Source organism: Magnolia sinica, chromosome 1 (assembly GCF_029962835.1).
Source record: "Magnolia sinica isolate HGM2019 chromosome 1, MsV1, whole genome shotgun sequence".
Taxonomy (NCBI): domain Eukaryota; kingdom Viridiplantae; phylum Streptophyta; class Magnoliopsida; order Magnoliales; family Magnoliaceae; genus Magnolia; species Magnolia sinica.
The window spans coordinates 13,147,913-13,220,001 of NC_080573.1; the positions used below are offsets into that span (position 1 = coordinate 13,147,913).

Below are 72,089 nucleotides of genomic sequence, written 5' to 3' on the forward strand. Positions count from 1 at the left end.
CCGAGCGCACAACTGGGTGAGTAGAAGAGACATCACTATCCGCCTGCCAATATCCGGTCCGGCTTGTCGATAGCGGACCTATTCTTCAAGCTGGTCAAACTCAACCTAAAAATTACCCCCTCGCTCAGGCAGGTAAGGTCACACCACTTTCCAACCGATCACGACACAGTGGCACACGCGGCCCACTGATATATGGCCCTCGTGCGCTCATATATCCACTCAGTCTCGACGTTAAAGTCATCCTCTGGTACTATCGGATTTAGGGATTTTCACCTAGGGACATCTATGACGCTCCGATGCTAGAAACAGTATTTTCAGTATCCAATCCAGCCATCCACGATGTGTTTGTGGAGGCTATGGCCCTGATGTCGCTAGGGCATATAGTAATCACAATCACGCAAATGTAAATTGCATGATTCATGCAGTCCAATCATGCCTCAATCCTGTGCATACCGTGCGCTCATGTGGGATAACTCCGCCTATCAGGGAGTCCCATAAACCACTTGCACTATGGCATATGCAATGGTCAGTCACATCTCATAACATACAGATGATGCGTATGGGCATGTATCATGATGTTATGCTGTTACAAACTCATAATCGGCAAAGGTAGCCGGTATCCGCAATCGGCACCGATAATCAACCTCGACGCAAGGCGGGGTCCATAGATGGACGACCGATAATGGATCAATTAAAATCAATGTGGCCCAAATGTTTGGGTTAACCCGCGAGAGAATGATGAGGAAGGGCCTAACCAGGCCTAAGGGAAGGTCACAATGTGGACGTTCAACCATCATTGCCCATCAATGTGGACCTTTAACCAACATTGCTCCCAAGGAATGACACTCATAGGGCCAATCGTAAAATAGGTCCACAGCCTCATACAAGGGCCTAATATACATCATCATGGGCTTCAATTACATCAAATGAGCTGAATCAATTGGGCCAGTCAAATGGGCCGAATCAAATGGGCCGGTACAAATGGATCGAATCAATTGGGTCGTTCAAAGGGGGCCGAATCAATTCGGCCGTTTAAAGGGGCCGAATCAAATGAGCATAATACACATCACTATGGGCCTCTACCCAAGGGCTCCAAATACATCACAATGGGCTCCAAATACATCGTATTAGGTCTCTCAAATACAACAAGTAGGCCGCACTACTTGGGCCGCACCATTCATCCAACTATAGAGATAATTTTAAAGCATTATCCAAACAATGAATCAGATCAAAAGATCATCTGCACCATACCACAAATAGCAATGGTGATAATGATTCCCATTGTTAAAAATTTAGAGGGCCACCATAGCATTTATTTCCCATCCAAACTGTTCATAAGGTCACAAAGACCTGGACGGGGAGGGGAAAACAAATATTATATTGATTCAAAATTTCTGTAACCTAAAGGGATTTCAATGGTAGATGTTCAAAACCACTGTTTCTGCAGAGTGGTCCACATGATACTAGATCTGTCTTATTTTAAGTCTTAAGCCTTGAAACAAACTCGCCAGATGAATGGATGTTTTGGCTAGATCACGTACATCAGGGGTGGGGTCCACGTTCGGACGGTGTGGATTAAAATACATGCATCGAGTGGTCCACACGTGTGGCCCATATAAAGCTCATACGTTAAGGTGGACCCCACCGTCCTGCCCATTTGGACGGTGGATATAGAATGTATAATTTAGGTGGGATCCACGTCCAGTGGACTGGACGGTGTGGACTGCCACACGTGCAGCAGGCCCCACCGTCTAGCATCACATGGATAGTAAGATATAACACATACCTCATACGTGGGACCCATGGGACTTGCTGTTGTCAATGCAACAACAAAGTAGATGGTGGGGTCCACATGAAAGGATGGTCTGGATATGACCCATACATCATACGAGACCCACAGTTGCTGATGAGATTCAGCAGCTAGGCTGCTGTTCGGACGGTTGAGATATGTCACGTCCCTCGTGATCAGGCCCACCTGCTAAGGTAATTACATCAGCTCTTAGCTGATGGTGTCCACATGTCCACGTGGACAGTGGATACAATACGCACATCACGGCTGGCCTCATGGTACTGTCCAAACTCACCTGGACGGTGCAGATCTTCACACACATTAAAGGGTGGGTCCCACGTGGGAGTGGCCCACCATACTATTATGATATTAATATAATATTAATATATATATGGGAAAAGGTACTATGCGCTCGACCTCATGATTAACTCCCGTGAGGTTGAGCTGTGTGGGCCCCACCGTGATGCGTGTCGACCATCAACACTGTGCATTTGATGGGTACCCTCTAAATTATGGGATATCCTAAAAATCACCCATATATGGAACTCAGGTGGGCAATACCATCTAAAATCACGTGAAACACCGTTAAAACATATAAAAGCACTTGGTGGGGCCCACCTGAGTTTTGAATGCTGCTGAAACTTGGTCTGAACCCTCATGTAAGTGGGACACATATAATGGATGGACTGGATTTGCAAACCACATCTCGGTGGGCCCAAAAAACTGATTATGAATGTTTTCATGGTGCACGGCCCCTCCCCACTTCTGTATATGGTGTGGCCCACACAAGTCACAGATTGACTTGATTTTTGAGACCTAGGCCCATGATGGAATGGTGCATCTGACTGATGGGTTAGATGTTCGAAACGCATCACGGTGGGGCCCACACAGCTCGACCTCATGGGACGGACTCGTGAGGTCGAGCGCATAGTACCTTTTCCCTATATATATATATATATATATATATATATATATATATATATATATATATATATATATATGCCACCATGTTATTCCTCACTGGCCGGTCTGGATACATAATCCATCCACTATTAAGGTGGGACCACGTGATGGCCCACCATATATATATATATATATATATTATAATATATCTTATATTATATATATACACACACACACACACACACACACATACACACACAAAAGGGGAGGGGTGATGTGTCCAGCGTGTGGGTCTTCCCACCGTCCCAACAGTGGATGGTGGATACCTCTTGGAATGTGGTGGGCCACACCGTCTGATGGACGGAGTAAATTTAACACACATCAGTGGGGCCCACTCCATCTTAGGGGGAGAGAGAGAGAGAGAGAGAGAGAGAGAGAGAGAGAGACGTGAAGGGGAGGGACCCCGCCACTATTGGGCCCTCCCTAATACAATGCATACATCAAGTGGGTCTCACAACAGGTGGGCCCTTAAAAATTGAAATCAACGGTGGATCACCCACCTATCGACCTTCTCCTTAGCTCCTTGGACTCCTAGGCTCTTTAGCTTCAATTTTAATGGAGGTTGATGGAGAATGAATGGTTGAGATGAGAGATGAGAGGGTAGGAAGTTGGCCACACACAAAACTCTCTCATGGATATTTGGGAGAGCTTGGACGTGTGACTCTTTGGTTGCTTGGAATATGGGTTTAAGAAATGAGAGAGGTAGGTTGTAAGTAGAGAGAGGGATGGGTGATGGAGTGATGGGTGTTGAGGGTCAAATATTAGATATCAGACCCAGTTATTGCCTGGATTTATGAACATGGTACCGTTTAATAGCCCATTTTAACCATGTTTGTGTTGCAAGGTGTGATTGTGAGCTTGGACTGGATCGGGATGCTAAAAGGACGGATTTAACGTTCAAAATGCACCAAGGCAAGAGACGGACTCCAGGGGACCAAGATCGACGGAATTACACACCAGAGATCCAAGGAAATAAAGCCGTTCACGTTAAAGAGGCCCGAAACTGGTGCAGAATGCAAGATCATAGGGTTCTCGCCATCCGATTGGCTCGAAACTTTATACATGGCTCGAGGACCAAAAACTAACCGTACACGTCAAATTTCAGCCATTGGATCCCCCTGAAAGTGGTCCAACGGACAGATCAGCCCATAAATCAGTGATTTGGGGCCCACCTGGTATCTGAAAATGCTTCAATCTTGAGTTTAACTCATTAAATGAACTGACAAAACAAATGGATGGATCAGATCTTACATATACATCACAATGGGCCCCGTATGTACAACGTGCGTACAAAACGTACACACGCTCCCGCCGCGCACCGAACCGAGTCAGTGGGTCAGCAGGCGCTGACCCGCGCCTGTTTCTAAAAGCGGCAGCAGCAGTTTTCGCGCTGCATAACGGACGGACGGCGTCCGTTTTGTGGACGGTAGTGGGCCCCACAGAGTAATTTTTCGGATGATCCAAGCCGTCCATCGTGTAGAGGGCCTCGAATACTATAAAACCTTGCAAAAATTTTACACCCATGCGTGCACATGTGCGCGATACAGAGGCCACAAATAGGCAGTCCTGCGACGTTCAAAATGATTTTTGGCGTGATTTCTTCTCTGGGCCTCGTGAATGGACGTTCAAAACCACCCATTCTTGACCGAAATTTCATCCTGAATCCAATGGACGGGGTGAATTTCCCCGAAAATACCTCTGTAGGGCCCCACCAACTCGACAGCGAACTCCTCCTTGCACAGGCCCTGTTTTCCGCGTCCGGACGAGTCCGGGATTTGCGGGGAGTAGTGGGTCACGATCGTGAATATTTTGAGTGATCCAGACCGTCCAATGTGTCCACAGGGACACCAATAACCTAGCCAAGATTTCAGAATCGACAGATAGGTTGATATCATGCCGCAAATACACTCCAAACGCAAGACGTTTTGCGCTTTTGCTTCGCATGCGAATTCTACTGCGGAAAAAATACTCCCAACTGAAGTTATATAAGGACGAAGCCATTGCCATGGGGTCTTCTATAAAGGAGAGGGGATTCAAGCTGGAAAAATTATTCAAGGAGATCTGGGAGCTTGGGCGTGAAGCACAGGACAGAGTTTATTTTTTTTTTATTTTTATTTTTCCTTTTTCTTTTCTTTTGAGATTTAGTTAATCAAAATTATGCTGGGCTAAACCTCTTAGCTAGGGCTAAGAGGTGAAGCTTGTAGCGTGATGGGAGAACTATTTGCTTGTGCCTTTTGTTTAGATTGAATGGATTTTTTATTTAATTTTATTATGGGAATATTTTCAGTTTTTAATGGCCTGTTGTGACTGAAATTACAATGGGTTTGCAATGGCTTTGAGTATTTCTTTTTCCTTATTTTGATTATGACGTCAGGAAGCCTTGTTGTTCGCCATCGTCTCCTGGGCATGGTTGGATGTCGATACCCTTCCTAACCTTCATAATCATCTGATTGGTTGGTTATTAGTTTAATTTTGTTGTTGACTTCGTCTCCTGGGCATGGTTTGGTGATGGAATTCACTCTAATTCATATACCTTTCATCTCCTTAAAATTATATCAGAGGAAGTTCAGTTTAATTTTCATGATTTTTGAAGCAGGCATAAGATCTCCATGATCTTTACAAGTGGATCCTCTGAATCCCTAGTTTCTTATCTCCGATTTCTCTTAAGTTTTAGATTAATCTCTCACCATTATTCATCACTTTATATATTGGATTTAGATTTCATCTTAGGCTAGTTCTATTTCTACCTAGTTTCAGGAAACGTACAAGTATCAGTCTCTTGGGATTCGACCTCGGTCTCATCGAGTTTATTACTACATCACAACCCTATACTTGGGGAGTGAACAAGTTTTTGGCGCTGTTGCCGGAGATTGACGGTTACGTTTTTCTGAAATTAATTAGTTTTAGAATTAGGTTAGGATTAGAATTTTATTAACTTTGGGTTAAAGGTTTTTTTTTAATTATTTTTTTTAAAATTTTTTTAAATTTTTATTTTTTATTTAGGAACTAACCTATTTTCCTGTTTTGTAGGATCCTGAAATAACTTCTAAATTGGTAATCCCTTTCTAATTCCTCTACTTTTTCTATTTTTTGAATTAGGGTTTGAGTTTGGAAATTTGCTATTTTCTAGTATTTTTCTATTTTTAGGAACTAGTTTATTTTTAGAAACTTTCTAATTCTAGGTCTTCTTTTTAGAAACTAACTTAGCTTCTAGGTTTAGGGAACTTTCCTTTTTAGAAACTAACTTTCTATTGTTTTCTTTTACAGGATCTTAACACATGAACTTCTCATTTGGTACCTTCTTTCTAACTTCTCCTCCTCTTACCTTACACATTGTTGTAGGATCTTTTCTTCTGTTTTTCTTAAGATTAAATTCAGATTAAGAGTTTTCATCATGTATATGCATGAGTGGGAACGTCAGTATGCTGAGAAGAATAACTTATTTTGGGATGATGAAGATATAAATCAACCTATGTCTCAAAACTTTTCTGAAACTATCAGTGAGAACCGATCAGAATATAAAGATCCACCGGCTAAGAAGTCCTTACGTGATTATATGCATGAGAACAATTATACCCCACGGATTAACAAAACAGTACGTGAGTGTTGGGGTTATCATAATTATGGTTGTGAGAATTATTATCACCCATCTGATAAAAAGAAAACAATGCGTGATTATATAATGAGTGATAATAAGTATTACCAACCAGCAGATTCTCCCACCTATGATCAGTATGACTATAACCGGTGGGAACATCAAAATTGGGTAAATGAACCATCAACATGTTATAATAATTCTCTTGGATCCCATACCGTTGAAATCCAACTAGAAACGACCCAAGAGGATTCACTTCAACATGACATGGCCTGTCTTGTGGAAATTAGAAAAGCAATGGAAACACTCACTTCGCGCCTCGAAAGGATAGATGAAGCTTTCTCATCCCAACCACAACCAAATCCAAAAATACAAGCGAGGAAAGTGATCCTCACTCACTTTTGAAGGAATCTGGAATTTGGAGCGAGGAGTTGGATTCCATTAATGAGCATGCGGTTCAATCTCCTGATGAGAAGATCTCGATGACTGTTCAAAAGAATGGTGAAGATACATGGGTGTCTTTTAAATATAGTGATGATGACACACCTTCCTTACATGACACACATGATTTCAATGATGAGGTAAAGGTTAGTTTATTTGAACCTCAACTGAATTTAGGAATAGAATGTGAGGAAGGTGATCTCATCCCAAATGTGCACTGCACTGAACTAAAATATGATGAATATTGGTACGACGATCCTGAATGTGCAGCCACAGTTCCCCTGGAATCTATCTCAAGTTTGGTCCAGGTCAATGATCAAGATGTACACAAAGTGGTCGGTCATAATGAGTCACTCCCCTCACCTGACATGTCTGATTTAAAGGTGGAGGATGAGCTCCTTACAACTGACCTTCTAACTCTTGTGAAACATGTTTGGACCACGCCTCTGAATCGAATGACGATGTGATTCAGGAGAAGGACGAGTTGCTCGTTACGACCCTGGAAATTGAAACCACTCAATTGAGGCCACCATCTGAGTTGTACACGTTTAACAATTCAATGCCTCGATTGAATAGTCTCAATGAACAAAGTGATCACATCGATGCTTACCCTATTGATTTTCAATCTGTCTGTGCAGGACTGGAGGAAGAACGCGTACATCTGACTACTTTCAAGGATGATGGTTTCCTTAGGCAGATCATCGCGAGCCACAATGTAGAAAATAAGTCATACTCAGCTGAACTTCCCAACTTTTTAGATGATTACTTGGCATACTTTGCAGATTCAAACGATCCCATGTTAAAAGATAAAGTGGATGTCTTGCAAGACGACATCTCGGTAGTCATCACTGACCGAGAGAACCCTTATTCTGAATCCCCTTCTTCCCCTGATCCTAAACGTCTACCAGTAAAGGAAGAGGAGCTGAAAATTGAACCAAAGTTTGGAACTTCGGAATATGTTGAGACTACATCACTTCTTAAGAAGTTTTCTAAACTTTATTCACTTGTAGTCTTTGATTCACTATGGGATACTAACGTTGAAACTTCTTCTGTCACAGGTGAATCATATATACTCTGGATACCTCAAGCAATTCAATGAAAAATTTCTTATGAGATACATAAGTCTCTTTGGAAAGTCATGCTCCAGAGCGTCTAAGCCTATTGCAAAAAAGGGCTTTTGGATGATCCTGTTGAGGAATTTACTGAGAAACTTATCAAGATATTGGCCGGAAGAGGAACTCTGCGGCTTGACTCAGTAGTTTTTCCTTGCTTTCTTAGGACTAGGGTAGTTTCCTTTATGCTGTTTTAGGATAGACGGTAAACTTAGTGCTCCTGGGAGCCAACCCAGCTTTTTTTTCATTCCGTTTTATTTTCTTAGTTCAATGTTTGTGAGTAACATTGCTGCAAACCCTCACGAGACTACAACTTGTCCACTAGGGGCAACCTAGGGGTTTAAAGGCTTGTTGCATACGCTAAATGCAATCGAGAACACTTGCGAAAGTGGTATAGGTAGGATTTTATCTTTATTTTTGTTGGTTTCTCTCTTGTACTGACCCCCTTTTACGTATATATTTATGGAAAGCCTCTTGATTCTTTCGTTCAGGTATTATCTTCCCATCACTTCTCATTTACTTTCGTTGTCCCATGTGCATTGCATGCTTATTCTTTTACATTGAGGACAATGTAAATTTTAAGTTGGGGGTGGGAGACTAGGTTTCCTAATCAGTGTTTTCTTGGTCTTGAGCAAAAATTGTGAAAATTTGTAAATTTTTCTGGAATTTCTTGTGAATTTGAAGTGATAATTTACGACTTTTGGATTCAACCGTCTGTTAGATTTCACAGTTAAGTTTGGATTGTTAATCCATCATTAAAAGTTGTAAACATTGATTGAGTCATGATTTCACATATCATATCTCGCTTACACACTAAGGTTCCGGTTCGATAATTGAATGATTAACTTGGTAATCACTAAACATGAAAGGAACCAGCCTAAAAATAAAAATAAAAATAAAAAAATTAGCATCAGTTCAGTAAGAAGAGTTGAAAGGGTAAGTCGCATAATCTTCACCATAGGTTTGCTCCCTATAGGTGTAGATTTGATCCCCCATGGTTGACATTTAGAAAAAAAAGTTAGGCGACAAGTTTTCATCATAGGTTTGCTCCCTATATGTGAGGATTTGATTCTCTTCCTTAACATTACTGTTCATAAAAAAATATATATATATAAAAAAATAAAGGCTGATAGAAGGAAAAGTTAATCTGTAAGGAAAGTGTTGGTTTTAGTTTTCATGAATTCCGTTGTTAATTACCAATGATATCATGTAATTAACGATTGAATCTTTTAATGATCGTAAGCCGAAATTACACTATACACTCATGGAACTTAATGTTTAGAACATTCTAATTAATGGATTAATAGTTTCCACTTGATTATGAAATTTACTGTAAGCTTGATTCCAGAAGAAAATCCCACTCACCATTCATGAATCTTAGAATTTTCACATCTCGATTTTTCTGCAAAAATCACTTGAGTTTATAGAGATTGTTCTGTAGTTCTCAACTTATTTTTCGCATATTTTGCTCGGGACTAGCAAAATGATGGTTGAGGGTTGTATTGAGGGTCAAATATTAGATATCAGACCCAGTTATTGCCTGGATTTATGAACATGGTACCGTTTAATAGCCCATTTTAACCATGTTTGTGTTGCAAGGTGTGATTGTGAGCTTGGACTGGATCGGGATGCTAAAAGGACAGATTTAACGTTCAGAATGCACCAAGGCAAGGGATGGACTCCAGGGGACCAAGATCGACGAAATTACACACCAGGGATCCGAGGAAATAAAGCCGTTCACGTTAAAGAGGCCCGAAACTAGCGCAGAATGCAAGATCACAGGGTTCTCGCCATCCGATTGGCTCGAAACTTTATACATGGCTCGAGGACCAAAAACTAACAGTACACGTCAAATTTCAGCCATTAGATCTCCCTGAAAGTGGCCCAACGGACAGATCAGCCCATAAATCAGTGATTTGGGGCCCGCTTGGTATCTGAAAATGCTTCAATCTTGGGTTCAACTCATTAAATGAGCTGACAAAACAAATGGATGGATCAGATCTTACATATACATCACAATGGGCCCCGTATGTACAACGTGTGTACAAAACGTACACACGCTCCCGCCGCGCACCGAACCGAGTCAGCGGGTCAGCAGGCGCTGACCCGCGCCTGTTTCTAAAAACGGCAGCAGCAGTTTTCGCGCTGCGTAACGGACGGACGGCGTCCGTTTTGCGGACGGTAGTGGGCCCTACAGAGTAATTTTTCGGATGATCCAAGCCGTCCATCGTGTAGAGGGCCTCGAATACTATAAAACCTTGCTAAAATTTTACACCCATGCGTGCACATGTGAGCGATACAGAGGCTACAAATAGGCAGTCCTGCGACGTTCAAAATGATTTTTAGCGTGATTTCTTCTCTGGGCCTCGTGAATGGACGTTCAAAACCACTCATTCTTGACCGAAATTTCATCCTGAATCCAATGGACGGGGTGGATTTCCCTGAAAATACCTCTGTGGGGCCCCACCAACTCGACAGAGAACTCCTCCTTGCGCAGGCCCTGTTTTCCGTGTCCGGACGAGTCCGGGATTTGCTGGGAGTAGTGGGTCACGATCGTGAATATTTTGAGTGATCCAGACCGTCCAATGTATCCACAGGGACGCCAATAACCTAGCCAAGTTTTCAGAATCGACAGATAGGTTGATATCACGCCGCAAATACACTCCAAACGCAAGACGTTTTGCGCTTTTGCTTCGCATGCGAATTCTACAGCGGGAAAAAGACTCCCAACTGAAGTTGTATAAGGACGAAGCCATTGCCATGGGGTCTTCTATAAAGGAGAGGGGATTCAAGCTGGAAAATTATTGAAGGAGATCTGGGAGCTTGGGCGTGAAGCACAGGACAGAGTTTATTTTTTTTGTTTTTATTTTTTCTTTTTCTTTTCTTTTGAGATTTAGTTAATCAAAATTATGCTGGGCTAAACCTCTTAGCTAGGGCTAAGAGGTGAAGCTTGTAGCGTGATGGGAGAACTATTTGCTTGTGCCTTTTGTTTAGATTGAATGGATTTTTTATTTAATTTTATTATGGAAATATTTTCAGTTTTTAATGGCCTGTTGTGACTGAAATTACAATGGGTTTGTAATGGCTTTGAGTATTTCTTTTTTCTTATTTTGATTATGACGTCAGGAAGCCCTGTTGTTCGCCATCGTCTCCTGGGCATGGTTGGATGTCGGTACCCTTCCTAACCTTCATAATCATCTGATTGGTTGGTTATTAGTTTAATTCTGTTGTTGACTTCGTCTCCTGGGCATGGTTTGGTGATGGAATCCACTCTAATTCATATACCTTTCATCTCCTTAAAATTATATCAGAGGAAGTTCAGTTTAATTTTCATGATTTTTGAAGCAGGCATAAGATCTCCCTAATCTTTACAAGTGGATCTTCTGAATCCCTAGTTTCTTATCTCCGATTTCTCTTAAGTTTTAGATTAATCTCTCACCATTATTCATCACTTTATATATTGGATTTAGATTTCATCTTAGGCTAGTTCTATTTCTACCTAGTTTCAGGAAACGTACAAGTATCAGTCCCTTAGGATTTGACCTCGGTCTCACCGAGTTTATTACTACATCACAACCCTATACTTGGGGAGTGAACAATGGGTGAGGTGAGTGATGGGTGAGGTGAGAGATTTGTTGACTTTTGGGGTAGATTGTGTAAGAGGCGTATGAGTTGTGTAAAGAATTGTTGACTTATGGGGTTTGCTTGGGGATGGGGTGTGAGGTGATGTGTACTTAAATCTTGATGAGATTGATTGATTGATGATGGGATAGGTCGTAGAGATTCTCTCAAAATTTGCACGCGCGACGTTTTTTCGGAATGAACACAAGCCTATATCTCCTGGCCCGGGTATCAGATGGTGTGCGAGTCGCGGCGTTGGAACCACGGCGACGGCACGGTCGCTAAAGTACAAGTTTCGAGTCGAGTCGACTCTGATATGCAGGACTTGGCTTAAGATCACGCGCAAACATCGTATACAGGTCGAGAGTTACCGGAATTCGACCGAGAGGATTGCGGAAGCCTACGGAATTTTACGGTCTAAGGTACGGGTCTTACAGGATCTATCATCAACGGTGATGATCAACGATAATGATTAGATCCATCATCAATCATGACCGTCAACATTGATGATCGAATCCATCATCGATGATGATGATTAGTTTAATAAGTATTATTAGCATTTACTATTCATCAATTCTTATTGTAAACAATTATCAGTATTATAATTAGCTTGATTAGCTTAGATTATTGCTATTTTAATCATTAGAAACTTGAAAATGTAATGCTAGTTAATCCTTATTATTAAGGTTACACATAATCCAAGTGAGAGTTCGTCTTTACTACCAAATTGTGTTTACATTCATGATGAAGAGTTCTATAAGTTATACAAATAGACGATTGCAAAATATCTTCTTTATCTTATTTTGAGAATTTCATTGCTTTGTACCGCTTACTCTAGGCACGTGGTATTTCAAACCTCATTAAAGATTTGATTAATCACTTTTGTAATTACAAAATTTATATAATGTGTAAAAATGTTAATGATTAGTATTAATACCTATTGATCATAGCTAAGTAATAATATTTATATAATGTAGAGATGGCTACTAACGTGTTAATCGCACAACAATTTACTAGTGAGAAATTTGACAATAATAATTATAAAAATTAGTTCCACCCATGAGACACCTTTGAAATGATGATGATAATTTATATATTTTTAAATAAAGTTGAAGATGAACCAATATTAGTTGAAAATGACAACTTCACAAAACATAGGGTTGCGATGAAACATTACGATAAGTGGTGTAAGCAGAATCACTTAGCTCGTAATGTATTCATAACCACCATGCACGAGAAGTTCATACTTATGAAGTGTATGAGATCTGTTAAGGTAATTTGGGATGCACTAGTAAATATGTACATATTTGTTGGATGCAAATATTAGGGCAATGAAGCTAGAGTTTCAAGAGTGCATGATGTTAGTCGGTTGTTCAAACAATGATCATATAAAAAATAAATAAATAAAGTAAATTATAGGCAACCTTAAGAATATTGGGTGTATTTTTATGGAAAATAAGAAGATTATTGCCATGTACTGTTTTTTGTTTGAGTCATAGTCCCAAATCAAAATGATTTGAACTACAACAAACAACATTCAAAGACTTTTATAACCATTTGGTATGTAAGTTTTGAGATGAAGCCACAGTCCTAGCAGTAATCCTTCAAGTAGAATGTTACTAGAAGAAGGCCATAAGAATGCAAAAAAGATCAATTAGAAGAGAAGCTTGTGATGCTTACTCCTAAACACGAATGAAAAATAAAGGAAAAAAGAAGAAGAAAACATATAACGTAATCGACTTTGTTTATGAAAACATTGGCCACTTTGTCCATCATTGTGCTAATGTCCATCATCGTGCTAATAAAAAAAATGATAATTCTAATATCATTGGATATATTTTTTGCAAATAGTTTTTTTTTAAAAATATTTTCAATTAATACTATCTAATGAGACACAATAAAGTATGTGGCACGAGATTACAAAAGACTTGAGGAATTTTGACTTGTAGCTAACGGCCTGTTTGATTTTTGTATATTATGAAAATACCCTTGAAAAAGGTCATTATTACCTTTTCACTCGGTTTGAAATTTCAAATGTATTTTCGTCTCGAAAATTGGTCCAAAAAAGCTTACTTAAATTTGTGGACCCCACTGTGATGTGCATGACATATCTACACCGTCCATCTGTTTTATTAGAAGATTTTAGGGCCTAAGTCCAAAATTGAGACAGATGCAACACTCAAGTGGCCCATACCATAGGAAACAATGGCCTTAAACGTCCACCATTGAAAGTTATTTTATTTATTGGGCCCACATTAATGCTTATTTGTCATCTAACCTGTTCATGAAGTCATAAAAACATTGATAAGGGGTAAACACAAATATCAGCTTCATCTAAAACTTCTGAGGGTCACATAAATTTTTATACGGTAAGCATCCAATTTCCACTGTTTCCTGTGGTGTGGTCCACTGGGACTTTGGATCTGCCTCATTTTTGGGTTCATACCCTAAATGAGGCTGACATATAGGATGAACGGTGTTGATACATCACATACATCACAGTGGGCCCTACATTCATTTGGTAGCCATCCTCGGTTCTAGCGCCGAAAAGTTAAGTCGTTAACGTCAACGTAAGAAACGATGCGGTAATTACATAGCAAGTAATTATTACCCATTTATCAGGTAATTATCTCTTACCTGAAAAATCAAACAGGCCCTAAGGGGAGCTACAAGGTATATATGGAGAATAACGACGCTAAATATATATTGGGGGCTGACATTTATTGTCTTTGCATGCACGTGAGGTGAACAATAATTCTTAGTGGTACTTTTTATCCACTATTTCTTGTTTTGAGTCATGGTCCTCAATGAAAATGATCTGAACTACAATAAACAATATTCAAAGACTTTTATAACCATTCAGTATGTAAGTTTTAAGATGAATCCAAAGTCCTAACAGTAATCCTACAAGTAGAATGTTACTAGAAGACGGCCATAAGAATGCAAAAAAGATCAATTAGAAAATAAGCTTGTGATGCTTACTCTTAAACATGAATGAAAAATAAAGAAAAAAAGAAGAAGAAAACATCCAACGTAATCAACTTTGTTTATAAAAACACCGGCTATCTTGTCCATCATCGTGTTAATAAAAAAAAAATGATAATTCTTATGTCATTGAATATATTTTTTGTAAATAGTTTTTTTAAAAAATATTTTCAATTGATATTTTTTAATAAAACGTAATAAAGTATGTGGCACGAGATTGCAAAAGGCTTGAGGAATTTTGACTTGGAGCTAAGATGAGCTACAATGTGTACATGGGGAACAACAATGCTAAATATATATTAGGGTCTGACATTTAGTGTCTTTGCATGCACATGAGATGAACAATAATTCTTAGTGGTATTTTTTATCCACTGTGCATGTGTTGGAGTTTGATTTTTGTTTGTAGATTATTAGGAGCTAGTTTTGACATTTATTTTTTGGAACCAGAGTTTTTAAGACTCAATAACTTCATTTATGCATTGAGAAATATAATTTGAAAATTATTTATTTTAAACATAAATAGTGATATTGTACCTCTTACTTTATTTATTATGTCAAATGAGTCGATTATATTTGAATGTATAAAATAACATGTGAGTTTAGGCTACATTGGAAATGATCATATGATAAGATTAGTTTGTTTTGATTTATTAGGTTCCTTATCCATAACGTGTCATTTGTGAATACTGCATCCAGAAAAATATTTAAACATATTTTTCAAAGAGATTAGGACTAAGGGCCTATTAGTGATACTTTATTTAAACATTTGCAGGCCCCTAAATGTATTCATCAAAACTAGACGCAAATACCTTGCTACTTTTATTGATGATTACTTGAGTTATGGATATATATATATCTAATCTTATATAAATTTGAGGCACTATGACTGTTGTCTCAAATGCAAGGTTAAAGTAGCAAATCGGCTATATGAAAAATACTAAAATCTTTACTTGTAATAGATGTGACAAGTATATGTCTGAAGCATTCAAATCATACTATGAAAGTGTTGGCATCGTCTGACAATACACATGGCTTATACTTCATGGCAAAATGGAGTTGAAAAGATAAGGAGCATGGTATTGTTAGACATGATTAGATTAATTAATGCATATACTAATTTCTCTACTACATTCTAAGGAGATGTACTTCTTACAAATATGTATTTTCTTAATAGTCTCATATAATAAATACTTTTAAGAATCTTTCTATAGGCTCTAGACTAAATACTCAAAATTGCTGATATGGAATAAATGAATACTCACAATTACAATATATATGGAAAATTTTTAAAGTGAACAATCCTTTTAAAATTTGAAAGGATTTTTTTTTATATTTAAATTGCTTTCTAGTGAAAAATTAATAATCGAGAATAAATGAATACTCAAAATTAAAAAAAAGCATATAGTGCAGTAAACAAGTATAAAGCACAATTACTTGTTAATGCTTCACCCATATTAAATATGTTAATTACAAGGAGATTTTTTCACCAGTTGCGAAATTCTTCTCGATTTTCATAATCTTGTCCATTATCACACGTCTAAACTTAGAGTTGTATCAGATAGATATAAAGATAGTATTCTTAAATAATGATTTAAAAGAAAAATACATGCAACAACCCATAAGATATATGGGTTAAAAAAATACATTTTTTTTTAACTTTTTGAAATCTATTTATGGGTTGAAGCAATGTTCAAGGCAGTGGTACATAAGGTTCCACTTATCAATTGTCACATTTGGATTTATAATGAATCAAGAAGATCATTGTGTATATGTAAAATGGTCTGAAATGTCTTTTATGATATTATCTTTTTATGTATACGATATCTTGTAAGCTGGTAATGAAATATAATTATTGATGACGATTAAATATTATAAACATTGATACGAAAGATCTTGGTGACGTCAACTTTATTTTTGAAGTAACGATCATCAGAGAGTACCTAAGAGATTTGTAGGATTGACTTAAGCTACCCACATACAAAAATCTTAAAGTGATTCAAGATAAAAATAAAAAATAAAATCCTATGGAAAAAATACCAAACTAATAGGAAGTTATTTCCTTAGATTGAAGTTTAGAAATCAGGTATGTCTATGGTAAGTTATTCAAGTACAATAGGTACTTTAATGTATGCCATACTTTGCATTAAATCGGATATTGATCATGCAGTAGGTCATTACCAGAGTAACTTGGAACAATCTCATTAGCAACCATCAAACATATATTCCACTATCTCAGATGGATAAATTGATTGATGTGTGTTATGAAGGCACAAATCTCAAGTTTTAAGGATTTTCAAATGCCAATTAGGGTAATGATCTGAATGAGGAAAGTCAACTACATGTTGTACTCTTGCTAGGAGGTGCCATCTTTTGGTAGAGCAAAAATAGACATTTATAGTCCTTTCATTTATGAAAGCCGAATACATTACACATGATGTTGCGGTTCAGGAGTGTGTATGGATTTAGAAATTCTTATAAGGTATTAGTATTGTACCGACATCTGTGAGTCCATATCATTGAGGATAAACAATAACCTCTACCATTAACTTGGTGAAAGACTCTAAACACCGCCATAAGTATGAGCATATTGAGATTAAGTATCATTACGTTCGTGATTAATTAAGAGTTAAAAAGATTATCTTAAGCTATGTTTTCACTACAAAGATATTAACATATCCTGTGACAAAACCTATAGCTAGAAACCTATTCCATATTCACGTTAGATAAAAAGGATTGATAAGAGCATGAGTGATGAAGTTATATACTTATATAATGCATCATTTACCTTTTATATATAAATATATATTCATTGTTTACTATTGAACATTGTTATTAATTAGATAGGTTGATTATTAGTATTTACCTTAAGATATTGACAGATCTCTATCATTGTTGACAAGCTGGTTGTCCACTTGCACAAGTAAATCAACTCTAAATGTACAAGAGAGGTACAATCAATATGATGTCCATATGTTTAGGTGTGAATTGCCATCCATTTGAAGAATAAATGATGATGATGATACGAGTGATGAGATATTATATGTGCATTTGATTTTAAGATGAAATTAATCAAAGTTGAAATAACATATCACTCAATTATTCTTTTATTCAATTAATGTTATGTCCCGATTAAAAGTCATGTCTTGAAGATGAGATGAGTCATATCTTGTGTGGTGTCACGCCCTAGACTCAGTAACCGGACTCACAAGGAATTCGATGGCCAGTTCTGGCCGCAACAGCCTCCATAATACCCTATTCTTAGCTCCTGAGGCAAGTTCCGATCCTGGGATCCTAGAAGGAGAATTTTCATAACAGTATGATCATTTCTGATGCGAGCATACCCAAGATTTAAGCAAGTACATCTGAGAATAACAAAGGCACACATCGCAAAATCCACTATCAATTTGAACTTTTACAATCATCCATAAGGTCCAAAAGGACATATATGAGATAAAAAGGAAAAGAGAGAAAGGTCAGCAACACTGGAGTCCTCAAATGCTCAGCTCTACTCCACGCTCTGCTGCTACGACGCCTGCTAGAATCTCCTACATGCATCAATCGTGCATAAGCTTATAGAAGCTTAGAGGGTGGTGTAGGTGTGTGATAATGGTGCACAGAAGAGTAGTAGGAGATACAAGGAGAGAAGTATGATTAATGAGAATATCACTAGCTTTACCCAGGCTTACCATGAATATGATGCAATGAGTATTGAACACTATACCAAGGCAATGCATGAAGGGGCTTGTACAACCAATGTTAATGCGATGCAAGTAATGCCAGTGCTCATATCCAAACCACAAGTCAAGTACATTTTCAATCATAAGAAAATCACCGGGGTCCATTACACTGCTCAATGACTGCCGCTCTATAGATCCCGCACAGTCAAACGAATGTAAGAGACCTCCTTACCTGCCTGTGGACAGCTAATCACCAACAAAGCCTGATGGTAGCAGACCCATTTACGAGCTTGTCAGACTCAGCCTAGCAATGTCTCCTCACTCCAGGCAGGTAAGGCCACACCCCTATCCAACTGACTACACGACAGTGAGAGTCGCGGTTTAACGGTATAAGGCCCTCGTGCGCTCATGTATTCCACCCGGTCACGTTGTTGGAGCAGATCCTTGGTACCATGGAAGTTTTGAGAATTTCAGCCATGGGCATCCTATGCACCCGGTATGCTCAACTAATATTTTCGGTGTCCACACATGCAGTCATCTACTAATATCCTTGTGGAGGCAAGGGCGGATATCCACATGCTATGCAAATGCTGGATGCATGAATCACATAATCACTCATGTATTAATCCCAAGCATCCAACGCGCTTCAGAGGAAAAAACTCCACCCCTCGGGGAGATACCAACATGTCCTACACAATGGCACAACCATGGCCAATCATACCTCAACCAAGCATGCATATGATGCGTATGAGAGTGGGCAATAAAGATGATTAGGGGTGCCAATGAGGTGAAGATGAACTCTCTACCTAACTATGAAGGGTCTAGGTACTTAACCAATTCTTCATAAGGAATACAACCTCTAGTGGGGGCCCATTTACCTGGGGTAGCCCACGAGACTAAGGAGAACAATGGTATGGGCCTAAATAGATAAAACGGGCCTAACAAGGGTCTATGGTGGGCCTTTAACCACTCACAGAAGCCCATGGACCTAGCTTAGGGCCACCAATGTGGACATCCAACCACAGTTGGTCCTCAAGAGGTAGCTCATCTCTAATTAATCACGGATCAAGGCCCAAAGCCCACGCAACATTAGAAATAAGAAATGAGCAGCCATAATCATACCACATACACTCATGTTGGGTTTCAGAAAGGCAGCCCAAGGCCTACCCAAAATATGGGTCCAAGGGAAATACACATAACCCAACCCATATATACCACTATAGGCCCATAGGGGAAAGGTTAGGGCCAAACATAAAGGCCACTAATCCCTTATATTGTGGTGGCCTAGTGGGCAGCCCATTTCTCAAACCACATAGGCAAATGTCATGCTCTTAGTCAAGTAATATTGGGCCTACAACTTGGCCCAAGTATAAAGTTGATTTGGTGGGCAACCAAGGGACCATTTACATGTGTAATCTGGCCCATTAGCCCAATACAATAGGATGGTAAAAATGGCCCAAGATTTCAATGGGCCTATCCAGAAAGTTCCAGCCCAATTGGGCTTAAAAAGTTCAACAACTAGCTACATTCATGGACCCAATTGAATCCAATTGTGGTGGGCCTCAAAAGTGCATTTATTAAGCCCAACATTTAAGGGACTAAAGGTGTAAATTATTCTCTCTAAGATCCTCAAATGTGGTGCGATATACAACACATCTAGGTGGGCCCACAAGGTAGGCTTGAGGGCCAGCCAAGGCTGGACGCCCCAGCCTGAGAGTCCTTGCCTAGGGGGCCACTCCCAGCCACACCACGGCCAGCTTAAATGTTTGTTGGATCTGAACTTTTGTGGAGTGACACTTCCATATGTGGGCCACACCCCCACAAAATTTCAAGATTTTTAAATTTTTTAAAGTATTTTAATTAATTTAAATAAAACAGTCTGTCCAGAAAAATTGGACAGACCTGGACGTCCCAACGTGGTGGGCCAGTCTGGCCCTCGCCATGGTGTGTACAGCAGTTCATTGGGCCTGAAATTTGGTAGATGGGTCCTAACATGAGTGGAACACACTTCCACAAAATTTTAAAATTTTTGTACTTCTATAAATATTTTAATTAATTTAAATAAAACAATCTGTCCAGTGTGAAGTATTGTTAGAATGTGACTGGCCTGAATTTGGGCCATCCAATGGGTGGGCTTTTGGGCCTCCAAAATTCCTAAAATTTGGACCCAAAGTTCCTCATCAGGTATACAACAGGATGGAGTCCATAAAAGTGGCCCACCATCATCAAAATAATTTATGAATTTTAGTTTACAACAATCTACATTGTTGGACTGCACAACAGAAAATCAGGCTGACCACCGCTCTTGGCCCACCCTTTTGGATAACCAAATGGAGTCAGATGGGGCTGAAATTTGGCATGCTTATAGGTGGGGTCCAGACCTTCAAGAAACATATTATATGGGACCAAACACCACTCCAAATGTCCAAAAATCTGGCCTCAAGATGACCTAAAAATCTGTCTAGACAATTCTGGATAGCAACATATAACTGAAAATAATAAATATAAACACTATTTAAAAGGGGATTTAATCTAAGAAAATCATGGTATGGACCACCCCGGTGTGCCCCACAAACATGTAGACCCTTTCCATTACAAAATACCCCTTGCATGTGCCCCATATAGGTGGATTAGGGGGCTCTAACGTCCACCCTCCATGGATGGTCTGGATATTTGTGGTCCATAAGGTGGGCCACACACTCATAATAAGAAGTTTATCAACAAAGAAAAAATAAGGATTTGACCACAAGGAAAGGGTCTCCACCACATTGAGGCCCTTCCCCTCATCACTCATGCACACACATTCCACTATCACAAGATTTACAAGATCTACATGATCATAGGATTTCTACTTGAGATCTATGGTGGAGATATATGATCATAGGATTTCTACTTGAGATCCATGGTGGAGATATAAGATCAAAGAGAAAAAAAACTATGCAGGGGTCCATGAAGAATGGCCCCTTGCATGGAACATGCATGCAAGTAAGATGGGCTATGAGCCCCATCCATGAAATCTTGGGGGCCACCACCATCATTTTATGGGCCCCACAAGATTCAATATGAAAGAAAAATGAAAGAACAAGTAAAAAAATGGAAGAAATCTGAATTTGCAATTACATGCACACCCACTTACAAAGTCTTCAAGCAAACACCTCTAAGATGGTCTTCAAGCTCCAAGGAAAGAGGTTTAATGGTTAAGATGCTAGACCAAGGGCTGAATTATGGGATAGAAGGGAGGATGAAGGGCTGAAAAATGGGTGAAAAGTTGCTGGAGAAGAAGAGAAGAGAGAGGGAGAGAGAGAGAGGGAGAGAGAGAAATGAAAGGTAAAAAGAGAGAAAGGGGATTTCAAGGCAAGCAATCATCTCTCTATTGCCTTGGATAGAGATGAGCAATCATAGCAATAGGGAGTTAGAAACAATGTTGTAGGGTTAGTAGACTTTTTAGACTAGTGGGTGGTTTTTTGAGGATGGGTGGTGTAGGGATAGGGCCTAGGTAGTGTGTGTGTGTGTGTGTGTGTGTGTAGTGTGTGTTGGAGATAGTTCCAAGAGATGGGACCTACCTAGAAATTCATGCACACCACCCCTAGGTGGGTCACATGATCATGATCAAGGGCTAAGAAAATGAAATACACAACTTATGATCTACATGCCGGATGGACACACAAGACACGGCGTCGGAACCACAACGACGAAGCGGTCGCAATGGCATAGGTCTCAGCTCGATCTGAGTCAGGTCTTCATGACTAGACTTACGGATGACCGCAAACACAACCAAGTGTCACGGGTCGCCGAGACTCGACCGGTAGGACCGCGAGACCAAGGTGGTCGGAATGCATACTTACACACACATGCACACATGCGAACTCGAGTCAGGTCTCACATGTGGTAACCTATATATTATAAACTCAACGTATATAAATATACTTAGTATGGTTTATTTTATGGTGTAGATTGTAGCCGTGTATAGAGATCTAGTATATACATATTGCTTTGATTTGATTTAATCACTACTTCATGCTAGTAATTATTTTCATAGGTGATTCTTTGTGTCCTCAGTTACTCTCTTCTTATGTACAGGAAGATGAGATTTAGTGTCACTACTTTAGTGTATAATAACGAAAGTCCTTATTGTTCAAACTTGGTTACATTAGAAAATGAGCTTAGTCGATTGCAAATTACATATCAACATGAGACCCATGACAACTACACTAAATTTTTACAAGTATTAATACTCATTTGAAAATTTATATTTTTGATAAATTTTTACAAAAATATATTTTTTCGAAAAGTACATGTATAAAATTATTACTTTAAAAGCATTTAAATTGATGTTTGTAAAAAACTAAGTTTTTTAAATAAACTCACTAAGTTGGATAAGTACGTGTTGTTGGGTATTATAGGTTGGAGTCAACTCCAATTGGTGCGGCTATCCAAACTATGACATGCATTACAAGGTTGGGTTATTGAGTGTAGTTAGGTAGTCACTTGGTACTTAAACATATGTTAGATGACAATAGTATTCCAGTCAATTTCACGCCTCTAATTCTTATGATAATTTTTATTTTATTTTTGGTAATAATGAGTCGAGCTAGATGAACAATCTAATTATGTTCATCTCACAACGTGATTGAGTAAGAGATGTTGAATATAGGCCCATTGGGCTCACTTGTGGGCAATCACTAGTAGATGGGTCTTCTGTGTTTTTCCCTCCTAAATTCATCTTTCAATACTCTCTGAATTTAAAGCTGAATTTTAAACTCGAAAAGCATTGAGATATGTTGAGAGATTAGATGTGATAAGTATATACTTTTTCACCACCAAACTCTTATCTTTGCTACTCTCTCTTTATAAAGAGGAGGGTTGCTCTCATTAATTGCATTCCGAACAGAGAGAGTTTCCCATAGAGAAAAATAAGGAGGGATAAATAATATCATTTTGTCCATCAGGCCCACCCTATATGATCTAAATTATTAATCGCAATCCAAGATCTATCTTAATCATAAAATCAGAAGGGTAATCAAATCATCTCTGCTCACGTAGTGTTTGGGCGGACTGCTGGACATAGACTATCCATCTTCAACTCTGTGTGAAGGTCGTCAAGTGTTTATAGATACCGCCAAATCCTACGGGCCCACCCATCTAGGCTGTACAACAATCTCTTTAGATTTTCCCCACTTTTTTCCATTTGGATTGACTTGCCAATGTCCCCTCTCCAAACAATTGCTCATATCAAGTCCATTGTTGGACATTGAATCTTAGTCTAGTCGATTTTTTTAAGCAGTTTCCATTTGTTGCTGCTCTTTTTCCTATCATCAAGCACTTCTTAGATAAATGGGTGACAAGAGCAGGTCAGGCAAGAAGAGCTTTTGTGAAACCATTGTTCCACTATTCGGCTTACTTGTTTTATTCTTCTCGTCAATCTTTACTGTGGTGAATGGTTTTGCAGGCGTCTCTTTTGTCATTCGGATTGTTGAGGAACCATGTTTCGAGTTTTTTTTTTTTGGAGTTGAGCTTGGGGGGAATGATTTACTAGTCATTTTCTATTTCTAATGCGAAGCATTCCAATAACTGATATGATATCATACATAGACTGTGTTGATACATCCTAATTCAATCAAAATTCACTCATCATTGTACCATTAGTACATGTATGCTGAGAGTCATTTATTAGTTATTTTCTTATGTGCTTACTATTGTGATACATGCAATGAGTCATTTGGATTGCGTCCAATGATTTAGACAATCCCGACTATAAATTTGAAATTGGATTTGATTGGCAATCCAATTTCAAAGGGTGCGGCGGATTACGTTTGGTACACATATTTGAATGCATACTGTTATGATACATGATACAATACTAAGTTGAAGTTCAATGAGGTTTTTGGATTGCACCCGCTTTAAACCGTGGCAGCCTTAAATTTTTAAAATTGAATTTTTGTTTGGAAAGTGTGGAAACTCCAGCCCACATTGAGTGGAAGGATTGCCCTTGAAATGGTAAGTAAGCTCGACTCTTCAAAGAGAAGAGCTGAGGGCCATGGCTATTCTGTGTGAATATAGTCACTTCCAAATGCAGCCTAAACCATTCTTATTAGGGTTGTTTATAGGCCGGGTCAGATTTTAGACTTGTTCGGCCATGCCTATGCAAACTTTGAATTTGCTTGGCCTGACCTAGTCCATTCACAACCCTAATTCTCACAAGTAGATTTAACTTATGGGGGAAGTTTTGGTAATTTGGTAGTGTGTGATGATGATACACAGGCACTAAGAAATTGTACCCATTCGTAATTCATAATGAGGTGGCCAAATTATGGATTGCAATTTAAATGTATGACAGACTAATGATGACACTTATTTGATTATCTAACTACCAGATTGGTTGATATTTTTATGGTCCTATTACAGAAAACAAGTGTCCACAAATCAAATGTTAGAATTATTCAATTTGAACCGTTTGTTTTACGTTAATGTATGACATTATAGCCGGGTCTAGGTAACATTAGAGAGAAATAGGCCGTTATCCAAGTTTCCCTTCTTAGCAATGCAGAAGTTGTGCATTCTTCAGAGGTTCTATCCTAAAGCTCATGGCAGTAGCTCAGCTCAATAATATTTTAGGTGGTGTGCTCCCACCTCCACACGTGTGACATCTGAGCTTTTGATGAGATTGGAAATAATTCTTAGATATTCTAACTTCACTCTTCAAGTGGGCCACAATCTTCGGAATATCTAAGAATTATTTGGAGTTGAATTGCAAATTAATGCCTTTTTTTTTTTTCCGTCTATCTTTTTTGTAACTATGCATTTGTTTTGATATGTTGTGGCCATGGGATAGTGTGCAATTCCCAGTATCTCATGTTTGCAGTGACTGAAAAACCCCTTCAAAAATTAATTTTGTGGGTCAACTCCAAATCCAATTCAACTCCATTTTTTCTAATTAAATAATTTTATAATTTAAAAAAAAATAATTAAAAAAATTAATTACTTAAAAAAATCACAATTCATTTTTAACCTTAAAAAAAAAAAAATTCAAAGTTGAAATGATTTTTTAACTTTCATTATCGAGTGGTGTCTAACAGCTCAGACTAGGAGCACCACTACTAGGGCTAACAACAGGCTGAGTTTGGGGTGGGCTACTAAAACTTTAGCCCTGGTTCAGCCTAATGGCATGATGGTTCAAAACAAATGGGCCCAGGCCTGGCCTGTGATGATTGCAAGGCCTAAGCGTGGTTCGACTTGAAACAGCCTTTATCAGTTTTCAACGCATTTTGTAATTTTCTGTAATAAATACTTTAAAATTTTGATTATTGATCACATGATAATGATTTGGCAGATGCGGTAACAAATGGGTGGTTAGACAGGGGCTAGTTTTCCACATTCAACTTACGTGTGGCCACCTGATGATTGGAGCAGCGTCATGGTGGATTTCGTTCGGAGGTCCACATGAAGAGTCCATCCAACCCATTCATCAGGTGTGCCCCACCAGGAAGAAGGACACACCTAACATCAGCTCATTTAGAAAACTCAGGTGGGTCGAACACATGAATATATATTTCGGTGGCGTGATTTTACATTGCCCCCTGTGGTGTGTACCACCTGACTATTGGATTGGCGTGATTTTTGGTTTGGAAGGTGAACATGAGGAGCTGCACCAGATTCACGGTTTGGATTCTATAAACACATCACAAGGTGGCCCCACACAGTTTAATTCTATGGTAATTAACATACGTTTGAACGAATGTGATCATTCCGTAAGTAGAATGTGTTGGATGTCTGAGGCAGTTATGTTTCCCAGGCTGCTCCAAATGCCCCCACAAATTGATTTTTCTGGAGAAATAGGTCTAAGTAATCGAGACCATTGGTCTGTTGGGTCCCACCATTGACAGATCATATGGAGAAAACCTCAACTTGGCCCACTAATCTTGGGAATTTTTTCCATTTAACCTACAATCGAAATTGATTCAGTACGAGAATGAGCGGCTGAAATTTTTTCTTTTGGGAGGTTTGCTACAGTGCATCCGCACCTGTTGCTGTGGTATGGCACCCCCGAGTTCTGGAATACTGTGACTGCTGGATAGTCTTTTCATCCTGAATGGATTGGATGGCATATAAAGTCCATGGTGGGCCCTACACAAGTGATAAGGGGACGATCCATCCCAACCGTTTCTTATGGTGTAGCCTACCTGATTTTGGACTATCATGATTTATTTTTTTTGTTTTCTGAGTAGAACATGAAGCGCTCAGTTCCTGGTGACATGTAGTAGAGATGGTTTTGCGATGGCCGTCGAAATCAATTGCCTGCCATTGGGCTTCAAATGGACGGTTGGCATGAAACCGGCAAGTAGGACCCTTCCCATATGCCACGTGTAAGGTATTCAGGAGTCGCATTGACCAGAGTGGGCCCCATTTGAAATATCTATTCTTGTGGTATGAAAATGTCAGATTTTTATGATGTTAGGTATTAATATGGTATGAAAAGGGGCACATTTTTATGAGGTTAGGTGTTAGTGCTCCTCTCCATTGTATGCGGTTGGGTGGACACCAAAGCAGATTTATTGGGGGGACGTACCATAATTTTCATTGGTGGGTCATCAGCTTGAGACTGATTTTAGAGGCTGGTGGGGTGAGGAACCACATCATCGCGGGCCCCACCAATAAAGATGGTGGGGTCCAGGCCCAGATGAGAAAAATTTTCATATTAAGGCTCCCATGATCCGTCCGTCTATGACTGTTCCCAAGATGAATGCTGTCTGCTAGGAGTGGCCATGGGCCAGTAGGCCAGCCGGTCTTCCTGGCTATGGACCAGAGCCAAGCCCAACCCACAGGCTTAGGGACGGGTCTTGGGCTCAACTCATTTTAGCCCGATACTTCGTTTGCACATGTTCTCCCCCACATGTACAAATTGTCTATTTCTTTGTGCATGTGTGGCCCACTTCATCAACGGATATGCTGGATTCTCAGGCCTTTGGCCTACCCAAAGCAAGATCACCACTGCCCCTAGTTTGCAGCCCGGAATCGAAGCATGCACATCAAGCATTCCACATGTGCCATGTCCTAAACTAAATATAAGGCTGGCCCATGTACCAGGTTATCTCTAGCCATCCATTTTTGTCCCCCAAGTAGGCCATATAGATTTTTGAGCCACGTGACATCCACCACCTGATGGACGGCTAGGATCTCGCATGTCTGCGCCCGTCCAATTAGTTGGGCACTTCTATTTGGTATATGCATATGCTCTGGTCCTCCCAGTTGGAGAAAATACGTCATCAAACACCAACATAGGCTCCTACAACCTTAAAAACTCCTACAATAGAATAAGCCAACATAGTATAACATTAGCTATAAACAATCATATCCATAGGCAGCCATCATTCATGACAACATCCCCAAAGGAATCTGTCACTTTCCTTGTTATAAGCACCTTTCTTTTTCTTTTTCTTCTTCTCAAAGACCCAGTCTCCAAGCAATGAATGTTAATGAGTCATTAACATTCATTGCTTGAATGGGGCCCATTGTTCAGTGATCCAGACCACTTGTCTGTTTGGGGGCCTGCCGCAGGTAGATTACGACCTGAAAATCTGGTCAATGAGCCAATCATAACCTTCCAATTTGTTGCCTAAAAGTGACCACTAATAAGAGAAATATAGAGACATTCAACTGAAAAAACTCCCAAGATTAGTGGGTAGGGACCTTCCAATCTGATGGACTTTTGGGGATGGTCCACCCATGGTGGGGCCCAGTATTCCAAAGAGCAAAAGGAAAAGGGATTCTGTCATTTCAGCATTCAGTAAAACCTGTTAACATCCTTTTCTATATATAACCCAAGAAGCTCTGCCACTCATGAGATTGAGAGCATTCCTAGTGGCCCATGTGCCAACTTGCCATGTTTGTATGTGATATCGAGGCCACTCATCAGGTGGGTCCTATCTTGATCACACCTTAGCACATATATGAGGCCAGTCCGCCCATTAGGTGGGCCACAAGTGCAAGAATCAGCAGTCCACATTAACCATACTTGTGGACTAGATAGAATGATTCTTGGGACAGGGCATATTCGTAGATGGCCCCACCTGATGAGCGCTCCAGATCGCATGCACACACCATATTGTCACATGTTACACAGAGAGAAGAAAAAGATAAGTCAGTATACAACACCCTTCCATCTTACTTCCCTCCCTTCTTGGACTTGGATTTCTTCATCTTCCTGCTCTTGTCATCAATGCTAGTCCAAGAATAATCACTAGGAATGGTGAAAGGATCCAATGGCTGAGATTGTGGGTTTATAGATTTCGATCGAGAAGCTGCAAACAAGTGCTCCTCTGGAATATCTTGCAGGTGTCTGGGGCTAGACATCGGGGTGAAGAACTGTGGTTGAAGATCTACAAACTTGGTGAATGTAACCACAACCCTTACAGTAGGAACGACAGGAATAGCGATCTGCAGCAATTCAAAAACCATGATCAAGGTCCGCTACCGGTGAACCATATCAGATTGAAAGGAAGTTCATTGTAGCTGAAATCTATCTTATCACTGTCCGAGAAATCTGGACTAAACATGTAAAACAGTGATCCAGTGTGAAAATTTGCTAAGGTTGAATCTATCTCCTATTATCACCAGTTCAAATAACAGTCTTTGATAAAAGAAAGATTCAATGGGAATGATAGTGAGTTACGGGTGATTCTTATCATTGTCCAATCACCCTGCACAAATTGGAAAGAAAACACAGAACCAATGTGGATGTTTGCTACAGGTGAATCATAAATCAAGGTGCCCAAACTGAAAAATAACAACTGAATTCGAAATGATGTTTCAAGTATGGGTGGTGAATCCCATTAGGATGATAAAGCTGTGCTAATGGAACTTCACTGCGGGCGAAACCTACCATCCATCTGATCAAGTTACAGCAAAGAATTAGAAATAGCAATTCAAATTACAATGAAGTTCATTATGGGTGAATCCTATCAATGTTGATCAAATCTGCACAAATAGAATAAGATAGTGATCCAATCATTGCGGTTGAATCTTGCATCATCTAATCGAGTAGCAAACAACAATTCAATGTAAAAGAACACAAACAACATTTCAATGTGAAAGAACAGCCATTCAACGAGCAAAAGAAAGTCCGTTGTCGTTAAATCCTATCACTATTTAATCAAGTAATGCACCATTTTAGTGAGAAAAAAAAAAGGGTGAAATTTTACTATAATCAATCTTAAATAATCAAAGACTGTCCATACCTTCACCGGAAAAGCTCCAGGTGGGAATTTGGTTGTGAGCAACTCTCTCAAACGACGGACTGCCTTCACCTTATTCGCAAGGATATCAAGCAATGGCAATATCTCCTCAGTCTTCAATGGGAACTGCTCTGTCAACCAAACCGTCGGCCTCAGACTCTTCACATACTCACTTTCCTTGCTGGCCCCAACTGCCACCTTCTTCCCTGATTTCTTCCCATCTGGAATCCTCCCGCCGCGGTCCTCCAAACCGGGCCGTGTTGTCATTGATGGAATATCAACGCTCTTCCGACCGACCGATGCCCACTCCCTATCTTCCCTAATTTTCCCATTATGATTATAACAGTAATCCCCCTTCTCAAAACTACTATTCCGACGCTGAGAAGAAGAAAGCCCTAAATCGAAATTGGGGTTTTCCGCCACGAGGAACCCATCATCCGAATCTTCCTGAAACACCAACGGCATCACCTGCTGCCGATGATGGCCATTGCTGGAGCTGTCATCGTGGATATCCTGTGCTGCAACTTTCCGAGTGCGGAAGCTGAATTCGACGTTGTGGATGTCATAAACCCTAGCTTTCCACTCCCCGACGCTCTCAGTCTTGTCCTGCCTCCGCCAGTTTGTCCTCGCAACGAGCTCTGCTCTGGTCACGTCCATGCCTGGACGGTAAACGCTCGTCTGCGACGCTACTCCTTCCTCATCGGACTCCGACAACGGCATTCCGGCGTTCTCGAACGCGTCGAAGATCTTACGCTCGTTGCGGTTGAGGACAAGGAGGGAGCCGGACTGGAGACTGAGGGAAGGGTTCTGATCACTGAGGAAGATGAAGCTCTGATCGGCGCGGTGGATCTTGAGGCCGTCGAATCCAGCGAGGGACGTGTCGGCACGGAGATCGCCATCCCGCTTCCAGATGCGGTAGGTGTCGGACGGGGCGATCCGTCCGACGAACGGTAGAAGGGAGCTCTCGAAGTGGAACGAGATCTCTATGTAGAAGTCCCGCATGCGACGGAGGGCTGAGATGAGCCGCGGCACGCGGCGTCGCCATTTGAGCCACGCAGCCCGGTGGTGAGCCCGGAGCAGTGCCCGGGCGATATCCGACCGTCGGTTACAGATAGCCTCCTGTAGGGGGTTCCATCCGGACGAGTTCTGGAGGGAGATGTCCGCGCCAGCCGAGGACAGTGAACGGACGGCCGCGATGTCGTTGAGGCGGACCGCAAGATGAAGGGGTGTTTCGCGGTAGGGTACGTCGCGGCGGTCGATGACGGAGGAGATGCGGTCAGCGAGTTGCTCCTGGTGCAGCGAGTCGGACTCGTTGAGTAGGTGGGACGAGTCAGCGAGTCGTGGGAGGGTTGAGAGGAGGCGGGAGAGGCGACTGTGGTCGCCTAGAGCGACGGCCAGATGAGCTGGGCTGTGGGCGTAGTCTTCAAGTCGGATGGTTGGGAGTGAGGACAACGGTTGTGGTTGTTTTTGTTGTGGGTGTTGCTGTGGTAGGGTTGCCATCGAGAAGAGAGAGAGAGTCTTTTACCGGTCTTCTTCTTCTTCTTCTTCTACTGCTTTGTCTTTGGGTTTCGTTGCCTTTGTTTTGTTCTGTTTTTTCGTGTCCGAATGGGATTTTCTTTCATTTGTTTTTCTTTTGTGCTTTTGCTCTTTTTGGATTTCGGGAAAGGGACACGAAATGGGGCCGCGTCTGTTGGGGTTGGGTTGTGTGCACGGAAAAATGCTGATTTACTCGAGCGAGTTTACTTTTTCTTCAACTCGTGACTCACGTGTGGTCACTTGGGAGAAGTATTTTGGAATCTAGTCCGTTCATCAGGTCAGGCCCAGTTTTTGGATTTCTTTTTGAACACTAGACCTAAAATTATAATTAATTGAGTTCATAACATTGGATGATTTATTTTTATCGTTTATTTCTTTTGCATTATTTGATTTCAATTCATAGTCATATCAGTCTAAATTTTGGGGTCAAGAATCTAATCTGTGGGGCCCGATTTACCAACGGTTTGGATCTTCTTTTTTTTACCTAAGTTTTTTACGTGGCTTAGCATTACTTGAGCATGTCATGAGCCCGCGAAGATATAGTCTGTTGTAATTTTAGCCCTGGCCGTAACTACTTGGAGAAACACGTGGCGGTCGTGGGTGGTGTAATGATCGGACTGTTCATTGAATGGGGAACGGGCCTCTATCTTGCGCAAAAATTAGCGTGGTCCAGTCAATCAAGTGGGCGATGAAGCTGGGCCGTTGGAAATTACAGACAGAGCTGTAAATTCACCGTACAATGTCGGTTATCTCATGAATGGACAGATCTGATTCGAGCATGGGGTCCACATGTCTGGGGCGAAGCCAAGACACGGTGGATTCCATTTCCATACCTGTCACAGATCAGCACGTAGGGTATTTTTATTTATTTTTTATTTTTTAAACACGCACACACACCCCTGTACACTCACGCCGTAGTGGAATTTCACCACTTATGGGTCGAACCCTTCACCGGGTGTTGAAACTCCTGAAGAGTCTACCACCGGAGCAAGAGTAAGGACCCAGCTCGTAGGGTGCCTTGGACGTGTGCCACCAATAAAATAATGTGGGTCTTGATTAGAGGAAACGGATTAGATTGCGTGGTGCGTCACACACCACCTTGTTGACGTCACCAAGTTCTGTGGTACCCACGTGTTATGTCCACACCTAGGAGAACATTTTAAGGCATTAGCCCAAAAATAAGTCATATAGGAAGTTCAAGCGGAACACACCACAGACTGGGTACTACCAGGACGAGGATTGTGTCCAACCCCCGCCCGGACTCGGTAGACCCATGGTGTTGTAAGTGTTTTATCCACGCCGTTCGACACTTTTTTCGGATAATTTTACCATATGAGCCAAAAAATAGACAAGCCCAAGGACAAAGTGAGAATTGAACTTCCACTATTGAAAACTTCTTGGGAGGAGAAGTCTCGGATCGAGTTGATATGTGTTTTCACTTCATCCAACGTCTACATGACCCTCTGAAGGGTTTCAACGGTTGGTGTCATTATCAGTGTAGCTTCCTTTGTTGTGATCCACTTAATCCTTATACCTGCCTCATTTTTTTTATTCATAACTTAAAATAATCTAAAAAAAAGCGGTTGAACGTCGCGGATAAAATACCTACATCAGGGTGGGCGCCACAGAGCCCTGCTCGGCCGGATACCGTCCGGGCGGGGGTAAGACGCAATCTGCGTCCGTACTACCAACCTTCTACCCAGCCGATCAGAAGGGTCGAGGACGCAGATTGCGTACTACCCTTGCCTGCCCCTTGCTCGTAACAGTCGGGGGCCCTGGAAGGCTCACCGTGATTTATTAGTTTATCCACACCGTCCATTCATTTTTTCATATCATTTCAAGACATGCATTAAAAAATGAGTATGTCAAAGGCTCAAGTAAACCCTGTAGTAGGGATTAAACGTCCACCATTAAATAAAATTTAGGAGCCGTTCAAGTTTCAGATCAAGCCAATATTTGTGTTATGAACCGGTTATATGGCAAATAAACATCACATAAAGCTTAAGAAAGGTTTCCATGATGGACATCATCAGCATAGTTTCTTATGGTGTGACCCACTTGAGCCTTAGATCAACCTCATTGTTTGGCTTTTTCCCAAAAATAACGTGAAAAAATTACAGTGTATATAAAGCCATAAATCACGGTGGGACCTCGTAGCACTGGTGGGTACAGGCGGAGTAGTACCACATCTGCTTCCATCGAACGCGCAAAATAAATATTGAGGATAAAAATATCTAACGGTACACCCTAAAAGCCAAGCTCAGGAGTAAATGAATTCAGACTCCACACGTTTGATCAGGTCACTCCTTTATCTACTGAGCTAGGCCTAGGTCTAAGCCTTTCCGACTAGGGTTAGGGCCAGGTGCATGGCTTAGGGGTAGGGAGGCCTTTCCACTTAGCCCATTGCCATCGTGTCAAACTGGATGAGATACTGGACTGAGTCATTATCAGTTAACTTCAACGGGATCATTTTAAGGTATGTGAACGAAAATAAGTCATATCCAAAGCTCAAGTGATCACGTCACAAATAGTAGTGGAGGCAATGATTCTCACCTCGAAGCATTCTTAGGCCCACCAAAATATTTTTTCTACTTCCAATCTATTCATAAGGTAACAGAAGTATAGATGGAAAAAAAAAACGAATATCAGATTTATCAAAAACTTCTATGGCCCCAAAAAGGTTTGAGTGGTAGACTTTTAATTTGCTTTCCGCAGTATGATCCTCTTGATCTTTAAATATGTCTTATTTTTCGACTCAACCTTTAAATGATCTCGCAAAATGGACAGACATTTTGGATATAGAATATCTCAAGATGATGCCCACAAAACTTGGTGACGTCAACGTACTGGTGTGCTGTACAACAGCCAATTCGCTTTCATAAAATAATGGTACCATTTTCAATTTTTGTAGCCTACATGTCGAGAGTAGGGTTCAAAATTAGAGCACAAACCTGTCCTAGGAGAGTTGGGCCCTGAAATGTTTTCACCCACCCAGTGGCCCTAAAAGGATTTCCACGATGGCATTCGATCCCCATTGCTTTCTGTGGTGGGCCCTAAAGATTTTCATAGATGGCATTCAATCCCCACTGTTTTCTGTGGTGTAGTCAGCTTTTGATGTCCATTAATTTATGGATCATGACTTAAAATGAGCTGACAAAAAGGATGGGATAAAATACAAACATCACGCGGGACTGGACAGAGCTTGGACCACACCATGCCCCAGGGACATCTTGTGGCACATGCCAAAGGCAATCGGCTTTCCTTGTTTTCGGGCCACCTAAAGCAAGCAATCCAATTGCTTTAGCAGCGTTGATTTAGATACGTCGGACCAGATCAGGCACTATACAACCTTTGGATTGGGTAAAGGCCAGGTCTACTTGGTCTGGGTCAAGTTGATGATTTTCAATCCAATTCCTAATCTCCACCCAACCATTGTATAAATGTGGCCCCAAAATTGTTAATCTCCCAGTATTTCATGGAAAATTGATCAGGCCGCTCATCAGCTGTCGGCTGTATCCCACCTTGTATATGAGCTATCCCAAAAAATCAAGCCAATCAGATCATCAGGTGAGCCCCACTTTTAAGTTGAAGGTGGACCGTTAATCAATTTTTTATGGTCTATTTCGTGAATTGTGGACCCACCTGATGATCCGATTCTTCCTGACGAACATCTTGTATCTTGCACATGCATGCTAGGTTTGCATGAGAGGGGGTGGAGGAAGTGAAGAGAGCAATCCTCAGTCGTCCATTTTCTTCATCTGATCACCTGATATTAATTGCTGGCCACCACTTCAGTGCGTCCAATTTAAAGACAACGGCGGGAATCCAGGAACCATTTCAAAATTCGAATTTTCAAAAGCCTTTTAGAGGCAGGCGCACGCACGCAATTATCTCCTATGTTGTGGGTTAAACGGACAATTAAAAGCACGGATTATTTAGTTACCGTTAACTGTAGTGGGCCGCACATGAACCGTTATTGGTTGCAAGATCTTCAATCAAAATTACTTTGAATGGACGGACACGATCTTCCAGTTTGAACAGTTAGCGCACCATGGAGAAACACTGCATGATCTAGTGGATGAATGGTTCTCTTCGATCATCAAGCGTGGCCGTATACAATGAGGTGGAGGGGCCCAAAGGACCATGATTTCAAGTAGACCCACGGACTATCACACTAGGAGAAAAACTTTGATACTCTGGTAGAGTTGCATAGATGATACGCAGGCATTAGAAATTACTTAAACACTTTGAATGTGGCATTTAAGTCAAATTAAACGGTACAAATTATGTTTCCCTGTTTAGAGTATCTAGGACCAAAATCTAAACTTCTATCAGATTTATGGACATTTATTGGACGGTTAAAAATGAAAAGATCAAATGGTCCTATCTAACAAATACGTATCCACGAATAAGTGGTTAGGATTGTTCAAGCAAGCTGATTTTAGAACTGTTACCTAGGTTCAGGGTCAGTTTAACTTGAGTAAATGCATATGAAGTTTAAAATTTCTGAATGCCTGCGTATCAAGCATCACTGGCTGCCAGAGTATCATATAACGGAAGCCGATTGCGTCCCGCGGCTGTCAACGGGCCCGATCTGGGCTAGGCTCGGCCCGGATTTTAAACTGTTTCGTGCTGACCGTCGGGCCAAAAAAATTTAAATTCTGATTTTTAGGCCCGACCCGGCCCATTGACACCCCTAGATAATAGGGGGGCTCTGTCGGGCCAACCGTGATGTATGGGTTTTATCCACGCCATCAATCAATTTTTCCAGATCGTTTTAGAGTAGGAACTCAAAAAATGAGTCTAATCCAAGACTTAAGTGGACCACACCACAGGATTAATTGATGTATGTCGCCTTCATTTTTGTACAGTATATACGTGTTTTAAATTCTAGTAAGTGGGGCCTCTGATTCCACCTTGGATGGCTAGTGAATCAACCAATACCCTATGTCGAAAGATTTCGGTAACCAATAGTAGTGCCAATCAAAGTTGAGTGTGTGGACCCCACATGCAAGAAGAAAGATGTACGGTTGCTTGATTAAAGATCTAAAATCAAGAAACGCATATGGCCCACCTTCCGAGACTACCGGACTGGCTTCTAGGAGAGTGAATTCTCTACCATCCACCTCGCACGCGTCTCCGCGCTGGCGCGCTGGAGCACGGTTAACAGACTCAGCGACTCGGGTCGACTAAGCCCCGCTGAGTGGGTTGCGACTCTTCCGAATCGCGGCCAACTCGGCCCATCTCACATGAGTCGGGGTGAGTCGGGTAATTGACTCGTGGTACCAATCGGGTAGTATCGGATCGAGTCGTATAGGACTTGGTAGTGATAGGTGCTTGAAAATATCCGTGGGCCCCACCATGATGAATGTGTTTTATCCACGCTGTCCATCCACTTTGGATCATTATTTTAGTGAATGAATAAAAAATAGAAAGATCCAAATCTCAGGTGGACCACACACCACAGGAGAATAGTGGTGATTGAACACCCACCATTAAAAGTTCCTATGTACTAATGTAATGCTTATTTGCCATCAAACCTATTAATTAGGACTTGCATAGTTGAATGTAAGGGAAAACAGAAAATATTAGCTTGATTCAAAAGTTTTCTAACCTATCATTAAAAGTTTTTAATGATGTGCATTCAATCACCACTATTTCTTGGTGCGGTCTGCATGAGATTTGGATTTATCTTATTTTTGGAATAATGCCTTAAAATAACGGATAGACAGCAACACATATATCATTATGGGGCCACAGCACCGACCAGCGCCGACCAGTACCGACCTGTGTTCTCACCAAATCCACTCCCGTATGTCAGATGTGGTGGTCCTGCGAGTAGCGATCCTTGGCCCTTTGCGAGAAGAGCAAGGAACGTCTGATAATGGACAACGACTGGACCCGAAAGATATGGCCAAAGGCCGAAAATGACTGTCCCCCAAGTGGTCAAACCTACGTTGGGATGTACAGTTCCTGTCTCCCATCTATGCAACCCACGCAGCCGTTACATTTTATTCAAAGTGAGGGTGACAAGGTTGTCACCTCGTGTTAACTTATGTGGGCACATCATTGTCCACGTGGCATACACTTATGTTAATCCAGACCATCCATTTGTCGGTCCATTGTTATGGCCGTCAAATAAGGAAGCAGATTGCGTGGTGTGCCACACACCACCGACCTTGGTGCTGTGTTGACATCACCAAGTTGTGTGGGCCCACCATGAGGTATGTCTTATATCCACACCGTCCAATCATTTGGGGAGATAAATTTTAGTGCATGCGCCCAAAAATGATGCAGATACAAAGCTCAAGTGGACAATACCACGTAATGATTCCCACCGTTGAAATCTTCCTAAGACCCACCCACTAATATGTTTATTTGCTAAGGTATTCATAAGTTACACAGACATGGATAAAAAGGAAAAATAAAACAAAAATCAGATTGATCTAAAACTTTTGTAACTCCTAAGAATTTTCAATGGCAGATGTTTAATTCTCCTTGATTTTTATGTGTGGTACACTTGAGCTTTGGATTGTCTTTTCTTTTTTGTCTTTCTCCTTTTTCTTTTTGTGTCTTGAGCCCTAAAATGATGCTACCAAACAGAGAGTTTATGGTTTATGATTTGGATCATCCACAATAGGGTAGATAATTTGGATGGTGGAGAACAATTTCCAAGTTGCATCATTTAATGGTGAGAGATGATCCACTGCACTTCGAAAAGGGTGGGGATTGTGTATTACCACCACCAGGACTTAAATAGAGGTGCACAGTCCTGTCAAAACCCTGCAGGCCATCATGATGTATGTGTTTCATCCATGTTGTACATTCATTTTACAGCTCATTTGAAGGTATAGACCAAAAAAAGAAGATAGATTGAAGGTTAAAGTGGACTACACATAAGGCAGTGGGAATTAAATTCTCATATCTTCTAAGGGCCCACATTGATATTTATTTCCCATCCAACTTATTCCTAATGGAAAAACACAAATATCAGCGTATTCCCTGTCTCCTTTCCTAAGCTTTCAATCTCCGCTACTCTCCGTGGTATGGTCCACTTGAGTCTTCGATCTGCCTTTTTTTAAAGCTTATGATTTGAAATGATTTGTTAAAATGGTTGGACAGCATAGATGGAACATATATATCATGGTGGCCCCAAAAAGTCCTTTAACATGACCGTCCATCTCTAGTTAGATCATGGTGGGGGTAGTACCTACTCCACCCCCCTCACAACACTATAAACCTGGACAGTCCCATAGATAGATCTGGACTGTCCATTCAGTCCAGCACATATTTTATGGCCTTTCACAGGAGAAATCACATGATTAGGATGTGTCTACCATCCAAACAGCAAATCACCTTGTGTCCATCGGACAGTGATATCATACCACTTCATTGACCTGCCCTACACAGACAAGGGCCACTAGCTTTCAAAAGATTACCATGTTGAGTAGGTATTTGATCATGTTGGGTGGGCCAATGAAATGACACCATGTCACAGTTGAAAAATTACCATATTGAGTAAGTATTTGATCATGTCCGACCCACCAATGAAATGACACCATGTCACATGGCCTGACCGACAACAAAAATATACATGATCATCCACTTATGAATTGATTGTGGTTAATCCACAAGCGACTTGGCCTTTACTTTACTCCGAACTAGCCATGTGGGTGAGACCCTAACGGTATGGCCCATCTCAGTGCATGCATCATATATCCATGTGGGTCTGTCTGTTTTACCACTTTATTTTAGGGCCTGGTCCCAAAAATAAAGTAGATACAAATTTCAGGTAGAGCACATCACATGAAGCAGTGGTTATTGATCATTAAAAACCTTATGTGGGCCACAAAAGTTTTGGATCAAACTGATATTTGTTATTTTTCCTTTCATCCAGGTTTATTTGATCTTATCAACAGGTTGGATGGTCAACAAACATTGCAGTGGTGGACACTGGAAGTTTTCAATGGTGGGCATTCAATAACCACTGTTTCCTATGGTGTGGTCCCCTAAAATTTATTTCTTCATTTTTCGGACCATGCTCTAAAAATAAACTCTCAAAACAGATGGACAGTATAGATATACAATGCATGCATCGAGGTGGGCCCTACAGCTAGTGTCCCACCAACATTGCTTGTTCCCTACCGTTGTTTTTTGGGTGGCCCACAAGATTTATGGCTCAGATTGAATTTGGAATGTGGGCCTAACCTATATAATGTACGGGTTGGATGGAACTCACACATGACGGTGGGGTCCACACAGCTTTGGTCTACGCAGCTAAAGAGATTGGACAAAAAGGACCAGAGAATCTTTCTCGCCCGTAGATAATGTGACTTTTTTCTTTTTTGTGGACCCCTCGTACCTTCCTATGGGTTCGACCGATTTCGTGAAATGTGCTTTCCACCTTTGGAATGGTTGAACCCATTTCTTGAAGGGTTTAACCCATTTTCATGAAATACCCCCCCTTCTTTCGAAACTGTTTGAACCATTTCATGAAATACACCATTTTGTTTTTGAAAGGGTTCGACCCATTTCGAGAAATACTCACTTCTACCTTCAAAGGGGTTCAACCCATTTTATAAAATACTCTGTTACTACTAGAATCAAACAATGCCCTTCATCAACGGACGGGATTCCTGCGAATGCCTTTTGTAGGAAGTTCCTGCGCTGGGAACTTAGGTGAGGCCCATCGAAATGTTTTTGAGAAATCCATCCCGTCCATCCATTTTTTTGGATCATTTTAGGATATGAGGACAAAAATGATCCGGATCCAATACTCAAGTGGACCGCAAATTTCAGGATTGAACGTACACAGTTGAAATATTTGTGGGGCCACAAGTTTTGAATCAGGCTAATATTAGTGTTTTCAGTTCATCCCAGTAGGAATGACGTTATGAACGGTATGGATGGCATGTACACATAACTGTCGACCCCAGGGAGGTTTCAACGGTAAGAATTTATCTATCCACCTTTTCTTTTAGTGCGGCCCACTTGAGTCTTGGATCCTGCTCAGTTTTAGTCTCGACTCATAAAATGAACTAAAAAACCTGATGGACAGGGTAGATTTCTCATAAATCCACGTCCTTCAACAACCGTTGAAGAGATCTTGCCAATGACATCTAAACCCCACATTGCTAAAGGCCAATGGCCGATGCTGGCATGCAGATCAAGTCCCCGTCTGGTCCATTGCTGTTTGGCGTTGGCTGGGTAAGACAGACCCTCTACATTTCCAGACCCTACCACACCACTGGCTCTCATGTCTCAAACCGTCTGATCTTGAACTTGGTCTTTGGGAAATCCAAACGTAGCACATTAAGCCCAAGCCAAGCTGATGGACCTGAAATTAACCACTATTCATGGGCCCGACCAGGTGGCAATGGTGCAGTCGTTTTATTCACGTAGGTGGGTGGGCCCAGTTACACCAGCATAAACAAGAGCCTAACCGGTTTACTTAAATGCACCAGGTTTTGTGACCCGAGAATGGACCCTAAACCAGAAAACCCTAGCCCGGATTCCAAGTGGGTCCCGTTAGCTGGACCACAGGTCAGGTGTCCAGACTTTAAAGATCTGGATCCTGCCAAAAGCCATGCTGACATAGCACACGCGCAAGATCCATGCCTTTTCATCAAAACATAGGGGGGTCTCAGTGCATCTGCCAAAGGCAGTATCAGGCATCATTAGGTGGACCACTTGTGCACATAGAATGCATAGATCGCTTCCACGTGTCCTCCTCATTTTCCATAAAGGTGGCCCACCAGATTGGTGGACAGGACTGATTTTTCAGTCAAATCATACACGTAATGGGACCCACTAGATGAACAGGTGGCCCACCAGATTGGTGGGTAGGCCTGATTTTTCGGTCAAAGCATGCACGCAATGGGACCCACTAGATGAACAGCCCCGATCTTGCAGCACATGGGGAAAGTACTTGCATCATAGCCAATCACGGAATGACTTTTTTCGAGAAATCCGATTGGGAAGCGGATTGTATGTGGGCCCACCGTGAATGTATGTGGTTTATCCACGCCATCCATCCGATTTTCCAGCTCATTTAAGGGGTTGAGCCCAAAATCTAAGCATACCCAAAGATCAAGTGGACCATACCATACGAAAAGGTTGGAATAATGATTTCCACCGTTGAAACCTTTATAGGGCCCTCAATGACGTTTATTTCTTATCCAAACTGTTCATAAGATCACACAGAGATGGATGGAGGGGAAAAACAAATACAAGCTTGATCCAACACTTATGTGGCCCCAAAGAAATTTTCAACGGTAGACGTTCAATTCTCACTGTTTCCTGTGGTGTGGTCCACTTTAGATTTTGATATACTTCATTTTTAGGCTTAAGACCTAAAATTATCTGGTAAAACGGATGGACGGAATGGATAAAATACAAAAATCACGTTGGACCCCACGGAATTTACTCAGTACGCAATCCGCTTCCCTCTTTCGATACTTGAATAACACAAGTGGGTCACGAAGCATGGCCCACCATGGGGTGTCACCATCTTTATTGACGGGCCTGGCCTGTGGGGAAGCAGATAATCCATCGGGTCGATGGGAGTTAAGGACCCGGTCCATCATCAGATCGGATTTCAGTATATAGGTTGGGTTTGGGTCAGGTCTCAGTCCAAATCTAACCAGGACAGGTTTAGCGGGCCAACCTAGCGCGACCTGGGCTTTTTCATAAGGTAGGCCCCATACTGTATGTGTCACTCCCAAATATCCTTGTCCATTCATCAGGTAGGCCACATATATAAAATGCGAATTAGGTCTTATCCACCCCGTCCATCCGTTTTAACAGCTTATTTTAGGGTATGATCATAAAATCGAAGCATTTCCAAAGCCCAAGTGGACCACACCATAGGAAAGTGTGAATTGAACACCTGCCATTGAAATCTTAATGGGGGCCACAAAGGTTTTGAATCAAGCTTATATTTGTGTTTTCACTTCATCTATGTCTGTGTGACCTTATCAACAGGTTGGATGACAAATAAATATCACGGTAGGCCCTAAGAAGGTTTTGACTTTGGACATCATTATCGCCACTGTTTCCTGTGGTGGGGTCCACTTAAGCTTTGGATATGCTTCAATTTTGGGATCAACATCTAAAATAAGCTGAAAAAAAGGATGGACGGTGTTGATAAGCCATATACATTAACGGTGGGCCCAACAGAGTTTACTCTGTACGATAAAGTGTACTGAGTTGCTCAGTACGCAATCCACTTCTGATTTCCAGCCCACAGATCCTACTTGGTGAGACCCACCTGATGAAAGGACCAGATATTGCAATACATGGGGTGAGTAATCTTACTGTTGTTCATGGATTTCACCTGAGAAGGCAACTTACATGAGATACCTCAGCTAATTCATTACAGAGAGAGGGAGTGAGATACCTCAGCTAATTCATTACAGTGAGAGAGAGAGCTATACATACATGGGCCATGCCCGAAACTGCTGATCGCCGCATTAGCTTTGCTTCTGCCTCAATACGCCCAGCAGCGATCATCCCACTTGAATGATTCGCATAAATAAAAGAAGAGTGGAAGAACTGGACCAATGATGTATGATAAACTAGTGCAGCTGAAAGTAAACTCCACTTGATGAACCAGCACTAGTCCCACTGCCAAAGCGGGCCTGATCTCTCAAAGGTTGATCAATGATCCCAACCGCATGACCCCAAGGCCGTGGCCTCTCGCTACCAAGGACGGCCAGTTCCCTCACATATGCTTCCCTGGCCGACACCTTGGCCTCACGAACCGCAATCTCCTTCTCCTCCCGGGCCACCACAAGGAGGCCTTCCAGCTCACTGATCCGTTTCTTCTGTTCTTTGGACTTCTCCTTCATTCTCTTCACCTGTAAAAATGATAACAGAGTTCAAGCAAGAACAAAAATCAAAAGTATGGATTCTCAAAAGTAATTAAAGGGTCCATACCTTATTCAGCCACAAATTTGTGGGACCTAAGTGCACCCACCTTTGATCATGGTGGATCGTTAGGTAAGAGGTGTCCACCTTGGATTGAACATGACTCATCACAGCTCTTCAAATATGGGCCTGCAAGATGGAAGGTAAGACCATTTTTACTCTTACCATCCATTTTGCACACCCTTGAATTGTATGGCTGTGATTATCTAACCATTGGTTTTTTTTGGGCATGTGCTGCTTGCAATGGATTCCTCCCTGTTTAACAGTTTTTGTTAATCATGTCCATCTTGCATGTGATTAATTGTATGGCTATGATTATCCAGTCATGGTTAATTTTTGAACATGTGCAACCCAAAAGGATAAACAGGCAAGCACCAACCCGATCTTCTTCATGCAGTCCAATCTCTTTAAGTAGCTGGGCCTTCGAATATTCTTTCTCCTGCACCAAGAGAGTATCAGAAGGGTAAGCAGGGGAATTGACTGCGATGATGTGAAATGAATGAGTAGAGGTTTATTACCAGAACAGCAAGCCTTTCTCTCTCGGAAGCATTCAAAGGATTTTGAATGGATGTGAAGGCTTCCTTCTGCAAAGAACTCCAAACATCAACGCTGCAACATGGGAAACTTTACAAAGAGGAAAATACATGATTTGATAGTCTTTGCTCAGACCAACAAAAAGTACATGTAAACCACCTTTTGGTGATCCGTGTTCTCCGTGTCTCCGGCCTGATTTAATGCCATTCAATTTTATTTTTTTTAATTTTGCTCAGCCCAGACCTGGCCCATTGCCAGCACCACTAGGAGCCGTGCTGGATGGAAGAATTATTGGTCTAGCGAAGTAACTTCTCAGCCAGGATATTTTCAAACATTGAGGTCTTTCTCAGTATATTTAGGGAAATTCTGCAGAAAAATAAAAATAATAAAAGATAAAAAAGGAAAAACAAATGGTAAAAATTATAGGGAGATAGTTGGTGATAAATGGAATAGAAGGTTGGGAAACATAAGGCTTTGTAAAGAAGAATATTTTTGGGCAAAAGAATGTAGTCAGTTAAATATCATGACATATAAGGGTTTTGGAGATATTTTGGAAATATCAAGATATTTTACTGATTACATTCTTTGTCCCCCCCCAAAAAAAAAAAAAAATTTTCAAAACCTCATGTTTCCCAACGTTTCCATTTATCACCAACGCTCTCCCTATCATTTTTACCATTTGTTTTTCTTTTTTTTTTTAAATCTTTAATTATTTTTCATTTCTGCAGAATTTCCCCAAATATCCTGAGAAAAAACCTGAACGTTTGAACATATCCTGTCTGATCCTAACCATTCAAGTGCATGTTAAATGGCCATTCAAACAAACCAAAAATAAAGTTCATGTTAAATGTGGAGCATTGGTTGTAAATGTCCCATTTCATCTGATAAATAGGATTCTATGCTAGTAGGGGTTACAATGGGCAAGGTTCAAGCCAGATTTAAATGGTTCAAATTTTAATTGGACACAAAATCAAGTCCCAGCTAGCTCATTGACATGCATGCCTTCAGTTTCAGGCATAAATGAGACTACTCCCAGGTTCACGCCAGACATTTACAGAAAATTTTGTAAAATCCATGCCCATGCCTATGCCCAACCGATTTATTAATTGGGGCCGAAAACCTGGCTCACATCCAATCCACAGACCTATATCAGGCCCTAGCCTGACCCTGGGCCAACCATGCCCATTGCCAGCCTCAGCTGGTGTGGGTGATATTTGGGCATGGCTCATTACATGATGGAACCCACCAGAGATCAACGGCTTGGTTACAGAAAGAAAGACCCCACCTGTACAATTGTTGAGTTGAACAAAGAAAGAATAGGTGAAGAAGGCTGCTTACAAGGGACGAAAGCTCGGTGTTTAGCTTTACAATTTCAGCATCTCGACCCAGCAGTTGAGACTGAGACATGGTGACTTGGAATAATTGGGACTCCTACAGATTCCATAGATGAGTAAGAATTCATCATTCTGTCATGGAGGGAAAAGGAAAGGCATACAAAACTCACCAGTTCCTTAATGCGTTTCTCCCGCTCTGCATCATGTTCGGCTGCCTTTTCAAGTCTGATTGTCTGCACGCAATGCAACAGGGTTTAGTATGACCAAGCATTAAGAAGATTGCAACTGAAAGGGTTTGCCACTTTCCTCCACTTATCAGTGATTTGCTTTTTGTACATGTGGCAAAGATCTATGAAATATGAACAAATCAACAGGTAGGCTATACCTTGGATGGGCCACACCCCAAATGTCGCACTGATCTGATAAATCTACCCATTGTCCCATTCTATTGGACGCTTTGGGGTAAGAAAACAAGGTATGATACAATGCTCGGGCTGAGAAATTGTGCAGTATGTTTGGACTTGTACAAGTGGGGATCAGGGTTCAATGATCCAAAACACTGATAACACAGGACTCAACATGGATGACCCACTCACAAAATATCCCCAGATTGGAAGATCCTAGCTATAGATATTTGACATTTCCTTGGCTGAATGGGAACCATTGCCGCATTTCTTTCTTAACCATTTATTTGTTGTCCACCTATTGAAAGGATGTGTTTTTTTTTTGGAAAGGTAACAATGATTTTATTAATATTTAATAAGAGCGCCGAGACGGCGCAAAACTACAAACTATTGAAAGGTTTAGTAGTTACTCATCTAAGATATTTTTGGTGCATGGATCACAGTGACACAAAATATCAAGGGTTTGGATAAGTGAACAATGGACCCTACTTGTACAAACTGGAAAATTGAACGGTATTTCAACAACCTCTCGGGAAATAGATGATCATTAAAAAAAATTCAAGTGCCCTTTTCCTGAAATATTTCTTCGTATCCAAGGCTTGGGTTGTCCAATCAGTGTGAAGTTTGGGAATATGGCTCCATCCAAGGTGGGTCTTACCTGATGATGAATTTGGATGTTGTCTACTTTTGCTACATGCACAAAGAATGACCCACTGTTAAGTTAAAGAAATTCACAAACATTATAGGTTTGATTCATTCAACTCAAAAAATAAAATAAAATAAAATAAAATAAAATAATAAAAAAATAAATACTCACCTGTTCAACAATGATTTCCTTTTGACGCGAAATCTCAGCCTCCTTAACTGTAATTTGCGCTTTAAGATCCGCTTTCTAGTTACCACAGAAATAAAGAAATAGCTAGTGAAAACATATGAGGGATGAATATGGAGCCCCCAAAAAAATTAAAAAATTAAAAATGGAAGGTTTTTTTTACCAATGAAGTGTTTTCTTCTTTTAGGCACTTAATGAGATCATTCATTGGAACAGAGTCAGGATGGTCCTTTTGTAGATGCTTGAAATATCTATGTTCCATCTGTGCATCTTTCCCAAGGGATCTATGCCTATCCCTAGTAACAAAGTTACTTAAATCTTTCCGAGTGAAGCCAACATTGCAATCTCCACCGGCTTCCTTCCGAAGCACATTCATGACTTGGGTATTGGATGCTCCAGCCCCCTTATAAGCTCTGATCAAGTCTTTGGCATTATCTTGTATGTGCCTGTGCGATCGAAGGAAACATACTTCACTTGGATTCGCTAGTGGATGACTATGCTCCTTGATAAATTGCTTCACAAGCCAAACCCCGGAATCTAATTTCTTTACTGACATCATTGCCTTGCAATTTTCCCTTGTAATCCGTCTATGTATTTTTGTTGCAACGGATTTCCGACGGAAACCTTCTTTCGAACAAACAAACCTTCGGTTTACAATGGATCCATCTTTCTTTGAACGGTAGAACTTACTAGTGCGAATGCTAAATCCCATGCGCCTTGCGTAGGTGTTGTAGAAATAATAGGCAGCTGCTTCAGATTCAAACTCCATATCCTTGTGTGGTTCAATAGTTGCATCCCCCCCTTCTGCAGTTTGAGCATGTTCTCCCTTTGTAGGCGAAACTTCCTTCATGGCCATGCAATGGTCTGGGCCATCACCTTCCATGCAATGGTCCGTGCCATCATTTCCCAACACTTCATCCAAGCTTAATGCTTCTTTGCCTTGTATGGTGTTTGATTCTTTTTCTCCAAATCCATCCATTTCTGCGGACAATAAAAGAAGAAAAAGCAATATAACAACCAGGCAGGCAATTTATCACAACCATATCAACCTTCGAATCAGGTTTTGAATAAAAGTATCTGTGGGCATTTCAGCCAGCCCACCAACTGATACGATATGGGCCTACAACACCTTCTTTTATTGGCCGAAAATTAAGAAAAAGTTGGAAAATATATAGAAAAGGAGAAATCCCAGAATCTTTTTTTTTTTTCTCTGGGACATGTATTCAATAGTGCAACAGGCCATTCTTTGGTGAGAATGATGTCTGTCTCGGAGCCTACTCAAAGCCGAGTGAAATCCGTGAATCATTTTGATCTCGAGTGTCAGTTATCACAATTCATGATGTCATGGAAATTTAAATAATTCTAGTGAGAGTCACATAATTACATACTCTCTTGGACCATACCTCATCAAACCCACATGGATGCTCGAGGGGGCTGTAAATCATCATCGCTGTCAGGGTTGTACTGTGGTTCTCCATATCCGTACTAACAATACTGGAGATTGGTGAATAAATAATTGTGAGTGTTTGCTCCAGATGGCTGATAGTAAGGATATGTGCATGGGTGCAAGTGTGACCATGGACTCTTAAATGAACATGTAATCTCTTTTTTTTTCTTTTTAAGTCAGATGAATAGTGCCTCGCTCTTTTGTGATAAAACCCTGTATCACATCCTGTATAAGCATTCATACCTACACAGATACTGCCCTTAATGCACAAATATGCCAATACGCACCTCTCACTCTACTGCTGACTCTCTTAGAACCCAGAAGGCAGGGAAGGGAAACACATCGCAAATCGCAAAGGCAAGTTGCTTAAAAGCTCTTAGAACTGCCCTCCTTCCGTTAGTGTGTCCTTAGTACAGTTTCAGTCAGAGTCTTAGATAGGCTTTCTTTTAAACCAGATCTGTAAATTTCCGGTAATGCATTTGTACGAGTCAATTATGCAGAACAGTCAGTGGCGTACTTGCTAGTCCTACCTTTGTGCATTGTAAACTTTCCTGCCTTGATTTAATGAGTATCATTTATAAGGTAGACTCAGTCCAGAAATGCAGTAATGATTGACCTGGACTCCGGCCCGATGAGGTTGCCTTCTTGTCTACGGAAAAGGAAAGCGTCAGTTCTCCTTCTGCAACATCAACATGGAACAGCACCAACATGATTAGCATGAAGAAGAGACTGTGTTCTGACCTTCCTGTATGAGGGGGAAAATAAAAAAGGACATGCTCCACCTCGTTGTTGTGCACGGCCCTAAGTTCCAACTCAAAAACAATCTGAAAATGGCCGGAAAGTTGTGAAATCCATGAGATTCATCCCACTCATGTGTATTTATATCTTAAATAAACAACTTCCCTAAGATATATTTCAAGAAAAAAAAAGGATAAATAGTACACAGTTACTATTCATCTTGTCAAATGAGTAGATTTGTGAAAATCCATGACATAAGCCCTAATCGAACACAATCAAGCAAGACTTGGCAGATCAGGGCATACTATGTTCAAATCTAACAAAACGTAAGAAGAAAAGAGCCAAAAGATGTAGATGGTTTAATGATTCCACCACCCCCACCCCCCATAACGGGCCAATACTGCTTCAACTCTTCAATTCCCGCACAAATTTTCACTTCTGATCAAGTTTTTGGCGTAGATCTGGTCGAAATACTGCTTCAACTCTTCAATTCCCGCACAAATTTTCACTTCTGATCAAGTTTTTGGCGTAGATCTGGTCGAAATTGGTCCCCAATGCTAGTGTTATTTTGGAATAAAGAAGCTCAAGATTGGGGAAAGGAACAAAAACCCATCTCTCTAATGGGCATATCAGTCACAGATCAATACACTGCTTATATAATAGAAAATGATCATCATTCATAAGATCACTGTGACCCAGTGTTTTAGATAGCTACACTATAGCATGTAGCTTATGCTACATAGCCTAGCTTAGCCTTAACATCATGTAGCTCATGTAAATAGCTTAAGCTACCCTATATGATAATTTGCATACGCTACACGCCACATGGACTACTCTACATGCAACGTAGCTCACATTACAAGTCATTTTTCACTACAACATTAAAATCAATTAATGTTTTCAATGATTTGTTACATTTTTCTATTTTCAATAATTAAAAAAAAATAGTTAGCCTTTTCGATGCTTTTAGTAAACTAATATAAGTAACAGTATTAAAACAGTTTCATTGATCTTTTTTTACCTTTATACTTACTCATTGCCCTTTCCTATTACATTAAGAAGTAGTGAACGCTACGGTACATGCTGTTTGCTATTTAAAACACTGGAACACACAGCATGTCTTCTTTGATTTTTCATTTTTTATTATTTTTTAATTTTTATTTTTTGCCCTTTGGACCTCAAATATTCTACACACTGATTTGTATAGAGAAGCATACAAAAACTGTGGCTTAGGACATACAAACACAACCTTGAAGTTAACGACAATTTGAGAAGGCTTTCCAGTGGAAACCTGTATGAAAACAGAATGTTGGAGATTGAGGGACTCTTGAATTCTCTTATATGCTCCAAGAACACATTGCTAGGGCATCATCTTCAGATATTTTTTTTAATTAGACAAATGATCAACGTTTGGAAGGCAAATAATTAGATTCTTTCTTATATAAGTTCATATAAGCTTATCATGACAATAAATGCCACAATATACCTTTCTATGTGGTTTCTTGTTCATCAAGCCACAATGGTAACAATCATGGGCCATTGGTCAATCTACACAGGAACCTAAATGATGATGAAGAGGTAGAATTTGAAAATCTCATGTCAATTCTCTGTGAGTCTTCATCAACATGAACTCTGAAGATAGGAACTTAGGAAGATCTGGTCTTGCGTTACAGTTTCTCCTCCATGATTCTCTTTCAAATAATGTGCCTTTGTGAAACTGAGGCTCATCCTTGTGCAAGAGTGCGGGAGACCCCAATCCAAGTGCATCCGAGCCATGCATAATGAGAAAAGGACCTTATGCATGCATGTCAGAGGACCCCGAAGTGGGAATCTTCAATATTAGCTTTTGTTCAAGAACATCATGTATGTGAATGTATACAACCATACAGCTCCACATGCATGGTTATTTGAATTTGAGTAGTTGTTGAACAGTTGAATTTGATTTTGAATCAGATAAGTTTGAGTCTCATTTCCTGATTATACTCTGGCCTATAAATAGGCTCAATTGTCATGCACAATGACAAATACATGATATTTTGAAATTTAAAATAATAATAATAAATCACTCTCTTTGGATTTCCTGTGATTGGATTTCTCCTCCACAGTGTGATGCCCTCGAAACCTACCAGTGCAACTTCATCAAGCCTCGTGTGGAGCAATTCCACATGGTTATCCTCTTCTTTTTATGAGCTCTGGCTTCAATAATATATAAAGGCATGTTTGGATTGGTGGAAAACTAGAGGAAAACTGAGGAAAGAAAATTGTTTGCCACAATTAGATGTTCTATATTGGTTGGGAAGGAGGAAATAGGATGGAAAAGAGTTTCCCGTAGCCTTTTCCATCTTGAAATTAGCAGTCGATCTTTTCCTTCAGAAGAGGAGGCAAGCTTTTGTTGCAGGAGAGGTGGATGAAAGCCATATCCGTTGGTGTTGGGGATGGGGGTGGGGAGGAAAAACCCAGCTACTCCCTACCATACAACAGTACACATGCACTTTTGACATCCGTCGTGCCAGGCTCCCCCAAGACCTTTTGTCTACCACCAATCAAATTGCTGGAGCTATAAGTCAATACTCTAATTGATGATATTCGCCTCAAATAGTTTATTCTTCCTTCTTGCTCATGCATGCATCTGATGGATGGCAATGGAAACCCACAAAATTCAGGAGTTTCATTGGTATATGCTATAAGAAGGAGAAGAGAAGAAAAACACATTTTTTTTTATTGGAGAGCATGGTTAGGTAATCCAGACCATTGGTTTGTTGTCTCCCACCATGGATGGACATTGATTCAAAAATATCCTAGATAGGACAATCTTTACCTTTTGATTTGTGGGCTACAAATAGAAAGTTAGGAAGACAAATATAACAATGGTTCACATTCAGTTTTTGGGGCAAGCTCCATCCATGGTGGGTACTGGGAATCAACAGACGAATAGTCAAGGCTAGTGTTTGAAATATCAGTATCGCGTTACGTATCGCACCCTTGGGATATGGATACATATTGGTTATCGCATGGGATATATTGGTTGTGTCGCATAATGTATCGCTATTGTTGGAAACATGGGGAAATTGGTCAAAATTTTCAATGAAACTTCAGTGATTGTTAAAAAAGACATTAATACACACTTATAAATCAAAACATTACCAAAAAAAAAGTGCACATAACAGGTTTTCTTTGTATAGGGTCCTATCTATGCACTATCCAACGAAATTGATGCAAGCATATTCAAAGCTTATTCATATAATTTATAAATGTAAGAAGATATGTGGAAACGCAAGCAATACATTCAAAAGCAAGAGAAGAATCACTAGATCAGGTCACATGCATGTTTGATTTTATGTTTGGATACAAAGATTGCAACTGGTATGTGAGAAATTGGAAAATTTTGTATTTTTTCCAATTTCCGCAACTCGGCCCATTTCTTCCAAATCTCAAAATTGAAACTCCCAATTCATGATTTTGTAATAATTTGACACTGATTTAACATGATTTACAGGGGGAAAAAAAGGATTGAAAATATGTTCACCAGATCGAACATGTGGGATATATCCCACTACTTGTGGGTTTCGTATCGCACGGGTGGTATACAAGATACATCGTGGGATATATTGGCCGATATCGTCGATACTTAAAACACTGGTCAAGGCTACCAAACCATGGGCCTCACGTTTACCTAATGCAGCATGTGGAAGGCCAATTTGTAGACTCGACAGTTAGATGAAAGTGACCCATTGATTTGTTGTTCCCCAACATGTATAGATCACCCAACAGTCAAATTGGAAAATCCTAGCCATCCAATCTTTGGCCTTTCCTCCATTGACTGGGGACAGTCGTCATATTTTTTCTTAACAACATATTTCTCAATCAGCAGTCGGATAATATTGTCAATTTGGTTGATTTTGGGCATGGTCCATCCATTTGGGGTCCATTAGATCAATGGTCTGTGCGCATTTGATTCAAAAAGAAAGAAAGAGAAGAGAAAAGAAGAGAATGAGAGAATAGGTTAGGTTGGACATCCCCACTTTCTCTTATTTTATCTCAAGTCAACTTATCACTAATTACAATATTGCCATTAGTAACAAAAGCAAAAATCCCAAACATGTCATACACCTAAACTTACAGAGAAAAGACCGAGTGAGTTTAGCATTGGAGATATGTACAGTAACACTGTCCTTCAAGCTGGAGCATACATATCAAATATGCCCAACTTGACAAAGACACATCCAAGAGAGCGATTGGAGGCTTTAGTGAACATATCCTCCAGTTGATCTTGCGACAACGAATGGCATAGAAATTTTCTTGCTAGTAACCTTCGCCCTAATGAAGTGATGGTCGACCTCAATATACTTAGTTATTTCATTATATACAGGATTGTTGCCAATGTAAGAAGCTATTTGATTATCACACTACAACTTCATAGGAGTATTCATTACAAACCCTAGCTTGCACATTATTGTCTTCAGCCAAATGAGTTTGTAAGTTGCATGGGCCATAACTCTCTATATTCATCCTCAACACTTGAACGAGCCAACATGATCTGCGTCTTACTCTTACATGTAACTAGATAAGCTCCTACAAAAGTACAATATCTAGTAGTCGATTGCCTGTCAAATAAAGAACCCATCTTATCTGCATCAGAATATCCGTCTACACGGAGATGACCATTGTGCTTATAAAGAATAGCACGACTAGGTGCTCCCTTTAGATAATACTACTGCCACCATATGAGGAACTCGTGAAGCTTGCATAAACTGACTAATCACACTTTCTGGATATGTGATATCAGGTCAGGTAATGCTTAAATAGATTAATTTTCCTACCAGACGATGATATCTCGCTGGAGCACCAATCAATTCTCCTTGATCCACACTCAATTTCTGATTTGTATCCATGGGACTTTCAGCGAGCTTGGCTCCTAGGTCTCTACTTTCCAATAAATTTATCACATATTTTCATTGTGACAGATTGATTCTCAACTTAGACCTGACAACTTCAATACCTAAGAAGTACCGAAGATAACTTAAATCCTTCGTGTAGAAGTGTTGTCGCAAGAAAATCTTCTTGTCAATTCTTCTACCGTCAATGCCGTGCCGATGATATTGTCCACACACAACCAACACAATAGTGCATGTCCCACTTTGCCTTATAAACACAAAATAATCCACTTGGTTATGCTTCATCCTAAATTTGAGCACCACTTTACCAACTCCGCATGTTTAGCTACCTCTCTCTCCCTCATAGTTTCTCTCTCCTCCTCTTCTTCCCTTCTCATCTTCACCTAGTACAAGATCAGCACCATGTAAAAAGTTTACACCTTCCAACAAGATAAGCAAATGCATTCACCCATGGGGAACTAGAGTATTGCTAGATGGGCGGCATCAAAGCACAAATCTTCTTATAGTGATGCTTCCTTAGCAAAGAGTAATATGATTTCATAAAGAATATCACATTCCTTTCAAGGTTTCACCACCACAAATCCCTCACCCCCAACTGTGATTTACCAATTCAAAAGCACCATAAAACTAGCATTTCGACCCCCCATTGTTGATATAAGACTGAGAAACCATTATTTCTTTTCTCTCAAGATACTCGGTATAATCTAGTATAAGCCAGGCATGAGCTACCTTGTCACACAACAATTCTCCTAAAAGAAGATGCAGTCTACAGTAGTGACACATATTATTTTCAATTTTTAACAAAATAGCATTTTCTCCTCTTAAGACATCTTTTGAGCATATAAGATTTATGTGCATTATGCATCTGTTATGCATATTTCTAACATTGTCACAAGCATAGAAGTAGCAGCATTAAGTCAAGTAAGGTGTTGGTCGTAAAACTTCTGCCAAGCACCCATGGGAATTCCTATTTTGAATGTGATTGGCAAAATAGGATCCTTAAAGCCAGCCCAAATGGATGGATGATGGTGATGGGTAGCATCACATATTAATCACTTTGGATACCCCACAAAGTTATACACATGCCTAACTTAGAGACCACCATGAAAGCACAATGTCAGACCATCCTCGACCCATTACTTTTCTCATGCTTAATTGCTAGAAACTCAAATAATAATAAATAAATAAATAAGCATTCTCGTTGAAGCTTCCTGAGTTGCCATACCTTGATTGGCTATAACATGACTAATATCCAACGCACAAAGAGAAGAAACCTTTGTACACTTGCTAACGAGATGCTTTCTTGCCCAAATCAATATCTAGAACTTAGTTGCAGGACCCTTATATTGAGGTGCCATTTGCACTTTGGACTTGCGGCTGTAGCTCTCACCTCCTAGCCGTTTATACTTGTTAACATTTTGAAGCAGCATTTCCACATTCCCACACTTCAACCTGCTGTGCAATAAAGATCGATAATGTTTTTGGTTCTGATGCAAGACTGTTCTACCAAGGTGCTGCTCTCACTTTGAACCAGACTTCGGACTCATGCTCTAGCTCCCGCTTCCTAGGCATTTACAGTTGCTGACATTTTTTATTAGATACTTTCCTACTCCAGTGCCCGAATCAGCTCCTACTTCCCCTCACTCTGTGCAGCCAAGGTTTCAGGTCCAACTTGAATTATTTTGGAGATATATTCAAGGAGGAGAAGAGCAGAAACTGGCATCCTCTATAATGCAACTTTGTGGCACCCCAAAAGCTCAGCAGAATAAATAACCACCTTTCCCACCAAAATATAATTTCTGCTTGTGATTTGGGCTACATCCAAATGCACCCTATGATTTTCGAACAGTTCTGGACACAAGAAAAAAGTATTAATGGTCTTCAAACATCCTATGCTTTTTTCCTATAAATACCTATCATGTAATTCAGTCTTTTTACCACCCAAAAAGCTCAACATAATAAACCACCACCCTTCTTGCCAAAATATTCTCTGTTTCGGGGTACATCCAAACGCACCCTTCCTGCCAAAATATTCTCTGTTTCGGGGTACATCCAAACGCACCCTTCCTGCCAAAATATTCTCTGTTTCGGGGTACATCCAAACGGACCCTAAGAGTCTTACTATGGTTCTAGAACACAAGAAAAATGCATTACCGGTCTTGATTGATAGTTTCTTTTTCTTTCATGAGCCGTGGTTCGAGGATCTATAATCAAGGTATTTTGTAACAGTAACGGTGGCCGTAATAGCCACCACCATTACCTTTATGATATGGGCTGCAACGGCCATTACGGTCTGCCTTTTTTTTATTGAAAGAAAACCTGAAAAAACCATATCAGGCCTAAAATGGACCGTTATGAGGCCGTTACAACCTTTACAATGGAGCGTAAGTGAAGGTGTTCCGTAACGGTAACAGTGGTTGTAACGACCGCCACCATTACCTTTACAATACGGGGCATAATGGCTGTTACGGCCCTGTAACGGCCGTTACGGTCTTTCTATTTTATTTTTTTTATTTATTGAAAAAATCCTCAAAAAACGTGTATCTGCCCCGTAATGTTGATTAAAAAGTATGAAAAACCTATGTATGTCCCGTAATAAACCATTACGAGGCTATTATGGCCTTTATAGCATATGTAACGTGCCATTAATGGCAATTACGAGTCATTTTTTTCCATAACAGTTGTTACGGCTTTTACGACCCCGTAACGTGTAACGGTTGCCACTGTTACCTCTACGCAATGGCCTTTATAGCCCCGTAACGGCCTCTACGGCACACCATGAGCGTAACAGGTTGCTACGGGGGCTGTAACAGCTGTTATACGGATCATTTTTTTTGTAACAACCACTACAACCCTGTAACATGTAACAATTGTTACCGTTACCTTTACGTAACAGCCTTTACAGCCCTGTCACAGCGCACTATGTCTATAATTCATCATCTAAGCATTATCCCAATCAATTGAGGTCAGCTACATGAATCCTGTTCTGCCATTCCACTTTATCGAAGGCCATAACTTCCACTTAAGGATATATAATTCCTCATCAAAAATAATTTGTTCGGATTTAACAGGACAATTCCCAATAACAAGTACTTGTTGGGTCACAAAAATCAATAATTATTAGTTACGAATGAATAGATCAAAATGGAATACATTAATTGTGTGTAGAAGAGGATCATGGTAGTAGGAGTAAATAATCTTGTGTATACAAATATACCAAAATACCAAAAATACCCCTCATACAAAGAACAGAGACTGCATATAAATACACCAAAAATCAGTGTATACGCCCACCCCTTATATGGAAATGGGGGTTGAATCCAATTAGAGGACTATCAAAATAAATAGTCTTGAGTATACAGACGCATGAAAATGCCAAAATTATTCCTCGTACACACAAAGAGATTGCATAAAAATACACCGAAAAGTCAGTGTATATATCCACAGGAACGGATTAGGTGTGACCCGGCCTCACACAAGATGGTGCGGCCCTCACCATGGGACCCACCTTGATGTATGTATTCTACATCCACACCGTCCATCCGTTTTGCCATACCATTTTAGGCCATGAGCCCAAAAATGAAGCAGATCCAAATCTCAGGCGGACCATACCATAGGAAACAGTGTTGATTGACCATTAAAAACTTCTCATGGGCCACGAAAGTTTTGTATCAATCTGATATTTATTTTTTCCCTTCATCCAGGTTTGTGTTACCTTACCAACAGCTTGGATGGCAAATAAACACTACGGTGGGCCCTAGTAACTTTTTAATGGTGGGGCGTTCAATCACCACTGTTTCCTATAGTGTGGTCCACCTGCGAATTGGATCTGCTTCATTTTTGGGCTCATCCCCTAACATGATCTGGCAAAACGGATGGACGGCGTAGATTTACAATAAATATATCAAAGTGGGCCCCACGGTAAGGGCTGCACCTAATCCGCTCACTATATCCACCTTTTTTTTTTTTTATGGATATGGGTCCGAATCCGAAAATGTGCGAGTGTGGGTCATGGTAGAGGAGGACTACCAAAATAAATACTCTTGCATATGCAGGCATCTCAAAATGCAGAAAAAAACCCATTCGCCGAACCGAAATTGCATAAAAACACTAAAAAAAAACAGAGATTCAACACTAATACTCCGAAATCTCAGTGTATAATGGGTTTATATCCGAAAATATTAAGATAGGAGAAGGTCATGTAAGAAGAGGACTACCAATGTAAATAGTCATGCGCATACAAAAATCAAATTACACAAAATACCCCTTACTACAGAACGGAGATTGCACGCACATACACCGAAAATTCAGTGTATATATCCGCACCTTAGATAGAAATGGAGTTTGGATAGCAAGAACGCCGTCCGATGACGAAATCTCAGCTACAATCTCTCATCGCTCTGCTGTCTTAGATCTGTAAACGCAGAGAGAGAGAGAGAGAGAGAGAGAGAGAGAGCTCCTCTGTGTATCTGACCGAGCTCTCGGTGTGCCTGGGAATACGTACCTTGGGGCGGGAGAGGATTAGGTGCGGCCCCGGCCTCACCCAAGATGGTGTGGGCCTTACCGTGGGACCCACCTTGATGTATGTATTCTATATCCACGCCGTCCATCCGTTTTTCTGGATCATTTTAGTACGTTGATATATTTCTGATTAGGTGATTGGTCCAGCCCACGTGTGTACTCCCAGCCACATTTAAACAAGACGCCGCTTTGGTGAATCCGGTCCATGGATCCCTGGGCCCCACCTTGATATATGGATCTTATCTACGAAAGCAGATTTCCTGCTAAAAGATTTCACAGGAAGTTCCTGGGCTGGATGCTAGGTGGGCCCTATTGTTATGTTTGTGTCTACCTGTTTTGAGAGCTCATTTTAAGGAGAGCGGATTAGATAAAACACTGCCTAGCCCAAGATGGAGTGGCCATTATCATGGGGCCTACCTTGATGCATGTATTATATATCCATGCCGTCCATTTTTTTCATATCATTTTAAGGCATTATTCCAAAAATAAAGTAGATCCTATTGTTAGGTGGACCATACTATGAGAAATAGGGGTGATTGACCATTAATGAGCCACCAAAAGTTTTGGATTAAGCTTATATTTGTGTTTTACCTTTCATCTGGGCTTAAATGACCTTATCCATGGATTGGATAGTAAATAAACACAGGGGCCTGTATGTTGCATTAGGTGGGATTAAGGTAGATGGAATTATTAAAGTTACAATAAATGCATACACAAGGTATTGTCTTAGGATTGGGTGTATACCATATTTTCTTATATTATGTTTGAAAGGCATACATTAAAAAATAAATCTCAAGATTTACTTTCAAATTACATTTGGATTAAACTCACAGGAAACAAAAATCTATAATGGATGAGATTAGTAATCTCATATCACACTTTCCAACACAAGGCTCAATTTCCAACGCCTACAAAATCAATTTTTTATATCATCCGTACTCCTACCAAACATGTCATTTCGAATTTCAAAGTGAAATTTGTAATACAATCCCATTTAATACAACTTAATGTAAAGCCCTCACGAGAACATTAAGGTGTGCCCTAAGAAGCTTTTAATGGTAGGATAATCAATCATCTCCGTTTCCTATGGTATGGTCCACTTAATAATTGGATCTACTTCATTAATGCCCTAAAATGATCTGGAAAAAAATTAATAGAGTAGATACATAATAAACACATCAAGGTGGGCCCACAATAATCCCTGGTATGGTGTGCGGCACAGCACATGATTCTAAAAATAAGGTGAATTAGGACTTAAGATGGCTATATGAGAGGAAAAATGTTGAAACCTTTTAGAGATCTACCTTAATGTTTATATGGCATCCAAACCTTTTATAAGGTCATTTCCACTGGGATGAATTGAAACACCGGTAACTTATCCTGGCATGAAACTGTGTGGCCATTTATGAATGTTTCAAACAGTGATCATTGAATCCCATTATTTGCTCTCATGTGGCCTATTTGAGTTTTGGATTTACTTCATTTTTGTTGCATGTCTTAAAATGAGATCTTAAAGCAGCTGGACAGCGTGGATTTCTCACAAACATAACAGAGGGCCCCACTTACATCCTAGCACAGGAACTTCATGTAAAATTCTTTGGCAAAACATGTTCAAATCTAAGTAGACCACATCACATGAATTAGAAGTGATCAAACACCGACGTTAAAAACTTATTGGATGAAGTTTTTGGATGATTGATATTTATTTTATCATCTTATCTACATTTGCATAACCTCATGAACAAGTTGCATGGCAAATAAACATTGAAAATCTTATAGTGGCCCTTAGGAAGTTTTTAATGGTGGGGTATTCATTCAGCACGGTTTCATATAACATAGAATGCTAGACAATTGGATTTTTTCATTTTTGGGATCATATCCTAAAATAACCTGATAAAATAAATGGACACCGTGGATATAAAATACATGCTTCAAGGTATACCCCGCTTTAAGTATTGCACCTTCTTAAGATGTGGATTGGGTTACTACCTTTCTAGTCTCTAGCCACAATGGGTAGTTTTGTTGGCAGGGCACCATGATGTAATTGTTAATCCATGTCATCCCCTCGACTAGGATCATTTTAAGGTATGAGCATAAAAATGAGCAGATCCAATGGCCAAGAAGACCACACCAGAGATGACTTTTGCATTTAATGCAACCTACATTTAATGCTTTATACATTTATTTATTCGTTTATACACGCACACACACCCCTCACACACTCAGGCTGTAGTTGGATTTCACCACCTATGGATACTCAGAACCCTTAATTAGGTGTTGAAACTCCTGAGAGTTTACCACTCTGAGCAAGTAAGGATCCAAGCTTTATTATTTGGTGCGGTACACTTGAGCATTAGATGTGCCCCATTTTCGTGCTCAATACTTTAAAATGGTATGGGAAGGGATGGACAGCATGGATAAACAATACATCAATGTGGGACATCCAAACCGTTCATTGGTCATTACTACTTTGATAAACTGGTGGTACAAATATCATCCTCGAACAAAACTTATGTGACCCTAATCATTAAATCCAGTGTTTTGTGTGGTCTGGCCGACATGAGTTTTAGATCTGCTGATTTTTAGAATCTTGTCTCAGTTTGGTATTGCAAAACAGATTGATGGAGTGCATTTTTTTCATAGACATCTTTGTGGGCCCCACACAGCTCAGGCAAAGGAATATTTGTGCCCAGGTCACAGGCAATCAGCTTACCTTGAGCAACGTTTAGGAATCGATGTACGCCGGGTGCCATTTACTAAATGCAGCCAATTATACTAAACTTTTGGCTGTATGCATAATGATAGATCTGGACTGTCTATTGAGTGGGCTATCTCTCATTTGTTTGTTGGTGCATGAGAAACAGGGTGAATTGGGATTTCTTTACCATCTGATTTATTGCCAACACTGATGCAGCAATTTTTTCAAAGCAATGGCCCATTTATTAGGAGGTCTATCATTTGTATGGCTTGGATGGAGCTAGTGTCTTGGGAAGGCAATATGCTTGACTGATTTTTAGAAAAATTAATCTCCACCTTTCAACGAAGAAAACTATCAAAGATTAATGGCTTGGATCCTCCAACCTTGAGAATACTTGATAAATCAGTCATAAATGATGGGAACCAATTTGGCCCACCCTGAAAACATAAGGTACGATGAAGTCTGTCTGGCAAGATCTGACCGGACAGTCCTATATGACAGCTATTAACTTGACCAAACCACTTCCAAACATGCTTTTTATAACTTTTATCTCACTTAGGTGGCTTATTCAAATCTCATAAAGTTGAGATAACACTATTGAGGCCTTCAGTGGGCAAGATTTAATTGGGTCATGTCTTCTTTTAAGAGATAAGGTTACAGTAGCACATTCCATGAGGCCTTGACTACACCACCAACCTAATTGGGGGCGGGTGCAGGTGTGTGTTCTTCGCGCATATGCTCCTTGAGCTCCCAGATGTAAGAATGGTTCAAAGGAGATCAAAGTTACATGAGCCCACAATGATGTATTTATCATATTTGCATCATTTATTCATTTAGCAAGATTATTTTAGATCTTGATCCAAAAAATGAGTAATTTCCAAGGCTCAAGTAGACCACACCACAAATAGTAGTGGGATTGATTCTCGCTGTTATAATATTCTTAGGGCCCACAATAATGTTTACTTTCCATCTAATCTATTCATGAGATCACACACACCTAGATGAAGAGAAAAACCAAATATCATATTGATCTAAAATTTCTATAACCCCCAAAAGGTTTTCAATAGAAGGCGTTCAACAACCTTTTTTAGTGTAATCCACTTAATTTTTGGATGTTTTAATTCGACTCAAGCCTTATGTAGACTTACAGTTTGAATATAACTTATACCTCATGATGGGACCCACAGAACTTGATAACGTCAACAAACTTGCCACATAGGTGATGGTGTGTGGTACACCAGCCAATCTACTTCACATGAACTACTTTCAAACATGCTAGGCGTGGCCCATTTCTAATGGCAGCATGTGGCCAGGGCCTCATATAATTCTCCCCATGAAGTTGGACGGGGATTAGCTACTGATAGGGTGAGTAGTGAGAGTTGCAGCGGAAGTGATGTCACCAAGTTCTGTGGACCCACTATGATGTATATATTGTATCCACACCGTCCAACTCCAGTCACCTTGCCCACCATTAAAAATTTCTAAGGGCTACAAAAGTTTTTCAATCAAGCTGAAATTTGTGTTTTCCCTTCTTTCATGTCTGTATTAACTTATGAACACGTTGGATCTCAGATAAACATTATAGTGGACCTTAGGAAGGTTTCAACGGTGGACATCACTCTTCCCACAATTTTCTGTGGTGGGGTCCACTCTAGATTTGGATCTAACTCATTCTGTGTCATGCCCTAAAATGATCTCTCCAAATGGATGGACAGTGTAGATACAACACATACATCATGGTGGGTCCCACAAAACTTAGTTACGTCACTTCAATAGCTACTCTTGCTGCTCAACCTATTACTATCTAGGGGTGTACACAAACTGAGCTAGCTCAGTTAACTCACTCAACTCAACTCGAAAAAGCAAAGTTTGAGCATAGTCGAGTTGATTTTTTGAGCTTGAAAATGATTTTGAGCCAAGTTCGAGCTAGCCCCAACTCAACTTGACTCGGATCGAACCCAGCTCGAATCGAACTCGGATCGAACTAGTTCGGTGCCTCAGTTACTTTGATTTTGATGTTGCTCACCAAGTGTTTGATAAAATGAATCAATGAAGTGTGGTTGGTGACAAGGAAGGTATGTATATGAAACAAATACCCTTTTTTTCTTGATTTTTATGTCGCTTAGAAGATGTTTGATAAAATACCTGTAAAACCATTACTCTTGTTTTACATATAGTGAGATTTTAAAGGTATAATTCGGGTGTTTATAAAAATGTTGCACAGGCAAACTCAGTGCAAATTAGCCCTAGCTGGTGACCGAATCGAGCTAAGCCGAGCCCTTTTCGAGCTGGGGTCAGCTAATGGCCGAGCCAAGTTGAGCTAAGAACAGCTCGACTCAGTTGGACTCGATGTATATCCCTATCAGTATCTAGTCCGCTATGCTGTGCATGTTTGAAAGTGGCTCTCATTTAAACCAATTATATCCCATCACATCATGTTTCACCAAACCAATCAAATCTCATATTTCTTAATCATATTGAATCAATCAAAAATATGTTAGGCCTGACTTTTGTATGCCCGACTAATGATTTCTAAGGGAAGGTCGACTTCAAAAATAATCAATGGTTTGAAATCTGACAAAAGAAATTTCTATAAATAAAAGGCTAGGATATTTTAGTTTATTTGATTTTCTGTTTATGGCTTTCCTACAGTTGGCCTCATCCAATGAACGGTTTAATATTAGTTATTTACATTTCAAGTGTACAATTCCTGTTTCGTGTGTATCGAAAATAAGTGATCCTCAAACTGCGAACAGAGAGGATTTATAATACCTCGTCCTGCCGACAACATGGTCGGTGGACAGAACAACCGATAATTGGTGGGTGCAAACCGGAAGCGGGTTTCCTGAGAGAAGCGGAAACGGATTAGATACTCCTCCTGCCACCAGCCCGGTGGCTCATGGTCGGTGCTCTGTGGGCCCCACCATGATGTATGTGTTTCATCCATTCCGTTCATTCATGTTTAAAGATCATTTTAGGGTTGATCCCAAAAACTAGAGGAATATAAATCTAAGTTTGACCACACCACAGGAAAACAATAGTGATGGGATATCCACCATTAAAATCCTCCTAAGGTTCACTGTACTCTTTATTTGACATCCAATCTGTTGACTAGGTCATACAGACCCAGACGAAGGGAATAAACAAATATCATCTTGATCCAAAACTTTTATGCCACCAAAAGGTTTTTAATGGTTGATACTCATTCAACACTGTCTCCTGTAATGTGGTCCAATTGAGATTGTGATATACCTCATTTTTAGTATTATATTATAAAATGATTTGAAAAAATAGATGGACGGCATAGATGAAACACATACATCATGGTGGGGCCCGCATAGCACCGACCATCGGCCATTGGCTGGTGGCCGGGGAGTAGCCAATCCTCCCGAGAAAAGCTTTCGCAGCAAGTTCCTGCGACCTAAGGTGGGGCCCACCGTGATGTTTGTTAGAAATACACCTGTCCATACCGTTCATAACGTCATTCTTACTTGGATGAACTGAAAATATAAATATTAGTCTGATTCAAAACTTTTGTGGCCCACAAATATTTCAACTGTGGAAGTTTAATTCTCATATTTTCGCCCACTTGAGTACTGGATCCAGCTCGTTTTTCGCTTCACAGTCTAAAATGATCCCACAAAACGGATGTATGAGGTAGATTTCTCACAAATATCGTGGTGGGCCCACCTAGGTTCCCAGCTCAGGAACTTCCGGCTTTTGCAGGAAATCCGCGTCCGGTGCAAACCGTCCCGCAGGAGTTCTAACGTCCATTCAAATTTGTCCCGCCACCGGTACCTGATATTGGATGCACCCACTTCTCAGTGTGCCGCGAGTGCACCGAGCATGTGTGTTCTTTACTGTTATCTCTATAAATTAGAAGTAGATAAATGAATCTGAACCGTGGGTGAATCTCATCGTGGGCCAATGATGATAAAAGAATTTAACCGTTGAGCGGGACCACGATGAAAATAATTCTTCTTTTTGGATGGGCAGAATCGAAGGTGTGGAATGAAAAAGTGTAATTAATATTTCCATCGTTGCTATGAGTAATGGGAGCGAGTTAGCCGCGGCCCGGCCCGGACGCGGATTAGTTACTTACAGGTTGAGTAGCCATACTCGCTACTAAAGTGACGTCACCAAGTTATGTGGGCCCCACCATGATGTATGTTTTGTATCCACACCGTCTATCCGTTTTAAGAGATCATTTTAGGGTAGATCCAAGGCTGGAGTAACCCCACCGCAGAAACCAGTGGAGAGAGTGACACTGGCCCACCGTTGAAACCTTCAGAAGGGCCACCATAATGTTTATTTGAGATTTAACCTGTTCATGTGTTAACGCAAACTGAAAGAAGGGAAAACACAAATATCAGCTTGATCGAAAACTTTTATGGCCATTAGAACTTTTTAATGGTGATCGGCACTCTCCCCACTTTTTTCTATGGTGGGGTCCACTCCAGCTTTGGATCTGACTCATTCTTTGGATGATATACTGATATGATCTCTCCAAATGGATGGACGGTGTGGATACAAAACATACATCATGATGGGGCCCACATAAGTTGGTGACATCACTTCAGTAGCTAGTCTCACTACTCAACCTGTTAGTATCTAATCCGCGTCCGGCTCGGCCCCACCCGACACGGTGTTGCCCTGACCATGGTACCACGTTGATGTATGAATGCATTTCCATGCTGTCCATCAGTTTTGTCATTTTATTTTAGAGCTTCAGCCAAAAAAATATAAGCAGATCCAATCACAACGTGGACCACAACACAAGAAAAAGCCACGATTATTCATTATAATAGTCTTGGGGGGCCACAAGTTTTGGATGAAACGTATATTTGTTTTTTCCACTTCATCCAGATCCGTGTAACCTCACGAACAAGTGATGAAAAATACAAATTACAATGGGCCTTAGGAATTTTTTAATGGTGGGCCTTAAATCACCGCTGTTTCCCATCCACATGAGATTTGGATCTACTTTATTTTTGGAAGCATGCCCTAAAATAAGCTTGTAAAAACGAATGAATGACATGAATATACAATGCATACATGAAGGTAGGCCCAACAATCAAGGCCGCACCATATTGGTGAGGTGGGGCACCTAATATGCTCTGTCGAATAATGGGTTAGGATGAAATGGCTAATTTTTCTTGTTTAGTACTCCAACGTGCAAATTAGAAGGAGGTATCAAGTCCAACCGGTTAGACCACATGTTATAGTCCACCTAGTGTATAATTTCCAACCTATCAAGTGCAAGTGAGATCCAACCCATCCAATAGCTTAGAATAAATCATTAGGATCACCTTGTGTAAAAATCAACCATATCCTCTCATTGAGTTGCCCAAACTTATATTTTTCTATTTATCATGTTGCAACAATAGGCCATCTATTAGGTGGTCTATCAATTGGATGGCTTGGATGAAGCTAGTGTCTTGAAAAGGCAACACACTTGACCGATTTTCAGAAAAATTAATCCCCACTTTTCAATAAAGAAAAGTGTCAAAGACTAATGGCTTGGATTCTCCATTCTTGGGAATAATGGGAACGTTAGTCATAAATGATAGAGAATCGGATTTGGCCCAGCCGGGAGCACTAGGTATAATGAAGTCATGTAGGACAAGATTTGATTGTACAATCATATGTGATAACTGTTAATTCAACCGAACTACTTTCAAAAATGCTTTATATAACTTTATCTTCTACAAATGGCTCAATCAAATCTCATAAAGTCGTAAATGCCTTGAGGTGACAAGATTTGAGTATGTCATGTCTTGTTTTAAGAGATAAAGTCATGAAGCACATCCCACCAAACCTTGACTATAGCCTCGTGAACCGTAGTGACACATTTTCAACAACAGCACATGGCTAAGTCAAATATCCCGTAATGTCGGGCCCACCCAACTCCTTTGGGGTGATGCTGCATATTTGAAAGTGATTCGGTGTGTTAGATTGAAAAGGCCGAGCTATATGTCCTTTGGGGGGGTTGAATAGGACTATGCCAAATTAAAAAAAAAAAAACAGCGAAATTTAAATAAATTAAATACAGATAACAATAGACAATCCCACAATACTGAAATTAAAAACAACCTCAAATGTACGAGTATTGAGAGGTTGATATAGATGTTGTTCTAAGGACAACCTTACACCATAAAAACCAAAGGTTTATGGCAGGACAACCTTCCTAGAACGATTTGTGTATCAAAAACTCAAACTGATAAAGATAAATAAAGAAATAAATAGCAAGAAAGGAAATCTATGCTATTACAACATTCTCCACACTTGCATAAAAGAAATTACAACATTCACAAAAAGAAATAAACAATCAATCCACAAGACCCAAAATTATAGTGGTTCACTTATGTGTACACCAATTATTTAGAAAAACAGCCACATAACTACTCTACTCCTAATACTTTCACACAGTGGATATTAGCGTTCACTATGAAAATAGGTTTTTCAAGGTTCACCTAAAACCTTCACAATTGTGTCTTTCAAGTGGGCTTACACAATTCAAAAACCTCACACTTTGAGTTTTCTGGATCTCCTCAGACAAACCAAAACAAAGAGATTTTTCTGGACAATCTCAATGAAACCAAAATACAAAAATTTATAATAATGTAAAATACCTGGATATTCTCTTTTTGATGAAGACCGGAAAAACCAAATCGGAGTAGAAGTTCAACATAGAAGTTCAATGTCCAAACTCACTTAAGAAATGGTTCTAGATTCTAAATTAATTTTAAATTAAATCAAGTTGGACTAGCTCTATTTGATCCCTTCTTCAAATATGATTGGAATAAAGATTACAAAATCAAATATAATAAAGCTAAATTAAGAGAATATTAAATAAGCACAATATAACTTTAAAAGATCACTAACTTATCTATCAGAGTGACGTATTGATTTAGCTTGAATTAAATACCAAAGTCTGAAATTCATGCTTTATTTATAGGTGAAGAAATCACGTTCACGACTGGTCCTAAGGACACCACAACTTGTCGTAGGACCAACAGATTTTTGAAATTTTGAGCGCGATAAGATAAAGTCGTTTCACAACTGGTCGTTGGCCCTTCACAACTGGTCGAGGGACCTCCACGACTGGTCGTGTGGAACCAGATTTAGTTGCTGGACTGAGTCGAGGCCGAAAGACTGGTCGAGAACGAATCGAGCACTGTTCACACGACTGGTCGAGCAGTCTCTAGGACTGGTCGAGGCTTAACAAAAAATTTTAAAAATTTGTAACCAACTTAGGACTGGTCGATCCAGTGCTAGGACTAATCGAACAGAGACTAGTCGAGAAACAATCTATTCACTTAGAAAATGAGCCTATTGAATTATGTATTTAAAATGACATACCATATGGTCAATCTAGGGTCATTCATACCTTATACATGATGTATAAACATTGAAAATTTTTTTTCTTCAGTTGATAGTCGTTCTTTAAAATTCATGAAGCTTGAGATCTTGTCATAAGATGAAGTTTGAACTTGAGTCTCTTGAAGCCTGAAATTGACTAACGTTGAAGCTTGAACTTGAGTATCAAAATCTAGAAACGTTGTCTTGACTTATACGCAGCTTTGAAAATCTTGAACTCTTGAAGCTTGAAAGCTTGAATTCGAGTACACTTGCTTTTGAAGTTCTTGAACTAAAGACCATTGTCCTCGAGAGATGCACAGACTTCTTTATGTAGATGAACTATACAAGACACAGATTCCAAGAGAGGTTTTGGCACTACAAAATTTGACAATTATAAGAGCTAGAAACCATAGCACTTACATAGATCGATGTAAAGAAATCAATATGATAAAAGGATAAAGGATAAATATAAATTAAATACCTGATAATTCAAGAAGAAATTTTAATAATAAGTTGGTAAGAAGGCACATGGATTGAAAGTCTGAAAGAATGTTTAAATCAAATTCACATGTAGTATATTTAGTGGAGGCGCGAATCCATGTCACTTTCCTGAAGACTATTCGACTCGTTGGATGGCCTGAACGTACTATACAAATCTCATGCAGCAAAAGTCTTTGGGATACAACCACTTCTCGGTGGTTGATGCTTACAATTTTTTATTATAAGAATTTTCTTTTAAAAAATAACTTTCTTTTAAAACCAATTACTTTTTCTCTGTTCTTTTCTTAGTTTTTTAGCATTACCTTTTATAGGAAATTCAGACAGTGATGTGGCCAACGTGTACCTTCGTTGGACTAAATATTCGGCTGAACCATAATCTCCATAAAACTCAGTCAAAGAGATAACTCTGAAAGACTCGGTAAAAGCTTTAAGATTAAGTTAATGGAAAAATAAAAAATAAAAAATATTTAATTTAAAAATCAAATTCAAACCAACAATCCTCCACTATTTTTAAATCAACAAAAGATTTGCGAGCATCTGATCTTCCATGTATAAGCAAAAGTGTCTCATGGACTTGAACCTTGTTTTAGTGAGAGGTTATCATTTACCACAGACTTAGTGGACCAAGCTTTTCAAAACTAACTGTTTATTGGTAAGATCAAAGCCTCACACACATGTTTGATCACCACCTTTCTGATGAAAATAATGTCAAGCACTTTTAAAGTCAGGTGCTTATGCCACTTTCATGAATGCTCTAAAGAGTTAGTCAGATTCTCATAAAAGGCGGCCAAAACTTCACACTCATATAGGTGAGTCTATCAAGGACGCACTTATGACCATGTGTCCCATCCATAAGGACTATAGATCTCATTAAGAGGTCCAACATCATCCTTTAAATATTCACAAGTAGTACTGATTCTCAATAAGAATGGGTCAAGAAACTTAGTTTCTTCAATTTAGTACATCTTAGAACTAGTACGTAATTCGTTTTTGAAAAGGCCGAGCTAAATGTCCGGGGGGGGGTGGGGGGGGGGATGAATAGGACAATGACAAATTTAAAAATAATGCGCAGAAATAAAGACTTAATAAGTAGTTGATAGCACAATAGAAAGCAACCTCTAAAATCAAGTATTGAGAGGTTGATACAAACTTGGTTCTAAGGACAACCTGACACCAAAAACCTACGGTTTATGGCAGGACAACCTTACTAGAACGTGGGTGAGTATCAAAAACTCAAACTCAAATGGAAGTGAAAGAAATAAGAACTAATCTATTACAACATTCACTACACAATGCTTGAAAAACAAAGATTACAACATTCACATCCACAAATACATTTCACGATCTTAAACCACAAAATGATAAAGAAATAAATCAAACACCCACCAAACACCTGAGAATTATAGTGGTTCATGTGTGTACACCAACTATCTGAAAACAGCCACACAGCTACTCCACTCATAATATCCACTCCCTCAGGATATTAGCGTTCACTAATCAAATAGGTTTTTCAAGGTTCACCCAAAACCTTCACAATTGTATTTTAAGTGGGCTCACATAATCACAACCCCACACTCCGAGATTTTCTGGCAGATCTCAGAAAAAATCAAATGAGATTTTCTCACTTATCTCATAAACCAAATAAAATAAAATTACAAAAAAGGAAACACTTATCTGTATGAAGATTCTAAAGTAGCCCGGTAGAACCAACTTGATGATGACGTAAATGTTCAACGTTCAGTCCCACAAGTGTATAGGGTTATAGGTCTAAATGATTTTTAATTTAAATCAACCTGTGCTAGCTTGATTTGATTTCGATTTCAAGAAAGGGTAAATCAAATGTCCCTTTTCAAAATCAGATTGGAATATATGGAGATATAAAATCAAATAGTAAGAACTACTTATAAAGAATCTAAAATATGCACAAAATAGCTTAGAATGAACACAAAATTATCTCAAAGTGATTGCTTAAAAATAATTAGAATTGAATAGAAAACTCTGAAATTTGAGTGCTATTTATAGGTAAAAAATCTGTTCACTCGACTGGCCTTAGGTCCAACAGATTTTTGAAAATTCGGGCACAATAAGATTTGGCAAGTGTTCGACTGACCTTGTGGGTCCTACAACTGGTCGAGTGGCCTACTCGACTGGTCGTGGACTACACACAACTGGTAAAGTGGGGCCAGAATGCTTGCTGTAATTTGAGTTGAGCCCTGCATGACCAATCGAGCACTGTTCACTCAACCGGTCGAGCAGTTTCAAGGACTGGTTGAGGACCAACAGAAAATTTTTAAAAAATTGTAATAAATCCTGGACTGGTTGAGAAAACTCTAGGACTGGTCGAGTCAGTGCTAAGGCTAGTCGAAAAAATAACCTATTAACCTATAAAATGACCGATACCAAGTATGAAATGAACGTAACATGTCCTAAGGTCAATCTAGGTCATTCATACCTTACTTGTGAGATAGAACGTGTGAACCATCAAACTATCAATCACATCGGCATCTTTAATTCTTGCGATATTCAAAGCTTAGACTTAACGTATCGAACTTAGTCTTCAATTAGGACTTGAGTTCTTAGACGTTTTCAGTTACAGAACTTGAACCGCAATATTGCGATTAGGTTCTTGAAAGTTGAGTCTTCAAACAACACTTGAAACTCATACACTTTCTTCAGCTTGAAGATCTCGGCAAGTTCGTCGTAGATATCGGCAAGATTGATTCAGCACGATCATCAAAGATTCAAAGCAAATCAAAGCACAAGCTTGATACATACAAGACATAAGCATGACACAAACTCGAATTGGTTTGGCACACAAAAATTTACTAAACTTAGGGTTTCCAACATAGCAATTTCAGTTTTTCCCATTAAACCTGTTTTCTGGGGTCTCCAGTCATACAGACTGGGTAACAATTACATGTAATTCACTCAATTGATTTGAGACTCATTCCTCTCGCAGTGTTGTAAATTTTTTCTCTTGCGAGGCCTTTAGTTAAAGGATCTGCCAGATTGTTTGGCGATCTGATTTCGTTTATAGAGATTACTCCTTTGAGTAATTCTCTAATCCTGCTATGTTTTCGACTTATGGGTCTTTTTTTCCCATTATATTGAGTATTATTTGCTCGTCTAATAGCTGCATTACTATCACAATTTAGTTTTACTGAAGGTATGGGTTTACTCTAAAACGGAATATCATGCACTGTATTTCTCAACCACTTGGTTTCTTTTGCAGCGGAGGTTAGAGCTATAAGTTCCGACTCCATATGAGTCAGAAACAATAGATTGCTTCTTATATTTCCAAGTTACGACTCTTCCTCCAATTAGGAAGATGTATCCACTGGTTGCTTTATAACCATCAGAAATAGAATTCTAATCAACATCAGAATATCCTTCTAATACTACTGGATGTCTATCGTAATATAAACCATAGTGCTGAGTTTTTTTCAAGTATTTTAAGACTCTCCGTACGGCTTCCCAATGATCATTATTGGGATTACTGGTAAACTTATTTAGTTTCCCTACAGCATAAGTTATATCTTGTCCAGTATAATTCATTGCATAAATTAAACTACCAATGACACTAGCATATTCATTCTGATTTACACTTGTTCTTTTATTAGGATATAAGTGCACACTAGGATTATAAGAAGTACAAACGGGTTTGCAATCTGACATGTTATACTTTTTCAGAATGGATTCAATATAATGAGCTTGAGAAAGAAGTACTTCATTATTCTTTCTAATAACTTTGATCTCAATGATCACATTAGCCTCTCCTAAGTCTTTCATTTCAAACTTAGAGGATAAAAATGTTTTGGTTTGATTTATGATAGTGTAGTTTAATCCAAATATTAGAAGATCATAAACATATAATGACACTTAATGCCCCATTGTCCTTATAATATATACATTTATCTACTTCATTTATTTTAAAACCATCATCTC

At 40.0% G+C, this 72,089-nt stretch overlaps 2 protein-coding genes across 14 annotated transcripts; both read right to left on the minus strand.

The window, feature by feature from the left end:
* Positions 1-28,301: 28,301 nt before the first annotated feature.
* Positions 28,302-31,030, minus strand: LOC131240323 (uncharacterized). Its single transcript, XM_058238458.1, has 2 exons — positions 29,418-31,030; positions 28,302-28,617 (listed from the first exon to the last, which is right to left on the minus strand). Exons 1-2 carry the CDS (start codon positions 30,912-30,914, stop codon positions 28,345-28,347), a joined length of 1,770 nt encoding a protein of 589 aa, XP_058094441.1. The 5' UTR covers positions 30,915-31,030; the 3' UTR covers positions 28,302-28,344.
* An 11,223-nt stretch (positions 31,031-42,253) lies between these two features.
* Positions 42,254-57,693, minus strand: LOC131240331 (uncharacterized). 13 transcript variants are annotated; one of them, XM_058238497.1, is made up of 11 exons: positions 57,389-57,692; positions 48,212-48,253; positions 47,960-48,108; positions 47,371-47,476; positions 46,146-46,963; positions 45,968-46,042; positions 44,917-44,979; positions 44,751-44,843; positions 43,397-43,462; positions 43,258-43,317; positions 42,254-42,808 (listed from the first exon to the last, which is right to left on the minus strand). In XM_058238497.1, exons 4-11 carry the CDS (start codon positions 47,381-47,383, stop codon positions 42,527-42,529), a joined length of 1,470 nt encoding a protein of 489 aa, XP_058094480.1. In that variant the 5' UTR covers positions 47,384-47,476; positions 47,960-48,108; positions 48,212-48,253; positions 57,389-57,692; the 3' UTR covers positions 42,254-42,526. The 13 variants fall into 13 exon arrangements, with proteins under 13 accessions (XP_058094480.1, XP_058094506.1, XP_058094470.1 ...); XM_058238523.1 differs by having other exon boundaries at positions 47,386-47,476; positions 57,389-57,690; XM_058238487.1 differs by lacking the exon at positions 47,371-47,476 and having other exon boundaries at positions 47,947-48,108; positions 57,389-57,693.
* Between the last annotated feature and the right edge of the window lie 14,396 nt (positions 57,694-72,089).

What these genes read in the sequence shown, in the direction of transcription:
- LOC131240323 (XM_058238458.1), bottom strand. Translation starts at nt 30,914, where the DNA reads ATGGCAACCCTACCACAGCAACACCCACAACAAAAACAACCACAACCG. An exon ending in CTGGAGCTTTTCCGGTGAAG is followed by an intron (nt 28,618 to 29,417) that starts GTATGGACAGTC and finishes GAATTGCTGCAG; the next exon opens with ATCGCTATTCCTGTCGTTCC.
- LOC131240331 (XM_058238469.1), bottom strand. Translation starts at nt 57,358, where the DNA reads ATGTGCGTGCAATCTCCGTTCTGTA. An exon ending in AAGAAGAAAACACTTCATTG is followed by an intron (nt 46,043 to 46,145) that starts GTAAAAAAAACC and finishes TGTGGTAACTAG; the next exon opens with AAAGCGGATCTTAAAGCGCA. An exon ending in ACACCGAGCTTTCGTCCCTT is followed by an intron (nt 43,463 to 44,750) that starts GTAAGCAGCCTT and finishes AGTTCTTTGCAG; the next exon opens with AAGGAAGCCTTCACATCCAT.